This window comes from Myxine glutinosa, chromosome 2, assembly GCF_964187855.1.
Source record: "Myxine glutinosa chromosome 2, kmMyxGlut1.1, whole genome shotgun sequence".
Lineage (NCBI taxonomy): Eukaryota > Metazoa > Chordata > Myxini > Myxiniformes > Myxinidae > Myxine > Myxine glutinosa.
In genome coordinates, this window is record NC_136262.1 from 227839642 (window position 1) to 227911730 (window position 72089).

At 44.4% G+C, this 72089-nt stretch overlaps 2 protein-coding genes across 5 annotated transcripts; one reads left to right on the forward strand and one right to left on the reverse strand.

Moving 5' to 3' along the window:
- Positions 1-18896: 18896 nt before the first annotated feature.
- On the reverse strand, positions 18897-36537 carry KGD4 (alpha-ketoglutarate dehydrogenase subunit 4). Of its 2 annotated transcripts, none has more exons than XM_068106098.2 (4): positions 36499-36537; positions 35527-35572; positions 34778-34935; positions 18897-19071 (listed from the first exon to the last, which is right to left on the reverse strand). In XM_068106098.2, the coding sequence occupies exons 1-4, from the start codon at positions 36520-36522 to the stop codon at positions 19054-19056; spliced, it is 246 nt and encodes an 81-aa protein (XP_067962199.1). In that variant the 5' UTR covers positions 36523-36537; the 3' UTR covers positions 18897-19053. The 2 variants fall into 2 exon arrangements, with proteins under 2 accessions (XP_067962199.1, XP_067962198.1); XM_068106097.2 differs by having other exon boundaries at positions 35506-35572.
- Positions 36538-36835: 298 nt separating this feature from the next.
- Positions 36836-59516, forward strand: LOC137420760 (COMM domain-containing protein 4). Of its 3 annotated transcripts, XM_068106099.2 has the most exons (9): positions 36910-37045; positions 37145-37216; positions 44746-44811; positions 46912-46951; positions 47170-47289; positions 50271-50315; positions 58474-58554; positions 58660-58836; positions 59318-59516. In XM_068106099.2, exons 1-9 carry the CDS (start codon positions 37043-37045, stop codon positions 59356-59358), a joined length of 645 nt encoding a protein of 214 aa, XP_067962200.2. In that variant the 5' UTR covers positions 36910-37042; the 3' UTR covers positions 59359-59516. The 3 variants fall into 3 exon arrangements, with proteins under 3 accessions (XP_067962201.2, XP_067962200.2, XP_078628459.1); XM_068106100.2 differs by lacking the exon at positions 50271-50315 and having other exon boundaries at positions 36836-37045; XM_078772333.1 differs by lacking the exons at positions 36910-37045; positions 37145-37216 and adding an exon at positions 44222-44258.
- Positions 59517-72089: the final 12573 nt, after the last annotated feature.

Consider the following 72089-nt stretch of genomic DNA (forward strand, 5'->3'; position numbering starts at 1 on the left):
AGCCCATGAGTTGGAGTTCCATTCAGAATCGGAGTGTTGGACTTGATCACTGAAATAGCCGTGTGGTACACGAACTTGCCCCATGCCCCGTGCCCTTGCTGCAAAAGCGCGCTGGAAAAGCATGCTATTAATCGCGCGCTCGAGAAGACGACCCGTGCCGGGCCACAGACGCGTGATCTCCTCCTGCCTGCCTTTTTTTTTTTTTTTTTTTTTTTTTTTTTTTGTATACAATATCGAGGCTCGTGAAAGAGCGAAGCTTCTCCTGCATACGTGCCGTGACCGCCAGAGGGCTACACCACGAGCGAGCTGTCCCGGAGCGACCGACGCAAAGCGCGTTTGGCACGCGAACATTCTTCCTCTATCTCCCCATGTGCGTGAGTGGGCCCTGTGTCTGGGTATAAGTTCAATTGGTTAAGCTTCTGCTCTGTGTCCCCTTTCCTTCATCCTGATTATTGAACATTGTAAATAAATTGTGTTATTCCTCTTATTTGACTGTCCCTGTCCCTTCAATTAATTCATAATTGGCCTCGCGTGGTACGAATAGAACCGCTCAATCGGGTTCAATAAAAGGTAAAGGCACAAGTCACGTGATACACATACCGCTCGGGCGTACTCGATGAAGCGTGGCTTGTGCGAGGCTCGGTCCCCGCTTTCGTGGCAGCGTGGGTTAAAGGTACGTGCGACGTTGACCCGATACCCTTTTTCACGCTTGCTGCGGAAGTGGCGATTGGCCTCGTGGACACGAAGACCCAAGGGGAAAAAGGGGTTTAATCCCCCCTTTGTAACGTGAACGGGCTTCGGGAGATCCTCCATAGTATAAATAACAAGTTAATCTCTCCAAGATTGAGATGACATGAACTAAATAATTGTTTCTGATCAGTGCTCAAATGCAATAAAAACCAAAGCTTATCAAACTCTCTGCCAAAATATCTCAGTGATATTCATTTGCTCATGCTCTCCGTGGCTCCAAAATAAAGATGGCATCAACTTCACCGCAAAGTACGTTTTTCTTTTGCTGTTTTTCGTGGTCTTTGTCACATTGTTTGCACTCTCGGCCACGTGAGCTGCATACAAGTGAATACACACCTTTTCCATCACCCATCAGCGGTGAGGATGGATGATTTAATTCGAGAAACCACTGATCCATAGAAAAACATTTCACCCTCAAAACATACCTTTGCTACCTTAGCTCTATCACAGAGAGAAATGGTACAGTTCTACCGCTTCAAATGATGTTTTTGTCTAAAATGTTGTCGAAAATAAATTGTCTAAATAACTAGTTAAGGGAATATATTATGTATTTATTAATGGCGGGTATTTCATCAAAATGATCGGTATTGTTAAACGTCAAGTCGAGCAAAAGCATTCACGGTGTGTTGTTGGTTGTTGTTCTCCATATATGGGTTTCAGGAGGTGAAACGGAGACCTACAAGGTCTCAAGGTATCCCCTTATTATTTTCAGAATTATTTTCCCAATACTAAGTTGTGATCTATTGCAGTTCTCACATCGTTGTTCCAAGGACTTCCTTTTATTTGTAAAGATTGCCACTGATCCCTAATCTAACCTCCAATTGTTGTTCTTGTTGTTGTTGTTGTATAGCCTCGGACAGTTCTCTCAAACAAGCCTGCGGCACGGAGACAGCTGTGCATCTTGTTCGTTGTTCTTCGGGGTGTTTTGGGTCTGCGGGGTCTTTTGGGTCTTCTTGGTGTTTTGGGTCTTTGGGGTATTTTGGGTATTTTGGTTCTTCTTGATCTTTAAGGGTCTTTGGGTCTTTTTGGGTATTTTGGGTCTTCGGGGTGTTTTTGGTCTTCGGGGTGTTTTGGGTCTTCGGGGTGTTTTGGGTCTTTGGGGTGTTTTGGGTATTTGGGGCGTTTTGGGTCTTCGGGGTCTTTTGGGTCTTCGGGGTGTTTTGGGTCTTCGGGGTGTTTGGGGTCTTCTGGGTGTTTTGGGTCTTTGGGGTATTTTAGGTCTTCGGGGTGTTTTGGGTCTTTTGGAGACAGCCGTGGATCTCCCAGGAGCGACCCAGAGATCCCCCACATCCAGGTTGGTGTACCCCTGCCTTCACAATGTCATGGCCACGGGAGAGAGAGCGAGAGAGCGAGAGAGCAAGAGAGCGAGAGAGCGAGAGAGAGAGGAGACAAGAGACGAGAGGCGAGAGGGAAAGGGCCGGTCCATGGGGACCGATCGGCACTCTGACCCTGACCGCGCTGCCCTGATGAATCCTGGCAGCAGGAAAGAATGGGGAAGATTTTACCCACGATTTGCTTTGGATGAACAACCACCACGAAGAGGCGTCCCCGATAGTTGTCCTCAATTTCATTTGTAGCGTTTCTCAATTTCATTGACGTTTCACTTTATCATTCCAGTTGCTCTATCACTGGTACAATGTCAGCATTCCACAGATTGCAAATTCTCCTTGCTTCATTTTTCAGATCCTGGCACTTGGTCAATTTTCTAATGTGTCCATTATTTAGGCCAAGGCGTTCGGTACTGACATTTCAATTAGCAATGGTGTCCTTTCATTTGTTTTTTAATATCTGAGGAATATGTCCGGTCCCAATGCCTTGTTTCCAGTGTTCAGGCTTGAGCTGATGGTCACGATTTACCTGAGTACCATGTGCTCGTTTTGTAACGATTTACCTTGTTTCATGTGCCAATAGATTACTCTGTACAAGCTGGTATGTCTTCGTGCACACAGTCGTTCTCACATTAGTTATTTACATCCAAAGTTGATGGTGGCTTTCTCTTTCAACCTTGTAGGACCTGCACTTCTCCAATTGACTCAATCTTATGATTTAATTGAACCTGTTTGTGCATTTAACCTGTTAATATAAAGCCTTCATCTTGAGGCAATTATTAAAACTCCTTCTCGATCCCAGGAAGGATAACTTCTCTTTTGCATTGAAATTCCACTGAACCCTTCTTATTATTCCGCGATCTGTTCAGCATTTTTTTTTTTGCTTTTTCCTGCTCTTCTGTTATTCTTTCAAATATTGGCATACTTGTTCAAATTTTGCTTTATGTCGTCTAATTTGTAGTTATTGGGAAACAATATTATATGTATTAGGAAGAATATCCATCCCAAAGTGATGGAAAAGCCACCTAAAGTATCCCCCTCCTCTTCACCCCCACTCCCCTGTTCCTTCTCCACTCTCCCCTCCCACTCCTCTCCCTCCCCCACTGCTCCCTCATTCCCCTCTCCTTCCCTCACTCCCCTCTCCCTCTACCTCTCCTCACATCCCAATCCCTACCCCACTCGTCCGTCTCTGCCCCACTCGTCCGTCTCTGCCCCACTCGTCCGTCTCGGCCCCACTCGTCCGTCTCGGCCCCACTCGTCCGTCTCGGCCCCACTCGTCCGTCTCGGCCCCACTCGTCCGTCTCGGCCCCACTCGTCCGTCTCGGCCCCACTCGTCCGTCTCGGCCCCACTCGGCCCCACTCGTCCGTCTCGGCCCCACTCGTCCGTCTCGGCCCCACTCGTCCGTCTCGGCCCCACTCGTCCGTCTCGGCCCCACTCGTCCGTCTCGGCCCCACTCGTCCGTCTCGGCCCCACTCGTCCGTCTCGGCCCCACTCGTCCGTCTCGGCCCCACTCGTCCGTCTCGACCCCACTCGTCCGTCTCGACCCCACTCCTCCGTCTCGACCCCACTCCTCCGTCTCGACCCCACTCCTCCGTCTCGACCCCACTCCTCCGTCTCGACCCCACTCCCATGTTTCTCTCCCACTCCTCTGTCTCTGCCCCACTCCCCTCTCCTCTTCCTCCCTGCCGCTTCCCCACTCACTCTCGCTCACCTCACTTCCCACTCTCTCTCCCTCACCCTCACCTCACATCCCACTCCTTACCCTCACATCCTACTTCCCTCCCCCACTCCCTTCTCCCTTCCCTATTCTCCTATCCCCCAAGTTTTTTCAGTACTAAATTACAAGACAGTTGAAACTTGAATTTGTCTGAGAACTCAATGCAGTCAAACTGAAAAAAAAAAAAAACTAATTAAAAAAAAAAACTTGCTATTCCTCTGCTGGGCTCGTAGTAATATAAATGTGCATTTCTCGCTGCCATCTGTGACAAGATATTTCACCATTCATTGTAGTCATCATAAGAAAGAAAAGTTGTGTCATTCATTATATTTTGTTCACTCTGTAAATGCCAATAATGTTCTGTATTGCCATATACGTCAAGTAAGTGCTTGTTCTTTGCGTAATTGCTGATTGCCTCCCAAACCACTATGTACCGTGTAAGCACTTGTGGAAAGAAATTGCACACACGAGCCATCAACAATTCCAACATCTGGTGAATCTCATCGTACACTTTGTACATAATCTATTTATAACAACAGTCTTGTCCAAACAATGAAAATCTCCCAATCCAGTAAACAAAGCAATCCCACTCCTCCCTCCAGGTCTTTAAAACAGCTGTTCACCACCATCTCTTATCTACCCCCATCCAAAACCTTGATCCTTTCTACCCCCATTAATTCACCCCAGAACCACCTTTTTGAAATACCAACTTCTTTCCTGAAAGTCCTTGCAGTGTCCTTGTGTTTTATACTTCTCCCCCCCCCCCCCCCCCCCCCGATTCCCATTGTAGTGAAATTGTGCCTAAGTTTGAACCCAGGTGTCATGCGGCCTCTGTCCACTGCGCGGCAGTTATGAGAACTCAGACAGACAGCGCTACGATCATTCCTGTGACATTTATCGTGTGTAATGTTATGCATAATTACATTGCGTATCATTCCTTTGTTCCAGGCTTGCTTGTGCTAGTTTGCAAATCCATTACTGATTCCTATGAATGCTGAATATTGATATGTTGCTTGTTGGTTTTCTTACAGGTATTGCTAGAGATCGATTCAGAATTAAACTCACAATCTGAGACAATGTTGTAACTCTGGTTTTTACAACAATTAATTCTGAATCCTCTCTTGGCTTGAACGGGAACGCCATGACTCATAAGCTGATACATGTCCCGATCTTCGGAGCGGATCCACAGGCGCCGGACGCGCCTGCCCAGCTCCAGCATTGGCTAAGTCTGCTGACAAGCTACCTGGGTGCCCCGGAGGGTCTCACGGATGCAACCAGGCTCGCGGTGCTGAACTCCCGCGTGTCTCATATAGTTTTCACGTACATATCCCAGTGCGGCACGTACGCCGCCGCTGAGGCAGAATTACGACGGTTCCATATCAAGACTCGGAGCGCGGTCTACACTTGAGACCTGCTCGCGTCACGGCGACAAGACCCATCGGAGACCATTGACCACTTCGTCCAGGAACTTCGCTGATTAGCGAAAGACTGTACAACGGAAGTACGGACACACGAACAAGTATGTGACGATTTGATGAGAGATTCATTTGCTTTGGGGCTTCACTCGCCTTTAATACGATAGAGATTGCTTGAAGAAACGGATCTGACACTGGAAAAAGCTCAGAAATTATCGCTCGTGTACCAAGAAGCACAGACACAATCGGAAGCATACGATCGTCCGTACGTCATTGTGGGTTTAACCGGGGCGACACGACCGGAGAGAGCTACTATCGCAGAGCAAATGAATGCTGAACCTCCGCCGGAATCGGGGACAACGGACACTCTCGAGGATCCCGGCCCGAGCGTGACAGCCACCGCCGCTCCATCAGCCGGAAGTAACGCTAAGTGCTTCTTCTGCGGGAACCGGAATCATTTAAGGTCAGTTTGACCGACCCGAGAAGCGACGTGTCACTCGTGCTCTCGGAAAGGACATTTTACAAAGGTTTGTCGCTCGTCACGGGCGACTGTCGCTCGACTTTGTGATTCTCTCTCCGCCCGACAGACAATCGCCGCCCCGTGCGGCCTTGATTGGGATCACCTCCCCACGCAGGCCTTGCGCGACCTTGACTAGGATCAACTTACCGATGAAACAAGTGGCGCCTCGCGCGGCTCAATCACCCTTGACTGGGATCATCTCCCCGCGCAAGCCTCGCGCGGCTCGAACGCCCTTGACTGGGATCCTTTCATCGCCTGGGGCTCGTTCGGCTTCACGATAGACGCTGGCTGGTGTCGGGCTCATGCGCGTGGCTCGAGCGCCCCCTCTGGATGACTCGACGACTACCGGGCCACCTGGAATGTCCAACGCTGTTATTCCAATTATGTTTGAGGGGCAGATCGCAAACGCCTTAATCGACACGGGTTCTACTGATAGCTATGTCGATTTACGACTCGTTCAGAAGCATGGCTGGCCGATTCTCGGAACACGCCAAATTTTTATGGCTTCCCAAGGGCCATGGCTACGCACTCGAGGGGAGTGCCGGCTGAAGCTTGTGATTAATGGCCGAATGTATCCGGATGTGCACTTAATGGTCTTACCAGAGTTATGTGCGGAAGTGTTGTTTGGACATCATTTTCTCCGTCGGCATGGACGTTTAGAAATGGAGTTTGGTGGTGATGACACTCTTGCTGTGTGCTCTGGCAGGAAATTGAACCACTGTCGCTGTTTCCCAATGTGACTCCTGACTGTACACCGGTTGCCGTTAAATCGCGTCGCTATTCACGGGCTGACACGCAATTCATTGCTGAGGAGACTGGGCGGCTACTAAAGGAGGGCATAATCGAACCTAGTCGATCGCCTTGGAGAGCCCAAGTTTTGGTAGTTCAGACCGAAACTCACCGCAAACGCATGCTAATCGACTATTCGCAGACGATTAATCGGTTTACGCAATTGGACACCTACCCACTCCCAGGAGTGGATTTTCTGGTTCGCCAGGTAGCACAGTACAGTACTATGTATCACATCTAAAGTAATATAGTACTTTAGATCTCCGCAGTGCGTATCATCAGATTCCAATCTCTGAGGCAGATCGCATCTACACCGAGTTTGAATCCGGACATAGATTGTACCAGTTCACCCGTCTGCCTGTTGGAGTCACAAATGGGGTTCCTGCTTCCAAAGGGCCATGGATGACATCATTGCTAAGGAGAGCTTAACCGATGTCTTTGTTTACCTCGATAATCTCATGGTTTGTGGGTACGATCAAGCTCATCATGATGCTAATCTGAAGCGCTTCCTCGAGGTTGCGCGCAAGTACCACCTGACAATGACCGAGGCTAAATGTCGCTATTTCACTCGAACGATAGATCTCCTGGGGTACACCATGACCCACGGCACTATCACCCCAGCCAAGGAGCGACTGCGAACCTTGCTCGACATGGCCCCGGCACATGATCGTGCTTCTTTGAAGCGTGCTCTCGGGCTTTTTGCTCATTATTGAAAGAGGGTTCAAAATTTTTCTGAGAAGCTTCGTCCGCTTGTGGATTGCAAAGAGTTCCCCATATGTCCCGCTGCTAAGGCCGCTTTCCCTGGCCTGAAGTCAGCCATAGCTGGCACTGCTGTGTCGTCTATTGATGAAAACAAGTCCTTTGTTTTGGAAAGCGATGCATCGGACCACATGATAGCTGCCACACTCTCTCAAGGGGGGCGACCTGTGGCCTTCTTTTCAAGGACTCTCTCCTCTGCAGAAAAAAGACACTCGTCTGTTGAAAAGGAGGCGTACGCTATTGTTGAGTCTATCAGGCGCTGGCGGCCATATTTGCTTGGCAAATGTTTTGAGATCATTACTGATCAACAAAGTGTCGCTTTTATGTACGACACATACCATGCTCAGCGCATTAAGAATGAGAAAATCACTCGCTGGAGGATTGAATTAGCCGATTATTTCTACACTATCAGGTATCGCCCAGGGCGGGATAATCTCGCAGCGGATGCATTATCACGGCCAGTGGTGTGTGCAAGTCTCACCTCCTATGAAGACTTGCGCGTTCTTCATGACTCATTGTGCCATCCCGGTGTGACGCGTTTAGCTCATTATGTGCGCAGTCGCAATTTGCCCGACTCTATTGAGGACATTCATCAGCTATGTTGCACTTGTTCCGTTTGCGCTGAACTCAAACCTCGCTTCTACAACCCTCGGATGGGTCCGCTGGTCCGGGCTACACGGCCGTGGGAGAGATTGGCAATGGACTTCAAAGGGCCCCTGCCAACTTCGTGTCTACCGCCTTGTCCGGGTATACTTGCTTCGGGTAGTTCTCGTTATCTTCTCACGATAGTTGACGAGTTCTCCAGATTCCCTCTTGCTTTCCTGTGCGTCGATATGTCAGCTGCAACGGTTATCCGGTATCTGCAGTACTTATTTTCTATATTTGGGAATCCGGCCTACGTGCACACCGATCGAGGAGTGGTGTTTTTGTCCCAGGATGTGAGAACCTTCTTGCAACAGCGTAATATCGCTTTTAGCTATACTACTCCGTATAGGCCACAGGCGAACGGACAGGTGGAACGATTTAATGGCATTATATGGAAGGCCATTACTCTGGGCCTTAAGTCCCGCGGACTAGGACTGGACCGATGGGCCTGGGTGGTACCCGGGGCGCTAAGCTCGATCAGGACTTTATTGTGCACCGCTACTAATCAAACTCCCCACGACCGTATGTTTCGTTACTCGCGTCGTTCTGGAGGTATCCGTCCTTTGCCGGGCTGGCTTGCTGAGCCCGGACCGATTTTCCTCAAACGCACGGTTCGTTCAAGTAAATATGACCCGCTCATTGACAAGGTTCATATCCTCCAAGCCAACCCTGAGCACACTCGAGTGCTGCTGCCAAATGGACGTGAGTCTACAGTCTCGATGAATCATCTTGCCCCCATGCGGTGATGCTGTTGGGCCGGACCTCGGCCCGGTTAAACCGTCGATGGGGAATCCACCGTCAACCCCACCACCACACGTGCCCGATCCGGATGGCCTTGTGGAGCCACCGCCGTCACCCGAGTTAGGCGGTTATTCCGACGCGGGGGAATTTGGCCTCGTGGTTGAAGCTCCTGATGCCTATCGGATGCGTGCCGGAAGACAAATTCGCCACCCCGATCGCTATGGCTGGGACTGACATTGACTGCTGCTAACTGATGTTTCTATGCTGCTATAGCTTGCTAGCTTGGTTTCCACCACTAGGGCTAGTGTAGTTTTAACGTCGGGGAGAATGTAGTGAAATTGTGCCTAAGTTGGAACCCAGGTGTCATGCGGCTTCTGTCCACTGCGCGGCAGTTATAAGAACTCAGACAGACAGCGCTACGATCATTCCTGTGACATTTATTGTGTGTAATGTTGTGCATAATTAGATGGTGCATATCATTCCTTTGTTCCAGGCTTGCTTGTGCTAGTTTGCAAATCTATTGCCGATTCCTATGAATGCTGAATATTGATATGTTTCTTGTTGGTTTTCTTACAGGTATTGCTAGAGATCGATTCAGAATTAAACTCACAATCTGAGACAATGTTGTAACTCTGGTTTTTACAACACCCATGCCTCCTCCCCCCAAGCCCTCTCCCTCCCACAGATCTCCCTGCTCTCAAATGCTGTGTGTGTGTGCTTCCCCTTCTCTCCCCATCTTGTCTACCGCTCCCCTTATTATATATTTTCTGTGTCTGTTTGATTTTTTTTGTGTGATTCATGTAAGCTCTTTCACGAGCCTCGATCTTGAATACAAAAAAAAAAAAAAAAAAAAAAATGCCTTAATTGTCTGTAGCTCAAAGCAGTTCAGCTCTCGTCAACATCACACCGGCACCTGATCTCTGTAAAGCCGGCACCTGACCTCTGTAATGCCGGCACCTGACCTCTGTAATGCCGGCACCTGACCTCTGTAATGCCGGCACCTGACCTCTGTAATGCCGGCACCTGACCTCTGTAATGCCGGCACCTGACCTCTGTAATGCCGGCACCTGACCTCTGTAATGCCGGCACCTGACCTCTGTAATGCCGGCACCTGGCCTCTGCAATGCCGGCACCTGGCCTCTGCAATGCCGGCACCTGGCCTCTGTAATGCCGGCACCTGGCCTCTGTAATGCCGGCACCTGGCCTCTGTAATGCCGGCACCTGGCCTCTGTAATGCCGGCACCTGACCTCTGTAATGCCGGCACCTGACCTCTGTAATGCCGGCACCTGACCTCTGTAATGCCGGCACCTGACCTCTGTAATGCCGGCACCTGACCTCTGTAATGCCGGCACCTGACCTCTGTAATGCCGGCACCTGACCTCTGTAATGCCGGCACCTGACCTCTGTAATGCCGGCACCTGGCCTCTGTAATGCCGGCACCTGGCCTCTGCAATGCCGGCACCTGGCCTCTGCAATGCCGGCACCTGGCCTCTGTAATGCCGGCACCTGGCCTCTGTAATGCCGGCACCTGGCCTCTGTAATGCCGGCACCTGGCCTCTGTAATGCCGGCACCTGGCCTCTGTAATGCCGGCACCTGGCCTCTGTAATGCCGGCACCTGGCCTCTGTAATGCCGGCACCTGGCCTCTGTAATGCCGGCACCTGGCCTCTGTAATGCCGGCACCTGGCCTCTGTAATGCCGGCACCTGGCCTCTGTAATGCCGGCACCTGGCCTCTGTAATGCCGGCACCTGGCCTCTGTAATGCCGGCACCTGGCCTCTGTAATGCCGGCACCTGGCCTCTGTAATGCCGGCAACTGGCCTCTGTAATGCCGGCACCTGATCTCCGTAATGCCGGCACCTGATCTCCGTAATGCCGGTACCTGATCTCCGTAATGCCGGCACCTGATCTCCGTAATGTCGGCACCTGATCTCCGTAATGCCGGCACCTGATCTCCGTAATGCCGGCACCTGATCTCCGTAATGCCGGCACCTGATCTCCGTAATGCCGGCACCTGATCTCTGTAATGCCGGCACCTGATCTCTGTAATGCCGGCACCTGATCTGTAATACTGGTTAGCTCTTTCACGAGCGGAAAGACGCTCTGACGCTTGTTCGCGTCACATGGTTAAAATGACATTTGACATTTCATCTTAGGTCAAAGTAAGTAAAGTCAAGTACATGTCAAAGGTCAGTTAATATCAAGAACATGTCAACATAAAACAATAAGCAACATGTTTTTCCAGTTTAGGATCCAGCAGAACACATTTGAGATGGTAACTAATGATTGGCATTCAATAATATTGCGAAGTGATGGGATTTACGTGTATGGTGAAGACTATGTTAATTATGCATATTTTTTCTCTAATTAGGTCATTTGCTTATTAATTTGCATATTGCAAACATCTGAGAGGGCAAATGACAAAACAAATGTCATAATCAATGTTCCTTGTGAAATTTGCCACATTTTGGTACCAAGGTCGACATACTTTGAATGAAGTATGGTCACTGTAATAACGTTTGAACTTTGACCTTGAGTCAAGGTCACTAAAGGTCAACAGAAAAAAATGGCGACATCATTTTTCCGATTAGTAGGACCTAGTAGAATACATTTATAGTGGTTGGCCAAAATTAACATGAACTGCACACAAACTTGAAATCGAGTTCATAGCCTCACCCCCCCCCCCCCCCCCTCCACACTATAGCTAAAGCGAAATTCAACTGTGGACAAAATGGACAATACTACTATAGTATTTTAATTGGTGGTTATTTCATGCAAGCACTCAATGTACATTTCAAGCCTATAGGTCAGTATCCTCTATGTTTTCTAAAGTGTTCTTCTTGGTCTTGCCCTGTGTTGCGTACCCTTTCCCTTTCCTGTTTCTCCTAGGCATGCACATTCTGCCAGTTAACCATTTCGAGTGAAACTCCTAAAATCCAGGTTCACTACTCACGCCACTCATATTCCTCTTTTCTTTTACCTATGGACCAACTTCTACACAAAACGATCGAGGACACCTCTTCGCCTTGGTTGTACCCCCCAAATCTTCACTATTCTTTCCTGGTGCCCGGATTTATCAGGGCAGCGCGGTCACGGTCAGAGTGCCAATCAGTCCCCATGAACCGGCCCTTTCCCTCTTGTCTCTCTCTGAGTCTGTCGTAGCCCTGACTTTGTGTAGGCATGGATACACCATCCTAGATGTGGGGGATCTCTGCGTCGCTCCTGGGAGATCAATCGGCTGTCTCCGTGTCACGGGTTTGTTCAAGAAAACTGTCCAGGTCTATAATGGCAACAACAACTTCTGCAGTTAATTTTTCTTTCCTCTGGGTACTTCATGATGGTTGTTCATATCTTCCCCGAGTCAGCCCCCACAACGACCATACTCATATTTTCTACCTCCCTTAACTTTCCCCAAGCTCAACCATTCCTTTCCAGGTTATTGTGATTTATCCCCTCTCCATCCACACCCTTCCCGTTTTCAGTTTAATTTATGTTTCTTCCCGGTTTTCCCTCAACTCTCCTATTGCTGTGATTGCTGCTTTTATCCAGCTTATCCTCACACCCCTTACTTTCTCATTCTTCCCTTCACTCATCGTTCCTCCAAGTGCCTTTGTTATATGTACTACCCCATTGCTGGTGTTTTTCCGTGCTTCCCACCGTGTTCGAGCTCTTATACAAGCCTCAACGATGTATACAACAAAATAAGTTACATTTGTGGTTCAAATACAACCGAGCTCAATTCTATTATTTGAGTATACCCCCATAACCAAGTCTACAAGCTGTCCACAAGTTTACACAGCATTCATCCAAAAAGCAATAGAGTATGGCTTTGCACTCTGGCTTGACACAGCTGCGTCCCAACTTGCTCCCAATGGTGGCAGTTGAATCAAAGCCTTTTCAAGGTATGTACAGTCGTGGCCAAATAATATTGGCACACTGCACTTTTTTCAAATAACTCACAATTTTAACTAAAAACAAGTTGAAATTGACAAAAGTATTTGGTCTCCACAAGTCTTTATTTCGCTGTTAATATTACAGAACCTTTGTTTTTGATTCAGAACGTAATATATCATTTTAAATCAGAAAATAAAAAGAAAAGACAGACAAAATTAGACACCCAACGCTTAATATTTGGTATCACGGCCTTTAGACAAAATAACTGCAGTCAAGCACTTCCAGAGCCTGGTGTTGGCTTAGCGGTTAGGGTGCCGGCTTGGGATCCTAGGATCCTGGGTTCGAATCCCGGTCGATCGCTGAATTAACGCCAGGGGGGGTTGACAGCCTGTCATCCTTCCGAGGTCGGCAAATTGAGTACCAGCTTGCTGGGATGAATGATCACGGTGTGTACCCCGATTTAGAATAGGTACACCGTATCCCTGCGCATCGAAGAGCGTGACCAAGGGTTGGCATCAGGAAGGGCATCAGACCATAAAAAAAAAACATTGCCTCAAACAGGGAACCATGATTGTCATGGGGCCCGCAAGGCTAACCCCTGCTCTAGCAGGGAAAATGGCCTTAAAACGATCATTCATTCATTCATTCAAGCACTTCCCATAGCCATGAATGAGCTTCCTCCACCTCTCCACTGGCAGTTTGGCCCACTCTTCTTGTGCAAACTGCTCCAGTTCTTCCAGATTTGAAGAGTCCCTTCTCCCAACTGCTGTTTTCAGATCTCCCCACAGGTGTTCAATGGGATTTAGATCTGGACTCATTGCTGGCCACTTCTGAACAGTCCAGCATTTTGTCTTGAACCATTCCTGGGTGCTTTTTGAAGTGTGTTTGGGGTCATTGTCCTGCTGCAAGACCCATGACCTTCAACGGAGACTCAGCTTTCTGACACTGGGTTGAACATTGCGCCCCAAAATGTCTTCGTAATCTCCTGATTTCATGATGCCATACACACATTCAACGCACCCAGTGCCAGAGGCAGCACAGCAACCCCAAAACATCACTGAACCTCCACAATGTTTGACTGTGGGGAAGGTGTTCTTTTCTTTGAAGGCCTCATTTTGTTTTCTGTAAACATAGAGATGTGCTTTACCAAAAAGCTATAATTTGGTCTCATCTGTCCACAGGATATTCTCCCAGAAGGATTTTGACTCGTGTCGGTGTGTTTTGGAAAACTCCAGTCGGCTTTCTTATGTCTCTCTCTCTCAGCAACAGTGGGGTCCTCCTGGGTCTCCTACCATAGAACCCCCTTTCATTGAGGTGGCGACAGATGTTGCGAGTTGAAACTGTCATACCTTGTGTTTGAAGTTCAGCTTGCATCGGTTTGGCAGTTGATTGAGGTGCTTTCTCCACCATTTGAACAATCCTTCGCTGCAATCTTTGATCAAGTTTTCTCTCTCTTGCGGCCACATCCAGGAAGGTTGGCTACAGTGCCATGGGCCTTAAACTTCCTGACAGCATTGCCTATGGTGGACACAGGAACATCAAGGTCTCTGGAGATAGACTTGTAGCCTTGAGATCGTCCATGATCGCTACAATCTTGTGTCTGACCTCAGACAATTCTCTGGTTTTCTTTCTTTTCTCCATGCTCAGTGGTACACACAGTGACACAAAACAGCAGAATAACTCCTTTTCTCCATTAAAACTGGTTGAATGAGTGATTTTTATATTGCAGGCACCTGCAACTCACCAACGGTGAGTTCAATTCCAAAGTAAAGGAGAATCACCTTCTTGAAATCTAATTATTTCTAACAACTTCTAAAAGGTGCCAATAATATTGTCTGGGCCATTTTAGGATTTCTGTGTGGAATAAGCTAAGATTTAGTAATTTTTTCAGCTTTTTTTGTTTTGTTCCACTGCAAACCAAAGAAATACATACGTGGATACCAAAAGATTTTTCAATTTAAACAATTTTCTGGAAGAAATGGTGCATTATTTGAAAAAAGTGCAAGGGTGCCAATATTTTTGGCCACAAGTGTATTGCATGGAAGAATTTCGACCCTACGGACCTGCTCTTTATCAGAGGTTGCTAACCTTTCAATTTTAACCACCTCGTCTGTCTGGCCTGGCTCCAGCTGCCCCCTGTCATTCCTTCTCTTCCAAATTTGACGTGTTCTTCCAGAAATCCACATGTATTTACTGTCCGTAAGCCCAAGCTTGATGGTCAACTTCATTCTCATCCCACTTTGCACTCACTTTTGGTACTTAACCCCTTTGTCTGTGCTGTCATTCACTCTTTTCTCCCATCCCTTCATGACTGTTGCCCCTCGTCACCTCACTCTTTCTTCCATATCCACTCCTGCATGTATAATGTATATGCACAGGCTGACGACCTACCTTTTATGCCTTCCACGACCCTTCTGCGTACTCATTTCTACATTCTACCCTCTACCACTTTGTCGACTTGCCACTCAAAACCACAGTGAGAGACAGTGACAAAGAGGATAATTCCTTCAAACACTTTCAGAGATAGATTAAACAACTAATCACACAACAAATGCATATTGAAGCCTACATGGGAGTTATAATCCTCTTGTTGTATTTATAGTGATGCATGTACGTACATCTGTCACATTTTGAATAGGTACATTTTTTACATTTCCAATTAACAGTTTCGACACCAGTCCAAAGGAAAAGGATTAAAAAGAGATTCAAATTCGGATTTGGATGAGTGAATTTTTAAAGTAGCCCAAAACACATTGTCAAGTATGTATATTGTGAATACCATTCCGCACAGATGGCTGAATGTTAATGAAGGGGATATTGTAGTGCAGAGGCCAAATATCATCCAAGAGACCTGGTTTTCCCTTCCCTCCAACTATTTTATTACGAACCCCCTCCAATTCTTCCCCAACAAAGACCCTCTCGGGAATTGATATGGGTCTAGCAGAGGAGCATGGAATGGCAAGCCATGCCTAAAGTTGATGGATGACTGCTCGCTCATCCTCACCATGGCGTGCACGTTAGCACAGTACACCAACACGCACACACGTTACAAGTTGGTCGTTCAGGAGTGGAACAGAAATACACGAGAACGGCACTCGGTAGAGTGCATACCTCCGCCAAGCTGAAGTTTGTTTTGTATCCCAATGATAGGCCGGATCTGGATTCGGGCCGAGACCAAAATCTAATCGGCTTGGTCTTGTCACCTAACAAACTCATCCACCTAAGTTAGTCATAAGTCATCCATAACTTTTTAAAATATCATGTTATATATCGCTTTTCACCCGATCTCTCAATGGTGAAGAATCACTTATCAATTAAATAATTATCGTATCCAAATCCACATTCAGATCTTCACCAAAATCGAATCGATTAGTCCTTGTCACATACACAACCTGTTCACGAAATTTCGTCCAAATCCATCCACAACTTTTTTTAGATATCCTGCAATATATCGTTTTTGGCCCCATCTCCCAATGGTGAAGAATCACTTAAATTCGACTAGCTGGATCCGAATCCGGATCTTCACCAAAATCTAACCATTTAGTCCATGTTACATACACCACCTCTCTGCCAAATTTCGTCCGAATGCGTCCACAACTTTTTGAGATATCTTGTTCACAGACCGACAGACAAACAAACAAAAAGATGTCATGCAGAGCACGATACTTGCAAAATACACCCTTTATCCCTCCCCACCCCCCCCCCCTCAAAAAATCAAGTTCGATTTTTGATCAAGTTTGAAATTGAAATTTGATCAAAGCTCGGATCAGGATGAAAAGTGATGATTTTTAGATGAAAATTGATGATTTTGGAAGTTTGACCTCGAGTTGACCTTTGACCTCAAAAAGAGTTGGTTTCCCTATTTAGTGACAATGTGCAAATGCTGTTCAATTTTCAACTCAATCGGATGAAAAATGGCAATTTTAGAAGGTTGACCTCCAGAAGACATTTGACCTCAAAATTAATAGGCTTCCCAATTGTGGCGACCTCTACAACTTGGTGAAGTTTCATGATGATCTATTTAAAATTGTGACTGGTAGGTGAGTGAAACAAACAGACAAACAAGAAGACGTCATGTAGAGGGCGATACTTGCAAAATCCACCCACTCCCAACCCCCCCCCCCCCCCCCCCCGCCCAAAGGATGCCATTGATCCATCAAATTGTTCATTTCATCGAGATTGAAATTGCCAATCTCGATCATAGCTCGGGTTAATAGGATGAAAAGTGATGATTTTACAAATTAAAATTGATTTTAGAAGTTTCACCTCGAGTTGATCTTTGACCTTTTGACCTCAAAAATAGTTGGTTTCGCAATTCAGTGAGGTGCTATGCAAATGCTGTTAAATTTTTATTCCAGTCAATCGGATGAAAATTGATGATTTTTCAGATGAAAATAGATTTTGGAAGTTTGACCTTTGACCTTTTGACCTCAAAAAGTTGGTTTCCCTGTTCACTGACAACGTGCAAATGCTGTTTAATTTTCAATTCAATTGGATAAAAACTAATGGTTTTTCAGATGAAAATTGATGATTTTGGAAGTTTGACCTTGAGTTGACCTTTGACCTCAAAAATAGTTGGTTTTCCTATTTAGTGATTCGATATGCAAATGCTGTTCTATTTTCAAGTCAATCAGATGGAAATTGATTGTTTTTCAGATGGAAATTGATTTTGGAAGTTTGACCTCAAGTTGACCTTTGACCTTTTGACCTAAAAATAGTACGTTTCCCAATTCAGTGAGGCAATATGCAAATGCTGTTCAATTTTCAAGTCAATCTGATTAAAAATGGCGATTATAGAAATTTGACCACCAGGTGACCTTCGAGCTCAAAATCAATAGGCTTCTCAATTGTGACGACCTCTACAACTTGGTGAAGTTTTGTGACGATCGGTTTAGAATTATGACCGGTACGCCGGTGACAAACAGACAGAATAACAAACGCAACCGACCAATATACTTGAAAAATCTTCGATTTTGCAAGTAACAAGATGTCATGCAGAGCACGATACTTGCAAACTGCACCCACCCTCCCCCCAAAAAAGGTTACCATTGATCCATCAAATTGTCCATTTCATCAAGATTAAAATTGATGATCTTGATCAAAACTGGCATCAACAGGATGAAAAATGCCGATTTTTTAGATGAAAATTGATGATTTGGGAAGTTTGACCTCGAGTTGACCTTTGACCTTTTGAGTTCAAAAATAGTTGGTTTCTCAATTCAGTGAGGCACCATGCAAATGCTGTTAAATTTTCAAGTTAATCTGATGAAAATTGATGAGTTTTCAGATGAAAATATATTATTTTGGAAGTTTGGCCTCGAGTTGTATGACCTTTGACCTCAAAATAGTTGGTTTCCCTATTTAATGACTCAATGTGCAAATGCTGTTCAATATTCAAGTCAATCGGATAAAAAATGGCGATTTTAGAAATTCGACCTCTAGATGACCTTTGACCTCAAAATCAATTGGCTTCTCAAGTGTGACGACCTGAACCCTCATGCTGAATAGTAAGGCTCAATTTGGTGAAGTTTCATGACGATTGGTTTAGAATTGTGACCTGTAGGCCAGTGACAAACAAACAGGCAGACAGACAGAATAACAAGTGCAACCAACCAATATACTTGAAAAATCTTCAGGGATAATGTGGCAGGGATAATGTAGTAGCAGAGGGAAAAATACAGTAGACGAAGAAGTGCAAATAATATTCAGTGACAGCAAAATCAGAGACCATAGAAGCAGTGAAAAGGGGGATAGGAGACAGTATGGTGGATCAGTGAGAGCGTGAGAGAACTCAGATAACTCTGCACAAGTGCTGGCAGTATGGACAGGTGCAGACATCTGGATGCTCTACCAGATTGAGCCAGCGGATTGTGCTCTCTCCTTTCCCCCGTTATCTCCCAATTTCTTTCTGAAAACTCAATACCTGTTAAAGGCAATGGCAAACCACCCAGTGTAAGCCTCACCAAGAAACTGCTTTGGTAGCACTAACGCTCTGTTAACAGTATGATCCACGATATAGTATTGCCACTGGTTTTACAATCAAATGCTTTTCATGTGTGAAGTTGTCATAATTTTTGTCGTGTTTGACAAAAATACACCTACAGTTTAGCATCGCCATTAGATTTCTGCATGGGCTAGGCTCTCATGACTGTTAGCACCACCTGGTTAGAATTCGATCTATCGTTGCCCTTGTGCAATCCTGAAATAGCCCAACGAGTATGTGGTCCACCAAGTAGATGCCAAAATGTCATAAAAGGACATCTGGAGACAGTTGCAAATAGTAGAAATGACCCTCCAAGAATACTAACACCAATGAGGAAGCCACGTTGGCCAGAGGCAAAGATATAAAGAAATATTTTATTTTGAACAGCATGAGGTAGTTCACATGCTGAGCCTGTACAATTGTTATATATATACAACTTGGTAAACAAAACGTGTGCTTGAGTAGCACATTGTTTGCCTTTGTTGAGTCCACTCTCGCAAACCAGGCAGCGATCACTCTGGGCCTCCTCGCTGCGGAAACAAAACAATTTTACATACCATTGGTGTAGAAGGGTGGGCAGAGAGATCATGTGATCAATTATGCACTTACAAAACTAATAAATAAACAAACAACTTAATCAAACTATGTGTACTGATAATGCCATAAACCTAGAGGGAAAAGCAAAAGGGTGACAGATTTATAGAAACATAGCAATGCTCATTAAAGGTCCCATGTAATTCAAAAGTTTCTGGTTATTTATATATTAACTTGACCTTCCTAGTGAGGAAATCACCCATGTTTCTTTTTTTAAATCAACAACGCGATAATTAGACCAATATTTTGAACATTTGTAGTGTTTTTCACAACTTGCTATGCCCCGCCCCTCAAAAAAGTGGAGTTCAGCGAACCGCAGGTCACGTGACCGGTGACGTCATCTCCAGAACGAAGTCCATGCCATCTCGATTCGCTATGCTTCGGCCCGCGATCCGTTCCGTGTAATTTGTACGTACTCTACTTTTGATTTGCTTGATCTTGATCTGAGGTATGCCGAGACACATGTGTCATGCCTCGCCTCGTTGATAAGCCCGCAAGGTTGCTCCGTGGAGCGGCCTGCACATATTCAACTATTCAACTATGGGCGAATTATATAAATAACAACTCACGGTCTGAGGTAACTCGGCTAAAAATTATCCGATTTGCACCAAATAAAGTTTATGAATAGTTTCACAGACCCCTACTTCTCACTAAAAGTGGAAAGAGAATGTAAATTTGAGTTAAAACAAGCCCGCAAGGTTCCTCCATGGAGCGGCCTGCACATATTCAACTATGGGTGAATTAAATAATTAACAACTCACGGTCTGAGGTAACTCGGCTAAAAATTATCTGATTTGCACCAAATAAAGTTTATGAATGGTTTCACAGACCCCTACTTCTCACTAAAAGTGGAAACAGAATGTAAATTTGAGTTAAAACAAGCCCGCAAGGTTGCTCCGTGGAGCGGCCTGCACATATTCAACTATGGGTGAATTAAATAATTAACAACTCACGGTCTGAGGTAACTTGGCTAAATATTATCCGATTTGCACCAAATAAAGTTAATGAATGGTTTCACAGACCCCTACTTCTCACTAAAAGTGGAAAGAGAATGTAAATTTGAGTTAAAACAAGCCCGCAAGGTTGCTCCGTGGAGCGGCCTGCACATATTCAACTATGGGTGAATTAAATAATTAACAACTCACGGTCTGAGGTAACTCGGCTAAAAATTATCCGATTTGCACCAAATAAAGTTTATGAATGGTTTCACAGACCCCTACTTCTCACTAAAAGTGGAAACAGAATGTAAATTGGAGTTAAAATAAGTATTTGATTTGTATCAAGCAAATGCACGTGGAGCGTGCTTGCGAGCAGGCTGCGTTCTGGAGGTGACGTCACATGGATTACGTCATCGGCTTTGAGGTATGGGGCAGAATTTTTAGGGGCGTTCCCAAGTGGTTCGGTTTTCTTTCATTTTTAATGTTTCAGAGTGAATATAACAAAAAGTCAATGCCATATTTGAATTCACCATAAAAAGACTCATTTGGATGACATCAAATGCATTTTGAGTGAGATTCCGTGTCTGTGGACCTTTAAAGGGCATTTTCTCAAAAAAAAAAAAATTCTCACCAAACGGCTTTCAACTGCAATCACATAGGGAGGCCACAAAGACGTAAAAGTGCTCGTTTAAACCTGCTAAGCTTGTGGAAGTAAAAACATTCTATTGATTGGTTTATTCTAATCAACGTATATTGGTATACAACCATGGGAATGGCTGCAACTCCAATTTAGCAAGATGACAGATCACAATTAGTCGTGTCACAAATTGCTCCAATGACTTGCCTGGTTGCATAAAGTCTTAGTTCAAGTATTAATGTACTTAAGCTGCCCTCTAGTTAATGAGTATGTGCTTGTGTAAGCAGGCCTTAGCTATAAAAAGATGAGCAGCCTGCATGGATATAACACCTTAGGTAAGGCCTCATTACAGTCTTTGACCCAATATACTTTGTTTGGGAGCATCGGTATGCTTAAAGACCTTTGAGCACGAAGACATATCTGGAATACTGCACAAGAGTTGTATGCAGAGCCAGGATATTTCAGCATCACACCTTTTTCTGTAACGTTATGGTACAGGTAAAATTTTGCACAAGAGTCAGAGTGATCGTGGAGCATGCGTGTGCATTCACACGCGGGTGAATGTCTACTTTACAAATCAGCTCTACTGGTTAACCCTATCCCTGGAACTGTGATTGAGTGGAAGTAACATGCTGGGTTTCAGTGGTGGCCCCTTGCATGACCTAACCCGGAGAAGCATCTCACCAGAGCTCAGTGTAGCTGCTGTGTTGTTCGAGTCTAACTTTGACCCCGCTCGATCAATTTCCACAACCCATACTCAACCTCGATTCCCCTACCTCCATATTCCTTAAATTCCTTCAATATTTCCTTCGTACAAGCGCACCAATAACTTGTGCTCCAATACAATACATACATTTCTCACCCAGACATAGCAAGTAAATAATATAGTCCTTGAGCCAACCGGCCATATTTTGAAGTGAATGCTCCGGCGGGGGGAGTAATTCTCATTATGATTTTCCATTAGACCAATGTCTCAAGTGTCAGAAAAGGTGTGATGCACATCTGAGAACGGTAGCTTAGTGCCCGGATGGACGCCATCTTTGAAACCACCCAGCTCGAAAATGCCCATTTGGTGGGGTACATTGTTGCACGTGTATCTGGACTTCTATACTAGCTATCGATGTGCGGTTGACGACTAAATATACGTCCGATGTGTACCGTCTAAATAAAAAATAATATGAAGCATTTTGTTTTAGATTAATTATTATAAAAATCAATTATCGAAAAAAAATCATATATTTTTCAATATTTTATTATTAGACTTGTACTTTTTTTAGTGAAACAACACTGGTATGATTTTCCAAATTATGCATTGTGCTACACCGTTTATCTGTCTATAAAAATAACTCAAAAACTAAAACATATCATCCACCACGAGTGTACACAAAAAATATATGAAAAGGCATGCACTTTCCACAAACCGAAACTATGTCAGTTGGAATTTCCCGCCGATAATCAACCCACAGAACCCAGTGCCGAAAGTGACGTCAGTCTATTCTATATCTATATTCTATATTCTATATCTCAGTCTGAGATTTGTTGCGGTGACCTGATTAATTTCTGAGGGGGGGGGGGGGGGGTGGGTGGCTTAAGAACTAAAAGTGAACATGTTAGATGGCGCCACATACAACTCTATTATAGAGTTGTATTGTGGCGCCATCTAACATGTTCACTGACTTGGATGAGTATGTCTATGTAAGCTGGCGAGCTTTTCGGATATCGGAGTAATCTAACGTCAGTCTTTTTGTTCTTTCAGCTGAGATGGCCGGTGTCGAGGCGAAACGGGCGAAGATTGAACCTGAGTCCGGAACGTGCATCCTGTGCAGCAAGAAGTCGCCACTCTCTGAACTAAGCAAGGCAGCGGGCAACAGTTCTTGGAAGACATTGTGTGACGCAGCCGCAGTTAGAAACTTTTATCCAATTCTAAAGCTAGTCCAAGAAGGCGCAGTTGAACTTCCTAATATTCCAATATTATACCATAGGGCTTGTAGATCAGACTTCACTCACAAAAACCACCTAGCTACTTTGACCAATGCAGCTAGAAGTTCTTCAGTTGATACTGGCGATGCGGTGCGACGGCGATCATCACGGGAAGAGACAGGATCAACTTCAACGGTCTACGATGATAAATGCATTTTTTGCCAGCGTGCTTCAAAATTCATAAAAGGCAGTCGTACCCGTGAAACAGTTGTCTTGGCTGTTGAACTTCGAGCAGATAAGACAATAAGAGATGCTGCGACAGCTCGCAATGATGAGAGAGTTTTGGCATTGACTACACGAGATATGGTTGCAGCTGAGGCTCACTACCACTTCTCCTGCTATAGAAACTACACACGGCCCCAAAAACCTCAAGTAGAAACTGACATCTATCTATAATTCCAGCAATCTCTGTGTGTCTGTCTGTGTGTCTGTGTGTCTGTGACCGCTGTTTCTCGACAACCACGGGTCCGATATACTTGAAACTTGCCAGGTATATTGCTGGGGACCCGAGGATGTGCCTTTTCAAGGTTTGTAATTAATCGGACAAGTACCTACCGAGCTATGTCCAAAAAACGCTTCAACCAATCAGAGAGCAGCGAGCTATCACGTGTGCCGAACCGTTAATGCAATGCAAGCGTTAATGCGTTAATGCAAGGCTTTTCTTTTTTTCCCTCTTCTCTTTCTACTTTTCCTTGCGATTAAATTGCAAACAGCCAAAATACGTTGGCGCTAATTGAATAATTGGCCATTAACACTAAAATAATCGTAACTGCGATATGCCAACTTCCGGACAGTGCAGCCTTCCATGTTGTTGTTGTTTGCAGCAGCTGTTTGCAGCAAGGCAAGGCTTTTCAACTATGTTGCCGTTAAACTATGTTTTAAAACGAATTCAAACTGCGATTAAATTAAAACGATTCATCCTAACTGCGATTTGCGAACTTCCGGACAGTGACGACTTATCTTCCGGCAGCCAATCACAGAACGCTCTGTTGCGTAGGCGTGGCCGATGTGAGACGAGCGGAGCTGAGCGCGTTACGAGCTGACCGCCATTACGGTACGTAATTCGATTTCTTATGCGCATTATTTCTCCCAATTCAGTCAGAGCGAAGGGCGGAAGCGAAGAGCGTTGCTTTTTTTGTTTACGGGCGTACGGGCGGGGTAGAGCGTACGGGTAGCGTTTTTTTTTTTTTTTGGCCACGGAACGGGCACCCACGTACGGGCAATGCCCTAGTTGAAGATAATATCGAGAAAAAAGAAATGATACGATGTATATTCAATTTCATTCGCACTGACTTGTTCTTGAACCCGAGGATTGTTCCAATAGTTGATGTTGCAACAGATATCCTGTCTTCAGATACATTTTCAGTTGATGTTCGTGACTCCATCAAGAAGAATCTGCAGCGCACATTACAAAGAGAGTTTGGAGAATCGCTCATCTTCTTCAATGTGAAACACCGTGTATACTTGATGCCCGATAATCTGACAAAGCGAGAGATTGCTGCAGAGTGCGTAAACCTGAAAGCAGAAGTGAAAGCATTTGAACGAACGGACGGTGAAAGTAACATTGTGCGTGCAGCTACTTCACTGCGACACCAGATCAAAGATGCTCATTACAATGAACGTTGGCCGCCTCAGCCAGCAGAACTCACTTCAGATTACGTGAAGATACCAGATTCTCTTCGTGTATTTCTGCATACTTTGATTTGCGGGAGTGGGGGTAGCTCTGCGCGTGCCGACACACTGGTATGGTCGATGGCTCAAGATATCATCAATGCTGTACACCGGGGTACCATCAGAACATCGAAGCATGTCCTACTTCCGTGGGCCATGAAAACGCTCACCGGTAATACAGAGGTCATCAGAATATTGAATCGACTCGGGCACGGATGTTCGTACACAGTTCTGGAAGAAATCGAGACAGCGCTATGCATAGACAAATTAGCAAGTGTGGAGAAAGATACAGTACCACTTCCGTCACATGTGCACCCTTCGGTCCCGACTGTATTAGCATTCGATAACATCGACAGGCTAGAGGAATCGCTGAGTGGTGGCGGAACATCGCATCGCGTCAACGGTATCATCGTCCAACCGAAGTCGCAGTCGTGTTTGCCGCCCCAACCTCCATCGGCAGTATCCAAAGCAGATAAGAAGCGATCTATCCCGTCATCCAGCGATTTAGTTCCAATATACAGCGGTGGGAAACGAGAGGGCCCACCTGCAATCAAGCCTGCAGATCTTTCTGACACTCTTGCAGGCGCAACATCCCTTGCGCAGCGCCGAAATCACGTATGGATTATGACTCGCATGCTGGAACCATGCGACCAGACAATCAGTTCGTGGACTGGTTTCAACATCATGACTAGAGATCGTGTTCAGGTGACGGAAGATGTAGTTGGCTACCTGCCGGACTATAAACGCGCCTGCCACAGATATGGCAACAGTGCAAGAAATCCTCAGAGAAGCTCTGAACATCATGTCATCACTTCAGCTTGAGCGTGAAAGGGTCAATGAAAAAAACGAACAAAGCTGCACTTGCGAAACACATGGAAGGTCTTGTGGAAGCAGCCGAGAACGTTGACAAGCGAAGTGCAACAATAATTGATGCGATGGCTCTCATACAAAAGATGCATGGCGAGAACGACACGTTCGAAGAACTATCTGACCGCATCCTTGCTGCAGCGCTTCACGCTGGTCAAGGCAGTGAGCGCATCGATGTTGTCTTTGACACATACACAGAAGAATCCATCAAAGCAGCTGAGCGTGTGAACCGCGGTTCAAATGAAGGCATCAGTTTCAGCGAGATCAGACCCGCACACAAAATCATGAACTGGCGGCATCTCCTTGCTTGCAGCCAGACAAAGGAGAAACTGGTTGTGTTTCTGGCGGAGTCGTGGAAACATGAAACAAATCGCGAAAAGCTAGGCAACAGAACACTGTATGTCACCTGTGGTGAAAAATGTCTGGTACTGACCCGCGATAGGTGGAAGTTGGTGTAAGCACTCGAATGTAGCCACGAGGAAGCAGACACGCGTATGTTTCTCCACGCAAAGCACGCCGCTACCCACTACAAGACGATCATCTTAGTGGCAGATGACACCGACGTTCTGATCATCAGTCTTCATCTCAGCAGAACCATCGATAGTCAGCTCTTCATCAGACGAGGAACAAAGGTTCGAGTCAGAATGATCGACGTTGGAAAGTTGGCTGCGGTATTAGGGTCTGGAGTTTGCAGTGCATTGCCAGGGCTTCATGCATGGAGCGGGTGTGACACTGTGAGTGCTCTGGCTAGCCAAGGAAAGATAAAGGCTTTGAAGCTTGTGCAAGCGAATGAGCTGTATCTTCAAGCATTCACAGATCTGGGATCTTCGTGGAATGTACCAACAGACGTCTTCAATAGCATTCAGGCCTTCACGTGTCAGCTGTACGCCAAGAACACGAAGATCGTCGGTGTTAATTCGCTCCGTTATCACATGTTCTGTGCAAAGAAGGGCCAGATCGAATCTGGACAATTGCCGCCTTGTGAAGACTCCTTGATGCAGCATACGCTTAGGGCCAACTATCAGGCGGCTATCTGGCGACGCAGCCTTGAAAACCTACCAGACGTCCCAACACCATCAGCAGGACATGGTTGGGAACTCGATGATGGCGGTTCGCTCACAATCCGATGGATGGCGGGTCTACCAGCTCCAGATGTCGTCTTGAATCTCATCTCATGCACATGCAGAAGGACGTGTCGACCGTCAGATTGCTCCTGCATACTGAATGGGTTGAAGTGCACTGTTGTGTGTAAGCTGCAGGGATGCTCCAACATGGTGCAGGATGATGCTATCGTGGCTCAGGATGCCAATGACTCTGATGGCGACTCTGATGATTAACTTTGTGTGCACTGTATATTGTATAGCATATGTTGTTCTCTATTATAATGCAGGCCAAATTGCCTGAAAATCTTTATAGACAGATAAACGGTTTAGCAAAATGTATAATTTGGAAGATCATACCAGTGTTATTTGACTAAAACATGACATGTTCTATGATACCTCCGCTTGCTTATTAGGAATATACATCGTATGGTGTTAAAATCAGCTCCATACGTCTTTCCAAACTCTAGTAATGAATAATTAATATAATTGGCGGCCATTTTGAAATCCAAGATGGCCACCAAAGTGCAGATTTCCTATGTAACAATTTCCGCCTGCTTATTAGATATCGTATGGTGTTAAAATCCTCTCCGTACGACATTCCTAACTTGCGTTATCGTCAGAATAGATAATGCCAGCGGCGGCCTAAGTCATTTTATGCCTCTTTACATTTATTTGTTGTAAACTCGTGGTGGATGATATGTTTTAGTTTTTGAGTTATTTTTATAGACAGATAAACGGTGTAGCACAATGCATAATTTGGAAAATCATACCAGTGTTGTTTCACTAAAAAAAGTACAAGTCTAATAATAAAATATTGAAAAATATATGATTTTTTTTCGATAATTGATTTTTATAATAATTAATCTAAAACAAAATGCTTCATATTATTTTTTATTTAGACGGTACACATCGGACGTATATTTAGTCGTCAACCGCACATCGATAGCTAGTATAGAAGTCCAGATACACATGCAACAATGTACCCCACCAAATGGGCATTTTCGAGCTGGGTGGTTTCAAAGATGGCGTCCATCCGGGCACTAAGCTACCGTTCTCAGATGTGCATCACACCTTTTCTGACACTTGAGACATTGGTCTAATGGAAAATCATAATGAGAATTACTCCCCCCGCCGGAGCATTACTTTTGGTCTGGCTCAAGGACTAATAGCTCATTCTAGAACAGAAAATAGATGCAGTACATATAGCATCTTGACAAACAATTTTGCTCCTCCACAAATGAGATTGAAACTTTTACTGGCAAGACCAAAGAAAAATAACATTATAACTTCTTACGATGAAGATTAATGTAGGATCAAAGACAAAATGAGATAACCTGTTTGATGCCTCACTCGAGGGTTGGGCAGTAGCGCCTGAAACCCGAATCTTATCCAGGTTCCTCCTGATGACTCCATCTTTGCTCTTTACTTATTCGGGTTCCTTCTGATGACTCCAATGCAGTTTGGTTTTCAATTTGATTGTGTTTGTACCATATCCTGATGCTGTGTGGACTGTGCTTCCCTGCTGACGGACCTCTGGTAGCTTGTACCTGTTGCTGCATTTGAGCCTGGAGAGGAACTGCTGAAATCTATCTATCCGGGTTCTTCCCGGCATCTTTGTTCCTTTCACATTTTTTTTTCTTCGTCACATTTCTCTATTCGTTCTATTCTTGCTTTTTCTTTTCTTTCATCTGTTTTACTCTTCATTTCTCTCTTCTTTATCTATATGTCTCATGAGAATTGAATTCTCACAGAAAGTTTTCTGTAAGGCTCACTTGACTGCACCTGGATGGACTTTGAGGGTAGTGGAGTAGCGGCTGAACCCCAAATCCTATCCAGTTCCTCCGATGATTTAATCTCTGCTCTTTACCTCTTTGGGTTCCTTCTGATGACTCCAATGCAGTTATTTGGTTTTCTGTTTGACTTGTCCAACAGGATGTGGCAGAAGTGTTAAATGCACATGCCTTTGCATTAAGTCATCGTTGGTTTATCCACCTTCAACCTTTCATACGTTTAGTCAGAATTCGATTCCTGACGCAACTATAAATGGTCAGATTGGCGGTTTGTTGGCAGGGAGTTGCAACACGGAGTGTGTTATCCTTCAGATGGATATTCAGCTGGACATCCCATATGTGTGCATTAGTTGGTGGATGTTAAAGATCCCACGGTGTCCTTTGGAAAGAGTAGGTTATCACTGGCACCCTGTCAAAATTCCAACTTCGTGCCAAAACCAGTTACACTTCAACGTTAGATGTAGCCAGCCATTTTGTGAAATACTGTATTATTTTTTCTATAAGAGAATCATATGGAAGAGCAAGGTTAAATTGACAGTGGGGTAAAGGCATCACAACAATTGGGCAACCGGCAAGGAGATAAACAAACAGGAAAGGGGAAAGGAAAGGAAAGAAGAACTCGAGCAATGCGACTGTGTCGCCAATATGCCCCCGCCTAGGCCCTGCCCGTGACAATGGCTGGATGCCCTCGTTCACTGTCCTAAAAATAAACAAGTTTGATTTAAATCCCTTCAGCTGTTTTCAAGTATCACATTTTTACCAGACAAGACAGGCTTCATATAGATTGGTGAAGCGGTTTCAGAGAAGGAATTTTTATAAAAATATTGGCTTTCAAGCTAATATGGCTGCCAAACCACATGACATACGACATCAAAATGTAAACTCTGCATATTATGGGTCAGAGATCACGTTTGCAAAGTTTCGTGCTGATTGGATAAGGTTCGTTTTTCTATCCAAGATGGCTTCCAAACCACGTGACCTACGATGTCATAATTTTCAAAGTAAATGCAGAAATGGTGTTAGATGATATTTGTGGAGTTTCAAATCGATAGGGTAAGCGGTTTCTGAGATATAATTATTTTAAATTTTCCTTCAATCTAATAAGGCTACCACACAATGTGACCGATGACGTTTTTGTAATCAACTTTTAATCGCCATGCCTAGTCGATGACAGAGGTAAAGTTTTGAGTCGATTGTTTTGTTGGTTTGGGCGAAGATGTTTTAAAAAAGTTTTTAGGTTAAATCCAATATGGCTGCCAAACCATGTGACCTATGATGTCATAAATTTACTATTTCAATATAAATTGGTCATGTGCTTGCAATTTCAGATTTTTAGGATAAGGTGTTCGATTAAAACATTTATGGTTGGTACACCACTTCACCGAGGATCATGATTTTGCTCCACATTTGGAGTACTTGACAATGAGAGAAGCTTCAAATTTTTCCAATCAGCGGTTTCCGAGAAAGAATTTTTAAATTTTTTTTTTTTTTTGTATACTGAATCGAGTCTCGTGAAAGAGCTGACATTTACTTCACAAACAAATCAACCAGACAAACAAAATATATAAAAAGAGGGAGCGGAAGACAAGAGAATGGGAAGCACGCAAACACTTGAGAGCACACAACATTTAAGAGCAGGGAGATGTGTGGGAGGGAGAGGGCTTGGGGGGAGGTGGCGTGGGAAGGATAGGGGGGTTGGGGGGTGGGAGGAAATGAGTCCTCATTGAGTTTAATTATTTGAGTTTAATCCAATATGGCTGCCATACCACGTGACCTACGACATCACAATCGTCACAAAAACATTATACATGGGTGTCAATCTTACCCTCAAAGTTTTGTCTCAATCGGACGTGGTTGCTGAGAAAAACAAGGTTTAGCCCATATGGAAGGACAGACAGACGCATGGACAACCCAAAAACATAATGCCAATGGCCACCTTGCTCTAGTTTTATGCCTCAGCATAGTCTAAGGCATAAAATAGGGGAGGAAACACTGGAATCATCAAGTAGGATGGTTGGGTTAGTAAGGGTTAATGGAGGCAATATATATCATGGGTCAGGATAGGGGATGATATAAGGTGGTGGTGCACTGCCTGTTTGAAGCTCTGGAGGGAAGAGCGAGACAGAAGTATCTGGAAGGTGGTTCCATAGACGAGAAAGGAAAGGAATTGAAGAGCTGGGGCAAGCAATGAGCCTGGATTTTGGAGGTATAACAAGGAGGAGGTTACTGAGAGAACACATGCATCCTGGAGACTGGGAGAATGCATGGATCCTGGAGACTGGGAGAACGCATGGATCCTGGAGAATGGGAGAACGCATGGATCCTGGAGACTGGGAGAACGCATGGATCCTGGAGACTGGGAGAACGCATGGATCCTGGAGACTGGGAGAACGCATGGATCCCGGAGACTGGGAGAACGCATGGATCTCGGAGACTGGGAGAACGCATGGATCCCGGAGACTGGGAAAACGCATGGATCCCGGAGACTGGGAGAACGCATGGATCCCGGAGACTGGGAGAACGCATGGATCCCGGAGACTGGGAGAACGCATGGATCCCGGAGACTGGGAGAACGCATGGATCCCGGAGACTGGGAGAACGCATGGATCCCGGAGACTGGGAGAACGCATGGATCCCGGAGACTGGGAGAACGCATGGATCCCGGAGACTGGGAGAACGCATGGATCCCGGAGACTGGGAGAACGCATGGATCCCGGAGACTGGGAGAACGCATGGATCCCGGAGACTGGGAGAACGCATGGATCCCGGAGACTGGGAGAACGCATGGATCCCGGAGACTGGGAGAACGCATGGATCCCGGAGACTGGGAGAACGCATGGATCCCGGAGACTGGGAGAACGCATGGATCCTGGAGACTGGAAGAACGCATGGATCCTGGAGACTGGAAGAACGCATGGATCCTGGAGACTGGAAGAACGCATGGATCCTGGAGACTGGGAGAACGCATGGATCCTGGAGACTGGGAGAACGCATGGATCCTGGAGACTGGGAGAACGCATGGATCCTGGAGACTGGAAGAACGCATGGATCCTGGAGACTGGAAGAACGCATGGATCCTGGAGACTGGGAGAACGCATGAATCCTGGAGACTGGGAGAACACATGGATCCTGGAGACTGGGAGAACGCATGGATCCTGGAGACTGGGAGAACGCATGGATCCTGGAGACTGGGAGAACGCATGGATCCTGGAGACTGGGAAAACGCATGGATCCTGGAGACTGGGAGAACGCATGGATCCTGGAGACTGGGAGAACGCATGGATCCTGGAGACTGGGAGAACGCATGGATCCTGGAGACTGGGAGAACGCATGGATCCTGGAGACTGGGAGAACGCATGGATCCTGGAGACTGGGAGAACGCATGGATCCTGGAGACTGGAAGAACGCATGGATCCTGGAGACTGGAAGAACGCATGGATCCTGGAGACTGGGAGACCGCATGGATCCTGGAGACTGGGAGACCGCATGGATCCTGGAGACTGGGAGAACGCATGGATCCTGGAGACTGGAAGAACGCATGGATCCTGGAGACTGGAAGAACGCATGGATCCTGGAGACTGGGAGAACGCATGAATCCTGGAGACTGGGAGAACGCATGGATCCTGGAGACTGGGAGAACGCATGGATCCTGGAGACTGGGAGAACACATGGATCCTGGAGACTGGGAGAACGCATGGATCCTGGAGACTGGGAGAACGCATGGATCCTGGAGACTGGGGGAACGCATGGATCCTGGAGACTGGGGGAACGCATGGATCCTGGAGACTGGGGGAACGCATGGATCCTGGAGACTGGGAGAACGCATGGATCCTGGAGACTGGGAAAACGCATGGATCCCGGAGACTGGGAGAACGCATGCATCCCGGAGACTGGGAGAACGCATGGATCCTGGAGACTGGGAGAACGCATGGATGCTGGAGACTGGGAGAACGCATGGATCCTGGAGACTGGGAGAACGCATGGATCCTGGAGACTGGGAGAACGCATGGATCCTGGAGACTGGGAGAACGCATGCATCCTAGATACTGGGAGGACCCATGCATCATGGAGTTGCTGGAGAGGGTCAAAGGACTAAGTGAAGGGAACAATGTTGGAGAATAGACAGCAGAAAACAGAGAGACCACCGACCTGCCTACGATGTGAGAGCAATAGACTCTGTGATTCAGCCTCATCAAGGGAGATTCCAATAATTTTGAGAGATTTAGATTCTACAGAATTGGGGAGAGACAGTTTTGATGCTGGAGTGCCAGCCCATAATGGAGAGGAATATGGTTTGTGTACATGTGGCAAACTTCATACAAGGACGACCCCATAAGATGGGATCAATTTAGGTGATGGTGGTAGTAGAAGTAGTAGTATGATGGCTGATGAAATACAACTTAAATGACATAAATAACATGTCAAGCTGCCACATTGAGGCAGGTTTTCCAGCTTTCCTGAAATGTTAACAATTCCAGTGAAACCTTTTCAGCATAACAGAACTGGCTCGGAATGCTGATCCAATGACAAAATGTTTATTTTCTTCACCCACGAACAGGAATGCTTTTGTTTGTGCCACAACATGAAAGATGACATTCAAGGCCAAAAAATAGCTCATGAGAATGTACAACCAAATGTTTCTGTAAAGTCTCATGCTAGCTGGGCCAGGGAGAAGAATGCTATTTACATGTTGTGTGTGTGTGTGTGTGTGTGTGTGTGTGTGTGTGTGTGTGTGTGTGTGTGTGTGTGTGTGTGTGTGTGTGTGTGTGTGTGTGTGTGTGTGTGTATACTATACATCATCTACATTTTATATAATTCATTTTAAAATGTTTATCATAAATTTTCTGTGGAACAAAAAACCCCAAAAAAACAACAACATTTTTTGATACATTTTCACTGACGATTCTATGTTGTTGCTGTTTGGGAGGTTTGGCAACTTATGTTCAAGTTTTATGGAACAAAATGCTTTTAAAACAACACCGATAGTGTAATAACGGCATAGCAGGGCTTGTTTGATACTTTAGTTGAAGAGGATAGTATGACCTGGGAGGGGATACCAGTAAGCAAAGTATTAATTTTTTTTGGACTTCAGGCATGGACAGCCGGTTCGTGAATGACTTGGGTAAAAAAAAAAAAACCACGAATGACAAACGATAAACCAATAAATTTCACATTCCTGTGCCACCTTCAGTCAAAGGTCAGTCATTGACAGCAGGTTCGTGAATGACTTGCACAAAAAACGTACCCAGTCTGAATGTTGATATATCCAGTCAATGGCGAAACTGCAAATGGGGAATCCTCAAATGTCACGGTTGGAAACCCTTACATCATTTCCTCAATCTGCTTTAAACTCAATATCTCTATATTTTCATTCCAAACAGCATCATTCATCATTCTAATCACAAATCAATACTATAGTATTAATCTTACTATAATTCACCAAATGTCCGTCCGTCTGTCTGCCCGCCGTTCGAAGGTACCGCAAAATCGGCTGAACCGATCGCAACGATATTTTGGGTGGGTAATCTTGGGATCTCCAGGAGTAAAATAGGCTATTTAGTTTTTCCTATTTCAGCTTTGGTCGCCAGCATTCTCAGGTTTGGACTCCCGCATAACATTCGCATTCGCATAACGTTCATTGTGACGATGTTTCCATTGTGATGACTAGCAACGGTACCCACCCTAAGGGCGGGGCTTCAATTGGGAGGCCCAAATTAAAACGCTAAATATCAGAAATTGAAGGCTTTTTTTCTTTTAAACGATTTATATAAACATCCGTTAAATCTCGATCGGTGGCAGCCGTTTGTGCGGCACCCGGGAAAATAACGTCATGCGGGAGCAAGTATCAGCAGGATGTGGCAATTGTGGCAGTGTGGGAGTCCACGTTTCTGATCCTCCTTCATGCCGAAGTGCAGATCCTCCTTCATGCCACATCCGATCGATGCAGCCGTGCAGCGATCAGTGCAGCCATTTGTGCAGCACACGGTGCAGCGATCGGTGTAGCCGATCTGTGCAAACGTGGACTCCCACACTGCCACATCCTGCTGATACTTGCTCCCACATGACGTTCTTTTCCCGGGTGCCGCACAAACGGCTGCACCGATCGAGATTTAACGGACGTTTATATAAATCGTTTAAAAGAAAAAAAAGCCTTCAATTTCTGATATTTAGCCTTTTCATTTGGGCCTCCCAATTGAAGCCCTGCCCGTAGGGCGGGTACCGTTGCTAGTACATATATCAAAATATAATGTTAAATCATGATTGTATTGATATACAGTATTATCAAACCAGCGAACCGTTATCTGTTCACTGCCGGATTCGGGAGCAAGATCCGTCCGTCACATTTCAAAATCATAATTGCATTGAAGAATTTCTGAAACCTTCGACCTACCTTACGACACCCGCTGGGACCCCAAAACGTCCACAGGTTATTATATTTCCTTTTAGTAAGATATTTAACTGTAATGGTTACTAAACGCTGTCCCCTGTCATGTGACCAGATTCTCAGCTCTGATTGGTGTACGTTTGTGGGAACATACAGACAAACACTGTTCTCGACAGCATTGCACTATGGGCCACACTGTAAAAACAAACAAAATACAAACGATCGCATTATTCGTTCACGTGGTTAATATATGTATCGAACTAAGGCACACCTCGATGAATGCCATTTCCTCAGGATCAATGGGTTTACGATGGAATCTCAGTGGGAGGGCAGAGTTGCTCTCGATCGAATAAGAATTCCCAGTAGGCTGGTGTGGATCTGGTGGTTGTCCTGGGGACTGCATGCCTAGGACACTTCCCAGGCCCTTTCCTGAAAACCAAAAAGGACATTCTCCACCACAGACTAATATTATGCCACAACTTATTTATTATAAAATTCTACAACTTTTTATATTATTTCACAAATTTGGCAAGGTACCTAACATTGTAACTGACTTTCAGCTTTACCAGGTTACATTCCTGTAAGATATCCAAACCCCACTGTGATAATGTAGGTTGACTTGCCTGCTCAAAGCACATTAAATAAAAGATTAACCAAGCCAGGATGTACAAAAGGTGGAACTTGTCCCATTAAAAATGAAACAGATGCTCGTATTCATTGTGATTTGTCAAACATCACCACATTAACACCCAAAAATTTTAAACCAAATTCATCACGGAAGTATTACTCAAATAGTCTTCTTGTCTGCACCTTAAGCATTATTTAAATGAGCATCGGCAATTTTAACTTTTCATTCCGTAAGACACCTGCAAGATCAAGTGTCATTGGATGTTAAACATATTTAGTTTTCCACAAAATTCACCCAATACCAAGCGACTTGAAACGTCTTCAATAAATGGCTCATAATGAAGTCTTAAAAATTTATACAAACCATCTTACTTTGATTGCTTTGGCACAAACCTTCTCTGTTTGGGAATTTGATCAGAGGGACATGTTGTTTTACAATCTGCAAAAACAACATACAATCACTGTTATAATCACACTGCCTCATGCAAATAAAATACAAATCACCAACAATGGATCAAGAAAGCTGAATGACCTACACTGGCAACTTTGAGACAAAAACAACAAAGACTGGAGAGTTTTTTCTTTGTATACAAGATCGAGGCTCATGTAAGAGTTTCAAAGCCATGTACCAAGTTTCAGTTGGATATGACAAAGGGTATGGAAAAAAAAAAGTCTGGAAAACCACTGGGGGACGGACAGAAAGAGACAGACGGATAGCAAAACTACAGTCCTCTCCGGTGAAACGGGTCGGGGACTAATAAGCAGATTTTTAAGTGACTTGAAACAAACGACACGTGAAAGGTTATACTTGTAGTTGTCGGAAAGAATATACTGGGCAAGTTTGGCCCAGTTTACACAAAATCACTAAAAATTGGGTAAGAGTAGGACTATGTATACCCCACCTTTGGGTAGGGTATACCAAAATATATATATATATTTATTTATTTATTTAAATTAAAGTAGAGGAGGTCACAAGACTTGTGATAAAGGTTTAAGATGATGATATTAATATTATTACTATTACTATTAGTACAGACTGACTAGTCGTTATTACACCAGCTGTAATTGAAGACGTTAAAATATAAAAACAATTAGCTGTTGTACTACGAAGTAATATGAAGAAAATACTAAGAAATACGCACTAACAAGAAAGTGAGATAATGATAACGAAATACTTAATATAATACTGATACAATTAAGTACGAGGAAGAGCTTGGAGGTTATTTGCTCCTGTTAAGATGAAAATACGGATAAACACTGCATGGAAAGGTACCACAGCATGATGTGTGCCTGACACGGAACACAAATAACCACAACATGCTCCACATTCATGTTCTATCAGCTGAGGTCACAGCAAACACTCACCAGCACCGCCCTTGCAGCCGCCATTGTGCGGATCCCGGAAGTGGCAGCCCTTATCATGACGTCACTCATAGCGCTGGGAAAGCCACCTTGACTGGAGTTTCCAACGGCAAAGTGCAGTACTTCTGAATAATCTCTTTTCCAATTAATATATTACATATCATAGTATAATAAACAATATTCATAAAATTAAAGTCGAAAATCCTCATGGAAGATATCTCAGGGGGTTTTGAACGGCTGCATTGCGAGAAATAGCCACTACTTGTCGGCCACGATGGTATAGTTAGTGACAGCATCAATGTCTGGATTGTCTGCGGATCCTTTTTTGAATTTTATTTTCGAAGTCATATTTGTGCAAAGACGGCTATTCATTATTTTCCGTCACTTCCGAGTGTATTCAAAATATCCAGGTCTAAAAACATTTACATGAACGATGAAGAGGAATGAGGAAATGATGGGATGTGATCAACTGGTCTAATTTCGTGTCACCGGTGCAGAAGCAAACGGTTGTGTTTAATTTGCCTGTTTAGGTTCCTAAAACCGAACCATGGTAAGTCATGTTTACATCAGCATTTTCGTAGCAATGATAAAAACAATTGTATTCCTGGGTTCTTCGCTATGTCCAGCACTCGTTCTCTCTTTCCTGCAGAGGTTCCGCTTTTGCGGAGATTTGGATTGTCCGGACTGGGTCCTGGCGGAGATTAGTACGTTGTCCAGGCTGGTAAGTACAGTACACTGTACACGAGTATGTTCGTGTGTACATTGCATTGCTGTACGTAAGCATGCACACTGGCTCATACCTTCAAACAATGACCCATGTAGTTGTTCGACACATAATTAATAATACTAATACGGTAATAGCTCCTTATCTTCGTTATACATTGAAAGCCGCTGCGTTTCCTTAACCCTATCACAAAGTTATCACTAAACAAAAAGCATGGCGGCCCTAAAAGACCCACGAATACATCCTATGGTTAAAGATCCCATGGAACCCTTTGCGAAGAGTGGGCTAGCTATCGCCGGCACCATTACAAAACCCTGCCCTGACAAGCAGGGGGCACTGCATCAGCAGCACTTACAGCAGTGATGCAAACCAGCAGCCTGAAGCTGCACACAAAATTAATTAACAGCTGCTGAGTTTTTTTTGTTTTTTTTAGGTCACCGAGAGCGTCGTTCAAGGGAGCTTATGCGATGTCGCGTTGTCCGTCCGTCCGTTCGTCCACCCATAAACATTTGCAACTTCTCCAAAACCGCTGATGCGATTGTGACCAAACATGGCACAAATGATCTTTGTTATGTTGCAACTAAAGTTTGTTCACGGCGTTAAAAATAATCGGGGTCTAAGAGGGTCTACCGGGGGTCAAAGCGGGTCCAGGTTTGACCCCCAAAAATATGTATTTACCTTCTCAGAAACTACACATACAATTCATAAATTTGACCATAACATTCCGTTCATCAACTGTGATGTACCAACATTTGTTCCCAGCATTAATTTTTAAAATCGGTGTCTAAGGCGGTCTATTATGAGGATGTCCCCTAAAATAGGTATTTGCTTTCTTCTCAGAAACTACAGACACAATTTTGATAAACTTGATTAATCACCCATGTTGTACCAAGGTTTTTTTCATGGCATTAAGAATAATTGGGCCCTAATTTATTTTTTTTGTGATCCGCCGGGACACCTAAACAGATTTTTTTTTTTTTTTTTTTTTTTTTTGGTTACCTACTAGCATTTTTGGTGGCCCGAATGTATATTATTTGTTGGTGAATCAAACTTCATAAAAATCAGTATGTACGTTTAAATTACTATTTCTCATGACGCCTACAGATCAAATTTCAGTGCTTTCATACCAGCAACCTCGCAACTCTTAATAACAGAACATTCCCAGTCAGCTATTCCATCATCTACCTCCTAACTTACAGCAAAATAATACTAGGACAATTTTAATGCTTGCTGTGGAAAAATATTTTCATATATAAACATATTTAATATTTATTGCGTTTTCAAAACGATTATTAGCTCTGCCAAACTTTCAGCTATTGGCAAGATAAGTGTAGTCATGAAATCTCGAAAATAGTACTAAATACATGTCACTGTAAAACTTGAGTATTTTTTATTTGATGAACATTCAGTTTCAAAAAATAAGTGGGTCAAAATTTGATGTAAAGAACAGTTAATCGAACAGAATGTGAATTTGCGTGACGAGCATGCGGCTAACAGGTGTGATGTGTGCATTTTGCATGCTTGTGGCCTTGCTTCTATATCCCGAGGCATGCAAACCAAGCTCGGACTAGTCAGGGGATGATCCTGTCGACTCGGAGTCAGGTGAGGTCAAGCGTCAGTTTGTCTCCCAGCATAAAGACATTCTCTGGGATGTGAGCCCGGACAACTCCCCGCTTAACATGGATTTCTCTCTGGGTGAATTAAAGCATGTCATTTCCAAATCACGCATTTTTGGATGCCAAATCACGCATCAGTAGCCCTGGTGTTGGCTTCGCGGCTAGGGTGCCAGCTTAGGATCCTAGGATCCTGGGTTCGAATCCCGGTCGATCGCTGAATTAACGCCAGGGGGGTTGACTCAGCCTGTCACCCTTCCGAGGTCGGCTAATTGAGTACCCGTTCACTGGTAATTCCCTGCTTGTCGTAAAAGGCGACAAACAGGGTTGGCAGCAGGAAGGGCACCCGGCCGTAAAACATTGCTTCAAAAAGGGGACCAACAAAAACAACAACAACAACCACGGTGCCCGAAAAAGGCCAACCCCCGCTTTGCGGGGAAAAACGGCCTCTAAAAGGTGGTTTTTTAAATTTCCAAATCCAAGAATAGTGCTCCTGGCCCTGACTCGCTCACTCACTCTATGTTCAAGCACATGGATGATAGTGTCTTGGAAGTGTTTCAGGTGTTGTTCAATAAGGTCTGGGCATCAGGAAGGCTCCCTTGTGCGTGGAAGCATTCCATAATCATTCCTGTTCTAAAGCCTGGTAAGGATCCTACAGATCCATCCTCTTACCGCCCTATAGCTCTTATTTCTGTTGTTAGCAAACTTATGGAGAAGATGGTTAATGAACGCCTGATATTTTATTTAGAAAAGAATAATCTGCTTAATAGATATCAGAGTGGATTCAGGAGGGGTTGGTCCTCTTCAGATCAAATAGTCTTTCTGGTGAATGACATTAGGAAGGCTTTCATCGTCCGCGAGTCGGTGCTGGGGGTTTTCCTTGATATTCAGAAGGCCTATGATTCTGTCTGGAGGGACGGTCTTCTGTTTAAGATTCACCAGTTAGGCATCAGGGGCAGACTTCTCTGGTGGGTCCGTGAATTCCTGTCTGGAAGATCCTTTCAAGTGCGTGTTGGTGCTGCGCTGTCCTCTGTGTTTCTCACTAAAAAGGGTATTCCCCAGGGTAGTTTTATTAGTCCCACCCTTTTTAACATAATGATAAATGATGTTGCCTCTCTTCCAGGGGTGCGGGGCAATTTGTCTTTGTTTGCCGATGATATAGCTATCTGGGTTCGGGGCAAGTTCATCTCCAAGCGCCTTCAGGCTGATGTTGTCAGTATTGAGCAGTGGGCTGCAAAATGGGGTTTTGCCATCTCTGGGCCAAAGTCTAAGCTTGGAATCTTTACTCTCAAGAGAAAGGTTGAGGACGTCAGATTAACAGTCAATGGCATGGCCCTAAAAGTCTCTCCGGTGGTCCCCTTTTTGGGGGTGATCTTTGATAAGGGCTTAACCTGGAATGCCCAGTGTGTCAAACTTGTAGCTAAGTGCTCGAAGGGTCTCGACCTTCTCCGTTGTATCTCGGGAACTTCTTGGGGTGCCCACCAGGATAGCCTCCTTATCTTGTACAGAGCTCTAATACGCTCGCACTTTGATTACGGGTGTCAAGCCTTTTGGGACATGTCCCTGTCCATCCGGAGGAGGTTGGAAGGAGTTCAGTCCAAAGCTCTCCGCATATGTCTTGGTGCCTTTAAAAGCTCTCCAGTGAGTGCTCTCCTGGTCGAAGCGGGTGAGTTGCCTTTGTCACTTCGATGGGAAGTGTCGATTCTCAAATATTGGTCCAAATGCATTTCCTTCGGGGTAAACCATCCTGGCAGTTCTCTGTTCCTGGATTGCTGGGAGTATCATGCTCTCGGTAATCTCCGTCGGCTTCCCCCCTTTGGTCTCAAGTGTGTTAGGGCGGTTAAAGGGTTGGGGTTGGACCTCCCCCCGGTTAACTCAGCCAATAAAGTGTCCCTATGGCCGCCTTGGACCCTCGTGGTTCCAAGAATTCACTTGGATTTACAGAGTATGACAGACAGGGACAATCCCGTCGTGACAAGAAACATGGCTGTTGAATTCATTCACAAGTTTTGGAGTCAATCTCTCCATGCTTATACAGATGGCTCCAAAGATCCGGGTCTTGGCCGCACTGCGGCTGCCTTCTGCATCCCTGATGTGAAGGTGACCAAGGCTTTCAGGCTTTCAGACCACCTGTCGATATTTTCGGCAGAACTTTATGCAATTGTTTTGGCTCTTGAATGGATTATAGACTTTTATCCCCTCAGCGCGGTCATATTTTCCGACTCTCTCTCGGCACTGATAGCGCTTAGGTCGTTCCAGCCTGGCAGTAGGAACGAATTGGTTCTGGAGGTAATTCATCTCGTAAGTTTGGCCCATTGGAGGGGCACGGTCGTCGATCTATGTTGGGTCCCGGCCCATGTGGGCATTGCAGGCAATGAAGTGTGTGATCAGGCGGCCAAACGTGCCCTCAATCTGGATTTTGAAACCCCGGTTCCGCTAGGCCAGGCAGACCTCTCTAATTTAATTAAACAGAAAATTAATGTTATATGGCAAAGTCAGTGGGACTCCTCCCCTAAGGGGAGGTGGTGTCACAAGGTGCATCCATCGATCGTGTCCTTGGGGTCGTCTCCCCAGCTCCCTCGAAGGGAGCAGTCTATCTTATCTCGACTTAGAATTGGACATTGTTTTCTCAATTTTTATCTTCACAGGATCGGGTGCCATCCCTTGGGGTGGTGTGATCGGTGTAAGGTTCCCGAAGATTTGCACCATGTTTTTTCTTTTTGTCCGCGTTATAATAATGCTAGATCTCGTCTTCAGCTTTCTGTCCGCGGAATGGGGTTCACGTGGTCAGGTCTGCCGGAAGCCTTTCGCTGGCTGGATCTGAAACATCCTGGGTTTTGTAGATCAGTTTTAAAGTTCATCAAAGATACGGGGTTAGCAGTGTGAGTCTCTAATTTTTCTAGTGTAAACTTCCTGGTTTGGTTTTGTTTGGATGTTAGGGTGCGTGGCATATATAGAGCCTCGCGGGCTCTGAAAGCACCATTAAACCTTAAAAAAAGAAAAGAAAAGCTCGGACTAGCACATGTGCCGGGGTGTGTTCACCGAGCTGTATATACAACTGTAGCATAGCTGCAGCATGTACTCACAGGGCAAGCAGCCACCATATTGGAATACCCTTCCCTCGCTAGAACGCGAGAGGTACATGCATAGCTGAAAGTGTGATAAGCGTGAACACATATCAACTTTATTGGGTTCTGTTGACAGATTGGTTCACATTTGTTTTCCTCTTTTTGGTTTTCTTTCTGAACCTCGTAATAGAGCTACGAAGGTGACTGACAAAACTGAGTCAGGTTTTAGTAAGTCTGAAGGCGTCAGGTTTAGTTAGTCTGCGAGAATAACTGAGTCTCAGTGCCTAAATAAAATAGAATGAAAGTGTAGTGGGAGGTGGTGGAGGGGGGTTAAACTACAAATTGATAATCGTCCAGAAACAATTTCCACTGTGATTGTCTTTCTCTTAAGCATTAAGAAAAAAAAAAACACCTTTAGAGGCCATTTTCCCCGCAAAGCGGGGGTTGGCCTTTTTCGGGGACCGTGGTTGTTGTTGTTTTTTGGTCCCCTTTTTGAAGCAATGTTTTACGGCCGGATGCCCTTCCTGCCGCCAACCCTTTTTGTCGAAAGAAGGAAGAAAAAGCAATAAGAAACCCGCATATGGAGTTAAAAACCAATGACACGCGTGCACACACACACACACACACACACACACACACACACACACACACACACACAAACTTGATATACTGTGAAACACTTTCCTGGTGCAGATTATGACAATTTATGTTCACATGATAAATTAAACACAGCATAAACGTAAGCCGAATTGGCGACTGATCAGGCAAATACTATAGAGTTGAAACTTCACCGCCGAGAAAAACAATAACAAAATAATAATAATAACATCGTTAAACATTTCAAAATCTTATTTAATATAAAATAAAGTTTCCCTACTTGTGAAAAGTGATGCTTTTTGTCACTTTCAACTCATGGGAATTCCTGTGATTGCAGCCGGAAGCAAAACAGAACACTGCACAACCATGTTTTAAACTGAAACCAGTGAGCTGCACATGAACACCATGTTTTTACCTGAAATTAGTGAGCTGAACATGAACACCATGTTTTAAACTGAAACCAGTGAGCTGAACATGAACACCATGTTTTAAACTGAAACCAGTAAGCTGCACATGAACGCCATGTTTTTACCTGAAACCAGTGAGCTGAACATGAACACCATGTTTTAAACTGAAACCAGTGAGCTGAACATGAACACCATGTTTTAAACTGAAACCAGTGAGCTGAACATGAACACCATGTTTTTACCTGAAACCAGTGAGCTGAACATGAACACCATGTTTTTACCTGAAACCAGTGAGCTGAACATGAACACCATGTTTTAAACTGAAACCAGTGAGCTGAACATGAACACCATGTTTTTACCTGAAACCAGTGAGCTGAACATGAACACCATGTTTTAAACTGAAACCAGTGAGCTGAACATGAACACCATGTTTTTACCTGAAACCAGTAAGCTGCACATGAACACCATGTTTTAAACTGAAACCAGTGAGCTGAACATGAACACTATGTTTTTAACTGAAACCAGTAAGCTGCACATGAACACCATGTTTTTAACTGAAACCAGTAAGCTGCACATGAACACCATGTTTTTAACTGAAACCAGTGAGCTGAACAGCCTCCTTGGGCTATGGTAATCCAAGTTGGAGGTAATAACTAATTGCTTTTGCTGCCTACCTATGACCACAGCGGGGTTCGCTTCAGTTATAGATACGGCTCAGTCGGTGTGTTCCATTACCAAGCAGCTTGTAGAGCGCTCGTCAAGTGGCTTAAGCACTCAAGCTAGCACTCGGCTCCATGGAAACGGTTGATAAGGGATGGTTGGCTTGGCAAGCCAATTGGTAATGGGACACATGGACACACCTGGATAAGCTGTTTGTGCGGGTTTGTTTACAGCGCTGGCCTGTCAGGTGAGATTAATCATTAGGGGGTTAATTACCGTTTTTACAATCCCAAAATAATTTAAAATATATCCACAGGAGCGGTTGTGGTGAATCGCTTTATTCATTTTAATACTGCCAATTATTGAAGTTATTATTTTATTGTGCCATTTGAATCGGCCATATAAAAATGCCATAAGGTAAAACGATGGCTCAAGCTGCTATATATACACGTTCCCTAAGCGGGAACAGGCGATAAAACGGGAATTCCTCTGTTTTTATTCTTTGCATTCAAGTCAAGCCTAAAGCAACGTAGGCAAAGTGAATGTGAAAATAACACTGAGTCCTCTTACTCGTGATACAATTGAGGATTCTGAAGTGTCATTCGTAATACCCTTGTCCACCATTACCGGAAGCGGCGATACACGGTACGTGTTTACGAAAATAATTTGAATCGCCTGACCTTCGGAACTCTTGGTGAGGGGGAGCAAATGAAGTCGCTACAACCTTTGCCGTATGACCCGTAAACCCCTTGGCAAGTTTAGTTGCTTGAGATTGCGCAATGATACGTAACGACCGAATACATCGACAATTTTGACAAGTGGCCACACGGGCCACCTAGGGCCAGGTTATGGTGGTCAAACAGAGTTTTTGGTGGCATTTGGCCACTGCTTATTTTGAACCCTGCTGTTTTCGTCATGTTTTGTTTGAGTACAAAGCAGACGTGGACGAGCAATCAACAATCAAAAAATAATTGCACACATTTTCTAAGATTTAATTGCAATTGTGATTCAGGCTACCTTTTAGGATGGTTGTGAACCAAAGGACAAAACATCTTATTTTCACCATGACAAATGAAGCGTGTTAGTCAGCATGTAGTTATCGCTTTGGCAATAGTGCCCATACACATTTTTGTTTAGCTGTTCTATCACCTTGTTTCTCCCTTTATTCTTCCCTTCCGTAGACATCTGTGAAGATGCGCTTGCTCTGTATCCAAGTTCTTAAGGGGCTCTTGGAGGAAACCTTAGATGCAAGTTATCTATTTCTCCATTGTGGTTTTGAGAGTTGTGTTTTAAAAAAAAAATGGATGGGAGGGGTGTGGGTGGAAGACATGGGATTATACAGTGGGCGTGGTGGGTCATAGCTCCGCCATTTTCCTGTATTTACCCCACGTAAATTACCCCACGTTTTTGAAAACGTATTCCATTTGGTTTTTAATCAGGCGTAATGTAAGTATATAATGTTACTGGTTTGGTGGCTGGGTCACGAGGCGCTTCTTGAACTTGTTTCCTGACCTTTGACCCTGAAGTTGATGAGCCGCAGATAACTCCGTGGCACAATGGGTTGCTGAGCGACCACAGACGCCATCTGAGACTATTGATTTAGGTAGGGTCCACACCTCCAATTCCTGCGTTACGTTCCTGGCAAATCACCCCCAGACAGGGAACTGAGCTCTAGACGTCCCACTACTGTAAATCAAGAACAGGTGAGCGATACCGTAAGTGGGGCATCGGCTAATCATTGACCATAATTAAACTACGAGGCAAAATTCCCATTCACTATTTACACACTGGTGTCTAACCAATGGAGAAAAGGACAATTGGGCAGTTTGGAAAGTTTGTATGAGATTTAGCAAAGGCACGCTTATTTGTATAAGATTGTCTTTGGAAAGTTTGTATGAGATTTAGCAAAGGCACGCTTATTTGTATAAGATTTAGCAAAGGCACGTTTGGATGTTTGGCCACATGTCAAAGCCAAAAGACCACGTTAACAAATTTGACAGAATGTCATCTACAACATACAATGTGAAGATTGTGAAGCCAATTATGTGCCAAACATCCAAAAGTTTAACCACAAGGCTAACTGAACACCAACGTGCTGCAAGACGACAAAACAGGTTGTCCTTGGTTGCGACACACATACACACACCAACACTCGTTCTCATGGAATCAGACCACGATCCTTGGCACAGAATCTTTGAGAGTGAACCGCGAGATTATCGAGGCCTGGTACTCTGATTAAAAACTCCATCAACCGACACATCGACTTACACCCCACATACATAGCACTACGCAATCAATTACAATGTCAAAAACGGCAGAGTCATTTGAATGCAGGGGAACCCTGTGATTGGCAAGGACTTGGACCCTCCCATGACATGAACCGTCCCCAACGGAACTTAACGGTTTCACCACCACACCACACTCAACGCCTCTGAGGAAGAGAACTAGTTTGCTCTCGAAACATCAGGTGATTAATACAACAACAACAACAACAACAACATGCATTTTGAGGCCATTTCCCTGCTAGAGCGGGGGTTAGCCTTGCGGTCCCCATGACAATCTTCTCCATTTTGCCCTATTTTCTGCATCTCCCCTTGTTAACCCCCTTGCCCGCATTTCTTCTTCCACCACTTTAGCCAAGTCTTTCTCGGTCTTCCCCGTCCTCTACTTCCTTCTACATTCATTTCCGTCACTTTCATTCTTCCTCAACACATAACCAAACCATCTCAACCTGTTTCTCTTCACAGCATCCATCACAGGCTCTATTCCCATCATCTTTCGCAATTCATCATTTGTCTTCCTCTCTCTCTCAACGATACTCCACACATCCACCGAACCATTCGCATTTCCACCCTTTCCAGCCTTCGTTGCTGCTCTACGTTCATTACCCATGTCTCGCTCCCATAAATCATTATTCCACATTCCACTCGCCACACACCCACCAAAGGTGATTAATAAAGAATTTAAATTATTTTACTGCTCAGTGTGCTATCCGTTACAATATATAATGTCAGTCTGATCGCACACTGAGTTCCAGATTCTAGAATTTCTGAATCACAGGAAAACAACAAATAGAGGGATGGAAAAATTGTGAGATGGTCCTGTGATGTCATTATTTTGAAACATCCTCAACAAAGTAACTGCTCATTGTGGTTGCACATTAGAAGCATATTGGGGTTGCTAAAGCATAAAAACCCAACTTTTAAGTGTACCCAATTTGATATGCTGTATATAACTTCAGGAGAAACTCTGAAACATTTCAATGTTTTGATAACATGTGGGTTAATTTGTTAGTTTTTAAGTCGTTTTGTGAAGCATTTTACTTTGATTTTCTTTTTTTCTCACAGTATGAAAAAGTGGGGAAACTAACCTCTGATGCCAAGTTTGGTAAGTTTAAGCAAGACTCTTCCACGAGCCCAGACCATGCATAAAAAAAGAAGAAAAGAAAAAAAACATAGCCTGCTTCATTTAGTGGCTGTACTGCCTCATTGTGATATTTCTCATTTAACTCGGTTGCATGAAATTTGCATGCACAAATAGATCTAAATGTCTTTGTGTTGGCAGGAGCATTAACTTAAGGAGAATTTTGATAACTTCACTCACAGAGGCTGGAGACGTAAAGGCTACGATTGCTGTGTTGGAATTCATCATCAGCAGTGCAGCCAAGTACAGCGTAGATGGCCAGTCACTGTCGAGTGAGCTGCAGCAGCTAGGCCTGCCCAAAGGTAACCCAGTCCTGCCTACTTCTATGCAAACGATGTATTGTGGATGCAAAATTTGGCTAATACGATTTATGATATTGTATCACTTTGTGGAAATTGTATGCCAGAAAATTCTAGTGAAATAAAACGAAAAATTTATAGTATAAATTTCTTACTCCTGGAGAGGTTCCTCCAGTGGATATTCATGGGCATTTAAAGAATGTGTACGGTAACTCTACCCTTGATGTGAGCAATGTTTGATGTTGGGCAAAGAGTTTCAAAAGCGGGGGAACCAATATCGACGACAAGCATCCAAGTGGGCAGCCTGCACTCGCAATGACACAGGAAAACAAGAGTCAGATTGATGCGTTCATTAAAATGCATTGCAATTGATGGAGTCTATGTGGAAAAATAAAAGGTGCACCGGAAAGTAATGTCGTTTTTTAAAGCTGTATTGTTGTATGTATACATCTGTTTGCATATGTATTATGTATACATATGTATCTAAACATACAGTCACGTGAAAAAGTAAGTACACCCCATGTAAAGTTTTGACTTTTTCAACATATTTCAACATGCAGCTATTTGATCTTCATTTCAACAATATTGATAGATAAAGGTGATATAATATAACAAGTATCATGAAACATTTACATTTTGTAGTCCATTGTATAATTTAAATTTAAATCTGGCGTCAGGAAGGGCATCCGGCCATAAAAACATGCCTCAAACAGGGAACCATGATTGTCATGGGGCCTGCAAGGCTAACCCCCGCTCTAGCGGGGAAAATGGCCTTAAAACGATCATTCATATTCATATATATTGTATAATTTAAATAAACATAAATGCAAATTTCGCATGTGGAAAAAGTAAGTACACCCTTGGCCCTAATAGGTGGTATTGCCCCCTTTGGCAGAAACAACCTCAAGTAGGCGTTCCTTATAACTGTCTACCAGTCTCTGACATCGACTGGGAGAAATTTTTGCCCACTCCTCCATGCAGAATTCTTTCAGCTGTGCGATGTTTGAGGGGTTTCTTGCATGCACAGCTCGTTTAAAATCCCCACACAACATCTCGATGGGATTTAGATCCGGGCTTTGACTTGGCCATTCCAGAACCCTCCATTTCTTTCTTTTCAGCCAATCCTTGGTGGATTTACTGGTATGTTTAGGGTCATTGTCATATTGCAAGGTCCACCTTCAGTTGAGCTTCAACTTTCCGACAGATGGCCTCACATTATCCTCAAGCACCCTCTGGTACAATGAATAATTCATAGTGGATTCTACGATTGTGAGCTGCCCAGGACCTGATGCAGCAAAGCTGCCACAAACCATAATATTTCCACCACCATGTTTTACAGTTGGTATCAGGTTCTTGTGGTCAAATGCTGTCTTTCGTTTTCACCAAACATGTCTTCTGGTACTGTGGCCAAATAGCTCTACCTTTGACTCATCTGTCCAGAGCACATTGTTCCAGAAGGGCTTGTCTTTGCTGAGGTGTTCATTGGCAACCTTTAATCTTGCCCTGATGTTCTTTCTGGACAGCAAAGTTTTCCTCCTGGCACACCTCCCATGTAGATCAAATTTGTGCAGCCTCTTTCTAATGGTAGACTCGCGCACTTTGACATAAACAGGGGCAAGAGCTACCTGTAGGTCCCGTGATGACATTCTGTGGTTCTTAGAGACTTCTTTCAGCATCTTGCAGTCTGCTCTCGGGCTGAACTTGCTGGGGCGGCCTGGCCTGAACAAGTTGGCAGTTGTTTGGAATCTTCTCCACTTGTAGATGATCTTCCGGATAGTCGAATGATTGATTTCAATTAGTTTGGAGATCTTTTTAAATCCCTTCCCAGACTCGTAGGCATCTATAACCTTCTTTCTGAAGGCCTCAGAGAGCTCTTTTGATCTAGGCATGGTGACGCCGCACACTTCAACAACAAAGAGCAAACCAAACTAAATGTCTGAGGTTTAAATAAGACAGGTTCCTCCAAGATCCTTTCTAACGATGTTCTAATCATTTGCACCTGAGCTGGTGCACCAGATTTTAATTTTAGGTATTTGAAGTAGTGATAAATGTAGGCCGTGTAGGGGTGTACTTACTTTTTCCACATGCGAAATTTGCATTTATGTTTATTTAAATTATACAATGGATTACAAAATGTAAATGTTTCATGATATTTGTTATATTATATTACCTTTATGTATCAATATTTTGAAAGGAAGATCAAATAGCTGTATGTTGAAATATGTTGAAAAAGTCAAAACTTTACATGGGGTGTACTTACTTTTTCACGTGACTGTATATATGTATACAGTCGGACCCTGCCATTCGCGGGTTCCGCATATTTGTGGTTGATAAAATGCAACCTTCTTCTACATTCGTGGCCCTGTATCCTGCATATTTGCAGTTTTTCACGGGCGGGAAAAAATTTTCTCGCCCACCCACAGACTTACGTGGTACTTGGTCGATTTTATTCCTTTTCACCTATGGGTAGGGATCTCAGGTTAATATTGTTAATATTTTCTGTTTCAGGAAAAAGTCTGGTTCACAGAGAAGATCGCAAACTCTCCGCACGGAGAGGAGAGGGAGGGTGGAAGAACATTATAGATGGGATATGACGTGGGGGAGTGAGGTTGCTTAGGTTGTTACGTCATTATGTTATCATTTATTTTTGATCGGGAACCACTAGTGATTATGTAATTATATATCTATTGTTTACTTTTAAAACTCATGATTCCTTTGGTCTGCACACAATTAATGTGCAACTCTCTTCCCTGTAATATGGTGTAAATCTTGCACCGATCAGTGAGGCTGGTCATGGAATGCAAGTAAAAATGAACGTTTATTTTGAATCTAAAATAAAATGAAATTCTAACACAAGACAGTGATACCAGTATGATTAAAATTATGCAATTTAAACTCAGCATCTATCTTGGTAACATAATATAGAATACCATATCATCCTTCAATCTTAAACTCTGAGCAGTTAAAACGGCAACTATTTGCAGGATCAAGACTCACTTTGGGAATCATGCAAGATCGAAGAACAAATGGTTGGTTTGTTTTCGATAAAGTAACATGACACTCGCAGCAACAGAGTGACCTAACCTTGTGGAATTTTATTTGTATGCATTTAATTAACACTAATCATGTGCATTCGTGTTTGTAAAATTTTAACATTTTCCCTTATGAAAAACGAATTCCCTCCACCTGAATTCCCTCCAACACCATGCCTGGTGTTGGCTTAGCGGTTAGGGTGCCGGCTTGGGATCGTAGGATCCTGGGTTCGAATCCCGGTCGATCGCCGCATTAACGCCAGGGGGGTGACTCAGCCTGTCATCCTTCCGAGGTCGGCAAATTGAGTACCAGCTTGCTGGGATGAATGATCACGGTGTGTACCCCAATTTAGAATAGGTACACCGTATCCCTGCGCATCGTAAGAGGTGACCAAGGGTTGGCGTCAGGAAGGGCATCCGGCCATAAAAACATTGCCTCAAACAGGGAACCATGATTGTCATGGGGCCCGCAAGGCTAACCCCCGCTCTAGCGGGGAAAAATGGCCTTAAAACGATCATTCATTCATTTAATTGTCGACAGGGAGCTCGGTCCGATTTAATTAGACAATCGGGAACAAAGTTTTCAATGGTGTGGTTCCATTTTACCATCGGTCCAAAGCTTGAAAAGCTCATTCCTAAGTTTCGTCAGATCAGACTCGTGCCCTTGGCACCTAATTGAAGTAGCACCACATTACACATTTATTTAGATTTTCGAGTCCAGGCATCAAACTCGTATATTCAGATTTCTCCCATCCTACGAGGAATGGAAGCATGACTTTAGAATGAATAGAGATCAGACTGATTAGCATAAGAATGACATTAATTAGCGTAAATTTTACCTTTAATTAGAATGAGTACAAACATGGAAATTGTCAGAAGCAAAAGATGACCATACATGTAACAGCAATCAGCCACTTAAGAACGAAAATAAATCAGACTAAGGGTATTAATAATCTTGTTTTAAGTAATTGGCAGTGGCTGTAATGAAATGTATCAAGCAGTAAACATGTTAGGGAAAAGGTCTGCAAATATTCCAATGAAACTACAGCAAATGGATGCAGGCTACATTGTATGAACGAAATCTGAAATTTTGTCGAGTCAGTCATCAACCGATGATAGAGACAGGTGATCATCACTGTCGCAATCTCTGTCATTCTCCATTTCATCATAGAGCTTCAGCTTCTCAGGGAGTTGCAGACCCTCAAACCAGACAATATCGTAGAAACCATGTAGCTCCCAACGCTCTTCTTAAGATTGATGCATTTGTTGCTAATCAGCATGTGCCCATATCCTTGCCACAAATGCTGATCGCTGCACATGCCATCACCCTGCCATCACCCTGCCATCACCCTGCCATCACCCTCCCATCACCCTCCCATCACCCTTTATTGGACCATTTGACTTCTATAGGGTTGGTTTTCTAAGGCTTATATCAGGATATTAACTTATATCAAATAAGTCTTTTAAGGTGGAAACGCGATGACGTCACCGTGTCACGCAGCACGAATGATTCCATTGTGCACGCTTTCGTTTTATTTCCAAATTAAAATCTGTTTTCACTTTTGCCGTAAAAATGACATCAGTGCAGCGAGTGTGGTATCTTATTTGGTGAAATTCGGTCGATTTGAAGTGGTGAAAATAAAATGCCATCACCCTGCCATCACCCTGCCATCACCCTGCCATCACCCTCCCATCACCCTCCCATCACCCTTTATTGGACCATTTGACTTCTATAGGGTTGGTTTTCTAAGGCTTATATCAGGATATTAACTTATATCAAATAAGTCTTTTAAGGTGAAAGCGTGATGACGTCACCACGTCACGCGGCACGAATGCGCGCCTGTATCGTTGGAGGTATTGACTTATATAGGGTTGGTTTTCTAAGGCTGTAGGCCGCACCTCATTTTGTCGAATAAAGTGGTATGCGGGTGGTTCCGGTATTTGGGACCGTAGGGACGGAAAGTGCAGGTACGGGGTGCTTGGCACTCCCCAGCCGGCCCGCTCTGAAGGTTCGGATCGGGACACCGGGGTTCATTCCGGTCGCCCGGTCGGCCCGGAGGTGGGGGTGCGGGGCCTGTCACGGAACGTCAAAACAAACGGCCTGCCGGGGCCGCCCAAAAGTCGGGCGTGAGGGGCGCGTCCACTAATGGAACGCCTCTCGCTTCCCAGATTGAGGGCCACGTGGTCAGGAGAACCTCGTCCCTTCTGATTGCCCTGCCGTCCCATCGGGAGCGCTGGCAGGGTGTACTTCAAACTAAGCTTAAGTGTCAAGTGTTAAGTTCCTCCTTGCCCTCGCAAGGGAAAGGCTAGGGTCAAGCTCTTCCAAATTTCCAAACACTAGAAATCGGACGTCTCAAATTAATTAATTATTGGTTAATACATCTCAGTCGCCCGCGACCTCTCTAGTGCGGGCGTCGAACCAGTTCATTTTCCGGGCGACCGGGCCGAGTATCGGCCCGGCCGTGGCCGAAGCCGTTGATTCCGCCGTAGCACGCTAACGCGTAGGCTCGCGCGTCCCCGGTCCGCCGGGGCTCCGCGGGTGTCCTACCGTGCCCGGCACTGCTGATCTCTCAAACTTCCGGGAGTAGGTGCCGGTGCCCGGGGACGGAGTTCGCTGTCTAAACATGGTAGCGCTAGGCCAGTGGGACCGCCGGGACCCACGTGCACTCACAAGTTGTTCTGCGCGTGGGCGGCAGTATCAGACTGGGGCGCCCAAACGCTCCCCGGCTAAAGTTCATCCTGAAAGCGCCCACATTGTGCGGACAAACCAAGTCAAGGGCCACGTGGTCCATATCATGTCAAGGGCCCATATCCTTGCCACAAATGCTGATCGCTGCACATGGAGAGGGAACTCGGCTCTACATGGTGGTAAACTGCTGGCAGCAATCCCCTTCCATTGGCCGAGTGGATTTTTGGGTTTATTCGACGGGCGATAGGCCTTATCGAAGAAACAGAGCGCGAATCAATGAGGTCTCATTCCTGAAACCGTACATGCCACACGTGAATGTCTCGATGGCATCCAGTGTAGTTTCATTGACTTTCTTCTCGCAGGTCAAAGTAGCGAACGCCTCCTGGAGTTGCTCACTCTCCTCCAGACATGTTGCTGGTCGAACTACCACAGCCTAATAAAGGCTGATGTATAGTTGCACCCAGTAAAGACATGGAAGGCAGGAAGGGCAGTGTGCATATTTTGTCCTATTTTCTCCGCAACAGAAGAAATATCCAGATATCCCCTTTTTGCTCTGGAATCCACATCCATCCAAATTGTGGCCCGATATTTGTGGCAGTGGAAAAGGAGTATGACAGCAATTTTGGAATCTGAAGCCCTCACAACTACGTTGCCACTGAAGTCAGGAGCTGTCATAGTTTCCTTAATGTGGAAACACAAGCATTTATCTGCTTCATGATGGTTGCTTGATAGGGCCTTGACCTCCACTGTCACGGCAAGATTGTTCATTGATATAATCCAGACACTTTTGTCATCATAGCCGATGAAAACCTGGCGATTTGAGATATAATGGCTCCGTATTCACTTTTTGCCCACTCTCTTGACAAGTCAGGCAATTGACGCTTAAAAGAGGGTGACTTCAAGGCATCACTTAGTTTTGGATGAGCTTGTTCTAGGCCAATGATCGAGTAGACTATGTCATTGGAGCCTTGCTTCTCCCGTTATACATCCTTTATTGATGGAGTGGCATTGGTATCAAATTTTATGTCAATGCGCCGACGACATAGAGCAGTGATCTGGATCAGGATGCATTGAGCAAGGCCACCTGCGAGGTAAATTCAATGCTAACGAGTGCAAAAGGAAGTTGCCATCAATAATGCAAGCATCAACCACTGACGGCTCTCCAGACTCAATTTGATCTTCCAAGTATCAAATATGTTTACCCTTTGCTGTTTTAGCCATGGTTCCATTTGTGCAGCACAGGGACAATGGCACAGGAATAAGCAGGTAGGATAGCACGTGCTGGAGATCAATTTTCTTTTTCTGTGCCAAGATGATGAGCCGTCCCAGTAAGTCGCACATGCATTTAAACTCGGTGACTTTCTTATTTGTTGCCCGTCTGTTTTTGACATGGTCACATTCAATGTTGAAGATTTTGTTTCTCTTGATTGGTTGCTCAAAGTGGGCAGTATCCTGTATGCAGGCCTCTGTGGAATCAGCATACTGCTTCTCTTCCTTCTGGTGGAATGAAAGTATGTACTGCTTCACAGCCATGCTGCGCACTCTACTTTTCTGGACATTGTACAGCGCACCTGTGAGAGTTTCTCTGAATGGATTGCATGAGTTTTCAATGGTACAGATTATCCTCTCCAAGTCGCCATCCTTGCTGGGTGCAATTCGGCGGCACCAGTGTTGACTGTACTCATGCGTGAGATTTCATTCAGGGTGGTGACCATTGATGTTCTTCGTGACTTTGTCAGCATCCATTGCAGACATGCATTCTAATTGTTTGTGGCTGCTGAAAAGTCAATCTCAATGCAACATCAGCATTTACTGTTTGTTCAAGTGTGAGATCGACAGGGCATTTAGAAAAGTCATTTTTACCCCTTCTCATGGTAAAAGCTCCCTTCTTTAGTGTAGCCCAAACACCTGGATTGGTTGTTGTCCATATCCTGCAGATTTGCAAAATATCTGGTCAATCAATATGCATAGTATAGTTCACACGGTTGGTAATGAAGAACAGTCCAATGATCCTTGACAAAGGTCGATGTTGTTAGTCCGGATGCCTCAATAAAACAGGGTAGTCTTGGATGTAGTAGACATACAAACAACAACAACATGCATTTTAAGGCCATTTTCCCTGCTAGAGCGGGGGTTAGCCTTGCGGTCCCCATGACAATCTTCTCCATTTTGCCCTATTTTCTGCATCTCTCCTTGTTAACCTCCTTGCCCGCATTTCTTCTTCCACCATCTTTAGCCAAGTCTTTCTCGGTCTTCCCCGTCCTCTACTTCCTTCTACATTAATTTCCATCACTCTTCTCAACCAGTCACTTTCATCCTTCCTCAACACATGACCAAACCATCTCAACCTGTTCCTCTTCACAGCATCAATCACAGGCAATATTCCCATCATCTTTCGCAATTCATCATTTGTCTTCCTCTCTCTCAACGATACTCCGCACATCCATCGAACCATTCGCATTTCCACCCTTCCCAGCCTTCGTTGCTGCTCTACGTTCATTACCCATGTCTCGCTCCCATAAATCATAACACTTCTCACACATGCAGCATACACCTTTCCCTTCAGCTTCAGCGACACTCCCCTCCTCATCAGCACGCACCTCAGTTCCCGAAACTTCTTCCATGCACATCTCACTCGAGCAACCGTTGCCGAGTCTGATCCACCTTTTCCATTCAGCATGTCTCCGAGGTAGCAAAATGTTTTCACACCTTCCAGCTTCACGCCGTCTCTGTTCACCTCTGTGCACACCTTACATTTGAATGTAGCTGCCACACTGGTAAATGACCCTCTCAGACCACTACATTTTTGATGAACCCACTCAGCGCACATTGTACATTGAATGGAGTTCACTCCGACACCCTTCCTGCACACAGCACACGGCCACTTCCCAGTTCTTTCCACCTCACCACATGCTTTACCACTTGCCATCACCTTCGTCTTTCCGATATTCACCTTCAGACCTTTTGTCTCCATACATTCCTTCCACTTGTTCATCTTTTCCTTCAGTCCATCCATACTTTCCGCAATCAACACCAGATCATCTGCATACAACAACTCCCACGGTAAACCCTCCTTTACGTTCTGAGCCAGCACCTCCATCACAGCTACAAATAGTAGTGGACTTAGTACCGACCCCTGATGCACTCCCACCTTCACCTCAAACTCACCACTGTTCCCGTCCTTCGTCCTTACAGCTGTGCGCGCTCTTTTGTACATTGCCATCACTACTCTGATCAACCATTCCTCCACTCCTAACTTCCTCAATGCCCATGTCAATACTTTGCATGGAACCCTATCGAATGCTTTCTCCAGATCAATAAACCCAAGAAACAACTTCTTCCTCTTCTCCATGTACTTCTCCTGCAACTGCCTCACAATGAAAAGCGCGTCTGTCGTTCCTCTTCCTGGCATAAATCCAAACTGCATTTCGTCGATCTTCACTTTCTTCCTTATCCTCCTCTCCAACACCCTTTCCAATACCTTCATTCCATGCTCCAATAACTTTATCGCTCGGTACGAGCCACACTCCAGAGGGTCACCTTTCCCCTTGTATAGAGGGACGAGGGTACTCAGTTCCCAATCCACTGGAATGCGGCCTTCTTTCACCACCAGATTACAGATCTCTGTCATTCTCTTCACACCCCAACTTCCAATTTGTAGTAGACATACGTTAGCCAGAATTGCGCTGTCTCACAGTCTTCACCCATCTGTGTTTTATTCGTGTACTCACCATAATCTGAGACCTTTGTCTGCGATTGGATTGTCCATCACCTCCCATGCTGTCTCATAATTACCAGACAAAAAGATCTGTAGTGCTACTATCACCTCTTCATCCAACTTGGTCATTGTCAGGAAGGAAGGAAAATAGAGGACTTGAAACCGAGGAGCTAGGAACTCTTGCAACTGTCTGCATCTACGAAAGTGAGTGCCAGATATAAGGCCACGCAGCAGAGACCCAGCTGCTAATACAGTGCATTCAGAAAGTATTCAGACCCCTTCACTTTTTTCACATTTTGTTATGTTGCAGACTTATGCTGAAATCGTTTAAATTCATTTTTTCCCGCAACAATCTACACTCAATACCCCATAATGACAAAGAGAAAACAGGATTTTAGAAAGTTTTGCAAATTTATTAAAAAGAAAAAACTGAAATATCACATTGACAAAAGTATTCAGACCCTTTGCTATGACACTTGAAATTTAGCTCAGGTGCCTCCCATTTCTCTTGATCATCTTTGAGATGTTTCTACACCTTGATTAGAGTCCACCTGTGGTAAATTCAATTGATTGGACATGATTTGGAAAGACACACATCTGTCTATATTTAAGGTCTCACAGCTGACAATGCATATCAGAGCAAAAACCAAGCCATGAGGTCGAAGGAACTGCCTGCAGAGCTCAGAGACAGGATTGTGTCAAGGCACAGATCTGGGGAAGCCTACAAAAAAAATTCTGCTGCATTAAAGGTTCCCAAGAGCACAGTGGCCTCCATCATTCTTTTTTGGAAGAAATTTGGAACAACCAGGACTCTTCCTAAAGCTGGCCACCTGGCTAAACTGAGCAATCGGGGGAGAAGGGCCTTGGTGAGAGAGGTGACCAAGAACCCGATGGTCACTCTGGCTGAGCTCCAGAGATCCTGTGTGGAGATGGGAGAAACTTCCAGAAGGACAACCATCACTGCAACACCCCACCGATCTGGGCTTTATGGCAGAGTGGCCAGATGGAAGCCAAACAGTTCAATCTTGGTTTAATCAGACCACAGAATCTTGTTTCTCACAGTCTGAGAGTCCTTTAGGTGTTTTTTTTGCAAACTCCAAGCAGGATTTCATTTGTCTTTCACTGAGGAGAGGCTTCCGTCTGGCCAAACTGTACTGGATGCCATTGAGACATTGATGTGTAGCATGTACGGTTTCAGGACTGAGACCTCATTGAATCGCGCTCAGTTTCTTGACTTTGATGAGGCCCATCGCCCTTCCAAGAAACTCAAATATATACTCAATGGGGGGTTTTAAATCTCGAAATATTTAATTTCCATTTTCCCCCACATTTCCCTACCTTCTCTTCTTGATCAGATGTAGTTTTCTCAGTTTATTCACTCACCCCATTTCCCATTTTTCTGCATATTGTGTTGATGTAGATATCGTGCCCACGTTATTGCCGATGTGAATTTTTATATCCGTCAAAATTATTTCCTGGCATAGTAATATCCTCCAGAGGGAGTCTTCAAACAACGGCATGTCTAGGGTAGATAGTTGTGAGCTTTGAGGTTCCATTTAAACAAATAATACTCGGAGATTTGAGCCGATTAAATTGGAATCGCTCTTTATACAAATGTTGGGTGATGAAATAACATACAAAATGAAATAACAGAGGTTCTTCTTCTTGCCTTTCGCATTTTGGGTGAAACTGTTTGCGAGTACAATGGGACCTCTCACCCCAGTAATGTGGTGGTGTTTGTTCGACAGAACATGCTGTCACACTTTGTAAGTGTTATGAAGACAAGCTAGGTGAACTGCAGGGAAAGCTGAAAGCTCAGAGCATGCGCTGTAAGTATCTGGACAGAAGGTTTATTTTTGAGTCGCATGGCATACGAGGTTTGATGATGCTCTTATTTGTCCCTTTTTTATTTTATTTTTTATTGTGGGATGCAGTGAGCAGGCTGGCCGGTGTGGCATGGCGTGTTGATTACATCCTTAGCTCCAGTGAGTTACTTGAGGTGAATGAGCCTTCAGTGCAGCTCAAGCTGAATGTGCAGGACGGGATGACGAGTGAGGTGCGGCCAGTCTCTTTTACCATGACAAACGGCCAGCTGCATCTGATGCTGATGGGTAAGACGAGTATGCATACGACTTTCAAAAATAACTTCATTTGGAATCAAAATAATATTGTTTTTGTAATATCATTTGGATTGTAACTGAGCATTGTGTTCCTTCAATTTTTTTTGATTAAATTGATATATGTGGGAAAATTACGTGCCCAGACCAGGAATCGAACCCAGGTCCTCTGGAAAACTGTACCATTGCTGAGCCATCTGAGCTATCTGGGTGACCCTGACCAAGCATGAAATTTTCCAACATATATGATTGACACGCTCTTTCCGTCAATGCTTCCGGGGCACTCGCTGCCAACCATAGGAGCACCAACGGCCTGAACACGAGAGGGTCTTCTTGGACCTGGGTTCGAATCCTGGTCTGGGCATGTAATTTTCCCACATATATCAATTTAATTATTTATAATTCTGTTCATTAATCTAATAACTTTTTTTGAATGCATTTTGATCTTACTACATTCCCTCCCCACCTTCCGCAGAACTAAAACAGGCGCTGAAGATGATGGATGACGTTTGTTAAACTTTATTTCAATCTTTATTACTATCGTTCTGTTTCACTAATGTGATTAAATCAATCGATTTTGTAGTGAAACCTATTTTGTTTACGTATTGAAATGCAAGATGTATTTACATGGAAATTTATTTCGCACTTATGTACAATATAGCTCTTTTCACATATTTCACCTGTACCGTTTTGTTTGTTGTTGTTTATAAAATACAGGCTCATAGAAGAGCATGGCAGCAGAGGTAAAATGGGTAAAAAAAAGCAGAGGCCAGCAGCAGAGGTAAAAAAAAAAAGGCAAGAAACTGGCAGTGGGTGACACATTGGCAAAACGAGCAAGGGAATTAACTAACGTGTGCAGCCTGACAGAAAGCCACGTCCAAGCCAGAGAGCACTGAAGATAGCCCAAGTGTGATTGGCCAGGTTCAAAACCACGGGCCCAAACGTGATTGTGCCCATAAGCAATGTTTTGTTACCTAGTGGGATCTTCTCGCAACGTTTGTAAACAAAAAAAATGCCACCTCACACTAGTTACCACCAAAATGCCACCTCACACCTCACACTATTCCTCACAAGGAGCTTCATGATAATGAATCGCAAGAATTTTTCAACTACTCAAGCATGCAAACAATTAACTATATACCTCACATTAAAAGCACTAATACATAATTATATACATATATATATATACTAGCTTGGCTCGGCTCGCTGCGCTCGCCTCACCAAGCGTCGTTACTGAGGAACGGGCTTATTTTAACTGAGGCTAATGACTGTACCTGAGTTGCTGCGTTGTCATGATTTTCACCAATCATAATACAAACAATTACTTTGCACAAATGTATTTGTTGTGTTTGTGATATTACATTTTTATAGGCAATTTAGGTTGAAGATTTAGGTTGAATGTTTTTTTTTCAAGAAAGAACCCCTTTGCACATACATAGGGGAGGGGTAGGTGCAGACTGGAAGTTTGGGACGATTACACCTCACCACCACGAAATTCAAAACACCTCACCACCAAGTAATTCAAAACACCTCACCACCACGTAATTCAAAACACCTCACCACCACGTAATTCAAAATACCTCACCACCAAGTAATTCAAAACACCTCACCACCAAGTAATTTAAAACACCTCACAGCCATAAAACACGTAATAAAAACACCTCACCACCACGAAATTAAAAACACCTCACAGCCATAAAACACATAATAAAAACACCTCACAGCCATAAAACACATAATAAAAACACCTCACCACCACGAAATTAAAAACACCTCACAGCCATAAAACACGTAATAAAAACACCTCACAGCCATAAAACACGTAATAAAAACACCTCACCACCACAAAATTAAAAACACCTCACAGCCTTAAAACACGTAATAAAAACACCTCACAGCCATAAAACACGTAATAAAAACACCTCACCACCACGAAAGTAAAAACACCTCACAGCCATAAAACACGTAATAAAAACACCTCACAGCCATAAAACACGTAATAAAAACACCTCACAGCCATAAAACACGTAATAAAAACACCTCACAGCCACGAAATTAAAAACACCTCACCACCACGTCATTTAAAAACACCTCACCACCAAGTAATTCAAAACACCTCACCACCACATAATTCAAAACACCTCATCACCAACTAATTCTAAACACCTCACCACCACATAATTAAAAACACCTCACCACCACGTAATTATATACCTCACCACGAATTAATTCAAAACACCTCACCACCATGTGATTTAAAAACACCTCACCACCATGTGATTTAAAAACACCTCACCACCATGTGATTTAAAAACACCTCACCACCATGTCATTTAAAAACACCTCACCACCACATAATTCAAAATACCTCACCACCACGTGATTCAAAACCACCACAACGTTATTAAAAACACTTCACAACCACGGAAACAAAAGTTTGAGGGCGTCGTTAAGTGAGAACACAGACACTGCCCAGATGTGTCGATATATAGATAAATGACTGTACCCGAGTTGCCGTTTTGTCATGGTTTAAACCAATCATAATTCAAACAATTATTTTGCACAAATGTATTTGTAATATACGTGATATCACATTTTATAAACAATTGAAGTTGAAAAATAAAAATTTTCCCAAAAAAATAAAAATTTGGAAATTTTTTTCAAAGAAAATACCCTTACGACATACCGACGGGAGAGATATGTGCATTCCAGAAGTTTGGTACGATTTCACAAAAGTTTGAGAAAGTAGTTCAGTGACAACACAGGACAACACAACAACACAACACAGGACAGGACAGACGCTGCACAGATATATATATATAGATAAAATATATAAAATATAAAAATTGTATAAAAAGGGTGAATATAAAAACTTTTCTTGAGTTTCATCCAAATCCATCCATAACGTTTTTGTGACATCGTGCTATATATCGTTTTTAGCCCTATCTCTCCATGGTGAAGAGTCACTGAAAATTCTAGTGTCTGGATCCAGATCTTCACCAAAATCGAATTAACCTGTCCACCAAATATCCTCTGAATTCGGCCATTACTTAAGATATCCTGCTTAGACAGGGGTGAAAACATAACCAACGTCCACCTTCGGGTTGGTTATGTTTCAGCAGAGATACTAATAACCAAAGTCTTACCCCCTATCCCTCGGCTTCGAACAGGATATGATTACAGTAGGAGGATAATGGAGAGTGGCAGGAAAAAGCAACAACGAGGGAATAAAGAAAACAAGGATGCAATTCGTTATCAAGGACACAGCCACCCAACCATACCTTCAAAATGGGACATGCAGCTTTTACATTGAAGCAAATAAATGCATAGCTAGTGGAGATGGTAAAGTGCTTAAAATGATAAATACGTCAAGGTGGATTGTAGGTTGTCGAATGGTAAAAGGTATATCCATAAAAAATAGCCCCGTGGGGGGACTGGTAGTTATTTCCCCATTGTTTCTGAGAAGATTTTAAAATAAGTAAGTCAGGAGACGACGATGGTTCACGAGCGAGCGGTATTCAATGACAAAGGACGGACTATAACCGAAACAGGCCCGGACTGGGGGGTCGGGGGCCCACGTGGCAGGTGTCGGCCCCCGACTTGCGGTGTACATGCCTATTTACAAAGGGCCCCAATGTGCTGCGTGTGCAGGCCTTTAAGAGCCAGCTGTACGTAATTGTGTGTGGTGCTGGCCTGGAAATGTCAAAACGAAGGTTACTGACCTTGAAATGAGATATAAAATAATGTATAATCAGTTATGAGGTTAGTTAGCTACACAATACCGAAAATTCGGTTCGATTCTGACAACTTTGAAACAGACTTTTGTGACCTTCAAAGGTCAAAGGTCGAGGATTGTGAAATTTGTTGGAAAACTTGTATTTCATTCTGTATGTGATAATATAAGATCATGTACGACATTTCACCCTATCAGGAAGCGAACAATGTAATAAAACCATCAAAAATCGACTTTTCTAAATTTCATGACCTTGTGACCTTGACCTTGGGGCGAAAATGAAAAATCGAGCTCCGTGGGGCTAGACACATGACATTGGCCTAACCAAATACCGAAACCCCTGTCAGATTCCACCAACTCCCTCGGAGAAGATGTAGCTTGAACTCGATTACCCCCTAAAAAGACATCTTTTTCGGGCGTCGCTCCGCCCACAATGGGCGCAATACGCCCACTCTAGGCAGGACACAACTAGATCATGATATCAACCTCACACCCAAGTTTCATCAAGATCGGATGATATCATCGGGTAGTTATGCTGCGGACAGACAGACAGACACACAGACACACAGACACACACCCATGACGAATATAGTCGTCACTCTGTTTGATAACTCATGAACCAATTACCTGAATTTGAGGCGCAACACCTTTTCAGCCTCTTATAGGAGGTGGATCTGGATGGGGGAAGCACAACCACATGAGACCTTACTGTTCTGATGTATCGTACCAAATTTGGTCCGTATCATTCATGTAGTTTGTGAAGTAAATGTTTGAGTGAAAATGAGGGATTCGGGGAGGGGGACAGTTGCTCCCTTTCCGGGGGAGATAGTCATGAGGAGCGCAACTTGAGGGCATGGTCCCGATGCCTCGTGGTGAGTTTGCTTTGGATCTGTCTCACAGGATGACCTGGAGGTAAGCACACTCGCCTTTAAATCTGTCTAGCCTGGGTTTGAATCCCGATCATCTGTAAACTGTCACCCAATGTTTCACAGAGAGCAAGCCTGGTCTTGGCTTAAAGGTGAAGGTGGCTGGTTTAAGATCTTATGGTCTTGAGCTTTAGCCCCTGTCGTGCTGTTGAAATAACACCATGTGGGTTGACTCAGCCCGTCATCCTTCTGAGGTCGGCAAAATGAGTACCAGATTACCAAAGGCTGCATATGAAACAACAACAGGCAGGGTGATTCATCAGTGTGTGCTGTCCCTCAGATGGACGTTAAACAGGCGTCCTGTTGGCCGGAATTCGTTACCGGATGGTAAAGATCTCATGGTGTCCACTGCAAAGAGTAGTACATATGAAATAAATGAGATGCAAAAACAAGACGTATTCTCTACAAACAAGTATTTATTCCTTCTTTGTCCGAGTCCTATCTAACCCTAGCTAGCTAGCTTGGTCGACCAAACTTTTCCCTGAAAACCAAAGGCAGCAAAAGAAGCACTCGGTGATGTTATTATTAAGCGCTCCGTCGCCTCCCGCTTTCCCCCAAAAAAGTTATCAATGGTCCAATTTCCAAACCTCCATGTTGTTTTGGAATCCAACATTGCCAACACTTTCTGAAATCACATATCTGTGGATTGTTTGTATCCAAATTATAATGAGAGGCTCAAACTATGACCTCAGCATTATCATATTTGTCAATATTACATGAAGCCAACAAATTAGATGCTTCCAAACCCCCTATTGGCTCAACTCCCAAAATCCTAGCTTATTGAACACCCCCACTCTTTTTTTCCTCTTTTCTCCTATTTGAAGATCCACCTTCCTGAGGCTATCCAATTACACTCTTCCTTCCATGGCTTCAAGCACGCGGTGCAGCATCGACTGCCAATTCATGTCATTTTCCATCCTCGCCTGCAGTCCTTTCTACCTCCATTAACACGAGCTAACCCAACAGAACCCTTTTAATTATAGATTGCTGTGTTTCTTCTGTGGTATTCAGGAGATGGCGCCCTTCTAATGTAGAACTGCTCATCCTGGTGAATGTCAGGAGACGCAACAGACATTTCACTGGTGATAATCGATGCGGTAAATAAATAGACTCTGTCATTTCACGCATCTCTTCACTTTGGCAGATGTTTGTAAACTCATTCACTTTATGAAATATTTCAGAAAAAAAGTCAAAGTGGAATAAAACTTTCCAATGGAAAAGGCCATAATGGGGATAAAATTTTCCAATGGAAAGAGCCAAAATGGGGATAAAACTTTCCAATGGAAAAGGCCAAAGTGGGGATAAAACTTTCCAATGGAAAAGGCCAAAATGGGGATAAACCTTCCAATGGAAGGTTTTGTCCCCACTTGGCTCCTCTTTTTTAACGTTTTTATATTTTCATAATGTGGGATGGGGATGCTTTTCAGCGGCAGTGACTGGAAGACTTGTAAGAATAGAGGGAACAAAGAATGGAGCCAAATACAGGCAAATCTTGAGGAGAACCTGCTTCAGAGTGCAAGAGACCTAAGACTGCGGTGAAGATTTATGTTCCAACAAGACAATGATGCAAAGTATACAGCCAAAGCAACACTGGAATGACCTCAGAACAAGATGTGAAAATCCTTGAGTGGCCCAGCCAAAGCCCAGACTTGAATCCCACTGAGAATCTGTGGAAAGGCTTGAAGATTGCTGTTCACCGACACTCCCCATCCAACTTCACAGAGCTTGAGCAAATATGCATGGAAGAATGGGAGAAACTACCCAAATCAGCTGTGTGAAGCTGATACAGACATACCCAAGAAGACTAAATCTTCACAATCAAATCGCCACAAATCTTCGTGTAGTTACTGGCTTCTTGCAAAACAATGCAATCACAACATTTGCCTGAACAGGCAGGAGTCCTGATATAAATCTAATGGAGCACGTTTGAGACATTATTGGTGGGTGGAGCAGGTGCTCGCCCAGCACCTGCTCCACCCGCTCGCCCAACACCTGCTCCACCCGCTCGCCCAGCACCTGCTCCACCCGCTCGCCCAGCACCTGCTCCACCCGCTCGCCCAGCACCTGCTCCACCCGCTCACCCAGCACCTGCTCCACCCACTCCCCCAGCACCTGCTCCACCCACTCGCCCAGCACCTGCTCCACCCGCTCGCCCAGCACCTGCTCCATCCGCTCGACCAACGCTCCATTCCTTTCGGCCATCAGCAAACTCCGGCTCCCAGCCTGAGATTCGTTCCATTCCAGCTCTGACCCGCCTATTGTGAGTGCCACCGACCAAGCCAAGATCCCCCCCCACACGAACAACCGTCCAGCTCGGTTGCTCATCCACAGACCGACCAAGCCAGACTGGCACAGACAGATGCTGTTTGTCCGGAACGTGGCGTTTTATAATCGCCTGGTGAGGGCGTGGCCTGGACTTGGATCACAGGAGGCACACTGCCCTTCTCACAGGCAGACATAATACCAAGACAACTAATCTAACGGATCCCTGATTGGCATGGAATGTTCTAAGCAACCCAAGCACTGGATCATGCTTATTTATAATCTACCTTATATGTACCTCCTCCAAGGTACACCCTCTTTCCAACTGCCAGCCACATTTTTATGCCTTCGCCGAGGAAGTCGCCAGAGACATTATGTTTTCGGTTTGTCCATCCGTGCATCCGTCCGTCCGTCCGTGCATCCGCCCATCCGTGATTGGTGTTCGTTGCCATGATATCTTAAAAACAGCTGAAGGGATCCAAGTCAAACTTGGTATGAGCATGTATCATGATGCAAAGATGAACCGATTAGATTATGGGGTCAAGAGGTCAAAGTTCAGAAGTCTCGTTAAGAATACTATTACTGAGCTAACGTGCGAACCAGTGATGGGATTTTGACCAAACTTGGTATAAGTATTGTTATGTCATAGGCCATGGGCCAGATATGGTCCTCGTGCACCCCCGCCCCCCCCCCCCCCAACTCTACCACCCCATATATTTTTGAAGCACTAGGGTCCCCTCAACATGAAATCAACTGTTAACAGTAAATAAACTGGTTCTTACTATTCATTTTTCACACATATTTGATGGTACCCTTAAAATATATTGTTGCGGATAAGGATGTTGGTTTGCCGAACGGATGGCACCGCGGCCGAACAGTTACCCCGACTAGCCCGATTCCCGAACGTTGGCCGGATCGCGCCACAGATATTCAATATGGAAAAGACAAAAGCGACACGGATGTGAAGGAGAAGAAGACAGAAGTAGGGAATACGAATATAATTTATTTACTATTTACAACCAAAAGTAACCAAGGAAGAAGGAAAGATAAGAAAATAATTTACAGAAGAACTCAGAGACACAGCTAGCTTACCTACAGTCTTAATTAACCCAGGGACAGAACAAACAAGGACAGACTCACGCGGGGAATGATGATAGGACTGGCAGGAGGTGGATGGCTGGAGGGAGAGGAAGGTCCACGGATACTGCAGCACGATCGGCGCGTTTGGCAGCCGCCGTTCCTTCGCGGCCCCGCTCAAAACTGCCGTCAAGGCCCCAAGCTGCTGTGGCTGCTGCTGAAGCCGCCGCTGTTGCTGCTGTTGAAGCTGCCGCTGTTGCTGCTGTGGCTGCTGCTGCGTGGACGTCGCGTGCTTTCTCCAGGACTCGTCTGACTCGTCTGGTCCAACCACAACTCTCTGCACGTCTCCCTTTTGGTCCAACCACACTTTCGCTTCTTGCGCGCGTGCTTTTATAGCGCCTCAGGTGATCAAGCCGCCGGCCTTTATGACATGCCCATCGGTCAGCTCGCCTTGGCCCTGATTGGTCGGCACGGCCCTCTGGCTCCGCCCTTGATGACGATGGGCGGGCACGCCCTTCTTCCCCGAGCTGAGCACATGTTAAATGGTGGTTTTGGGGCGAAATCAGCAACCCACAGCTGTAGCAAACCTGGCAAACTGCCCAGTGCAGTTGGTAATTGAGGCTTGGAGGGGATGTAGCTGGCAATTGAGGCTTGGCAATGGAAGTTTTGGGAGTGGGAATGGGGAATGAAGGGAATCTATCTTATTTCACTTGGTGCAATGGAGTGTCATCTTAATGGAAGACAAGGCCTTACCCTAATACACATAATAAAGATATAACTATCAACAAGGGGGAAATCTATGATTGGCTGACGTGATTGTTTATGACCTAATTATGTGCCCTTTGACCTTTATACATAACTGGAGTAAGGAGGGTCCAGAATAAAGCAATAATAATAAAAAACACAATAAAAAAACACAATCCTCATATCCACAACAATATCTTTTCCGTGTCGTTATGTTCCCTGAGATGGCTGAAAGTGGTCTGAGTTATATAAGTTATATATCATCTGAAAGGTAATTATCTGCTGGTCATTATAAATGGCATATATTTTAGATTTAGTGTTACCATTGGCCTCAAAAATCAAGTCGAATAGCTATACCGCATGTTTCGCTGTGTCAAACTAACACTGACTAAGATATTCAAACTAATATTTCAAATCCAGCCGCACTAGAATTGATTGACATTAATAACAAATGTCTGGACATTCTTCATAAAAATACCTTTCATTTGATACCAAATGTGTATTTTTGTCAATAAAAATCTATCAGATATGACACTGTAAACAGACCGCAGGTGTGCCGACAATCGCGATAACTGCACGAAATGATCGCGTTGATAGACATTGTCAGTCATGGAAGGTGCTTTAATTGGAAAGTGAAATATCATTCAATTGCTCATTGTTACTTGACAATATATTATGAAGTCACACTTTACCTCGATTTAGTTACAGGAATACATGCACGTTGCAAATTAAGCAGCTTTGTCAACCACTCGCTACTATTCAGAAATTTACCAGCTAGAACATCAGCGAGAATCTAGCATCAGCTAGAACTAGAAGAAGTTCACAAGAAAGCTCTTGAAGTAGTTTGTGATGTTGTAGATAAGGAGGTGTTACATAGCCACAAGGTTGTGAAACGATCAGACTTGAGAGCATTGTATGTTGCTCAGCTACAAAGCAGCAATGTTGTTATACTGTAACAAATAAGGTGTGATTGTGTGTGAATTTAGCAATTCATATTTAATTGTGTTGAAAGTTAGCACAGTGTTACCACATGGATCATCTGAGAAGCATATGCGGCAATTGTCGGCACACCTGCGGTCTGTTTACAGTGTCATATCTGATAGATGTTTACTGGTAAGAAGACATATTTGGTATCAAATGAAAGGTATTTTTATGAAGAATGTCCAGAAAGTTGTTGTTTATGTCAATCAAGTCTAGTGTGGCTGGATTGAAGATATAAGTTCGAATATCTTAGTCTGTGTTACGTTGGCACAGCGTAACACAGTTGGGGTATAGCTGTTCGACTTGATTTTTGAGGCCAATGGTAACACTAAATCTAAAATATATGCCATTTATAATGACCAGCAGATAATTACCTTTCAGATGATATATAACTTATATAACTCAGACCACTTTCAGCCATCTCAGGGAACATAACGACACGGAAAAGATATATTTTAAGGGTACCATCAAATATGTGTGAAAAATGAATAGTAAGAACCAGTTTATTTACCGTTACCAGTTGATTTCATGTTGAGGGGACCCGAGTGCTTCAAAAATATATGGGGTGGTAGAGTTGTGGGGGGGGGGGGGGGGAGGGGTGCACGAGGACCATATCTGGCCCATGGCCTATCAGTAGTTGCGAATGAGTTGAGGTTTCCTGTGAAAGGGATTGCACGACATCGTCGTATATATTGTGAGTGCCATAAGGAACAAAGGATAAATCACCAAGGGTAAGACGTACAAGGGATAATTATCGTTTTTCCCTCAGCTAGTTAATGTGCCCCGCCCACTCGTGACAGGGATAGATATACAACTTATCCGGCATCCGGGCTAAACAGGCCCTCTACTTATTACATGGTGGTGGTTCTTCTTTTTCTTCACGACAGTCGGAGCATGTTACCTACACAACTCTACCTGGTCTAAAGTATCTCTACCCCACCAACATAATAGTATATATCATGATGCAAAGATGAACTAATTAGATTTCAGCATCAAGACGTCAAAGGTCAGAGTCTATAATAGCTTTTCGTTACCACAACAATTTAAGAATGGCTGATGGGAACTAAATCAAATTTGGTACCAGACATCCCATTAGGTAACAATTATGTTATTGCGCTAACTTACGGATTTGACCAAACTTGGTATAAGTATATATTATGATGCAAAGAAGAACTGATTAGAAGCACATTTTATTGTGTGTTGCTGACTGAAACGGTGAGTCATTCATTGTTCAATTAAAGGTTGGAAAACTCAATATGGAGTCTGGTAATTTAACTTGTATTTGTCATGCCTCAGATTAATATCTCATGCATCCGACATTTTGAAAGCCCCAGGTATATGTCCATAAAAGCCTCCCTTCGAACAATATACAACAGTATGTGGTACAGAGCTAGTGGATGCATCCACCAGCAAATTATGATAACTGTAGCCATGTGCTGCACACTGAAGAAATATAATAACACCAAGAAAACGACCAAAAAACAGTAGCGCAGTGACCTTCAGGCTGTCTTGTCTGAGTCAAATTCCCAACTTGACTATAAACTGTCCCAGCCCCTCCAACCCTCCCACTACTTCCACCCTTAACCTATCCCCTGTAAGCCCCTTCTCTTTCCCTTTCCTGACTCCTATCTTCTCCCAATATGTTTCCCCTCTCTCCACTCCCCTAGTCTCGAGTCCCAATAGGCTATATACTAGCTTCCAATTCTAACTTCCACTTCCAATTCCAATCAATCCCAGTGCTCCAGCCCAGGGATTGGAGAAGTGATGGTGAGGTACAGAACGACAAGGAGTGGCTTGCAGTCGGACAGCCACAGCGGCTCAGGCTCCTGGCTTTCTGCCACGTCTTTCTGGGCTGTCTGGCACCTGATGCTCCTCTGAAGGGGTTTGTTCGTCTGCCTTCCGATCCTCCCTTACTTCCTCTTCATCGACTCAATGGCTGTCTCTCAATTGAAGCAGTTCCAGGTTGCCCGGTGGAAATGGAGCTGGAAGCAGGGGATCCCAAGCTCTGAAGTTCTTCAATACTCATCAGCTGAAGTGCCAAATACAGCGCCATCCTGACTGCTCCGCGGTGCGACAGTGGCCTGGCGGGCCTGTCAAGATTGACCCACTGGCTCTGGTTCAGGCCATCGAGCGATATCTGGTTGTCAGAGGTTATTTTTTTAGCGAGACTATCGAGACATCGAGCGACTATTCCAATAGAGTAGTGACAACTTCCAATTTGATGGCATTTTGTATCCATCGAGCGTGATGCACTGAACGTGCCCATTAGGCGTGAAGCGTAATGCCAGTTTTCTAATCAAGTTGTCTTTCTCTGCACCCAAAAGCAACATTATGTTAATTAATGCATTATTTTGGTTATTCCAATGTATTAAAATAAGCTTACAATCAGACAGGATGGATTTAACCTTAAAATGTATTGCAGAAACCACGGCAAAATTAAGTGTAATGACGAGTAAAGGTTCACACTGATGACTGCTGAGTGTCTCATTTGAGGTGTACAGAGTGTGTGAGTAGATGAAACACAGGTAGTGCAGAATGCAGAAATTTTAAAGATGTGGCAGAAAGAAAGTAAAAGATAGATGGAGGCACACCAGCAACACCAGATGCGCACACCAAGAGAGTAGATAATTAGAAAAGATAATTGTGAGTGAATAAAAGAGAAAGAGCTTGAGAAGATTGATTGTGTGCTATACTTGACGGCAGGTCCTTCGCTGCAGAGGCAGATTCTTGTCAAGGGTGATACTGGGTGGTTTGCCATTGCCTTCCCAGCAGTTACAGGGTGGGAAAATGGAAATTGTTCACAGTGCTGATGATACTTTGCCTACTGTTACGTGCTCCTCCTGGACCTCCTGGTCACGGTGTACCTCCGAGCCCCGAGAGGAGTCACGGCAGAAAAATGTGTTATTCTGTGTCAAAGATCAATGGAGAAGCCACCCCAATTGTTACTCACAAACAAATATTGTATTAAGATCACACAAGAATAACAGCACAACAACAATAATATTCCAAAGTACAATCACTATGTCCTATGATGGTACCATCAGTTTTGCAATATATAACTCACTGTGCTCCAAGTGAGTGAAACAAGAACATTCCCCAATGTCTCTTATTCCCGGCTTCAAAACGAAGTTGATTCGCTCCAGCGATCGCCAGAACGAGGTCCAATCGAGACCAGAATCCCGTGCGGATGGCAAGCCCAGATACACAGCCGAAGCTGTACAAAGGCGCCCTCAAGACGACTGGGGAATCCAAAGGCGCCCTACAGGCGACTGAGAGATCACACCCTCAGGTATGGATGAATTAACCTTCAAAAAGCCACGTCACACACATGCCCCAGATCGACGTCTGAATGCGGCGGATGGTCGAAAAGAGACGAAACCGCGAGCGAAGCACAAGTCCTGCGCAAGTCAAAATGGCCGACGACCCGCTCTTGAGACGGGACGGCCCGGCGATAATTCTCTTTGGAATCCACCGCCAAAAACCTGACACGCAGGTTGATCGGTCACAGCGATGACCACTCGGTC

Excerpts from the sequence above, each read along its gene's own strand:
- KGD4 (XM_068106097.2), bottom strand. The coding sequence starts at position 36,522 with ATGGCGGCTGCAAGGGCGGTGCTG. Across the intron at positions 35,573-36,498 it reads CGGCTGCAAGGGCGGTGCTG|ATTGTAAAACAACATGTCCC; the intron begins GTGAGTGTTTGC and ends TTGTTTTTGCAG. Across the intron at positions 34,936-35,505 it reads TTTGTGCCAAAGCAATCAAA|GAAAGGGCCTGGGAAGTGTC; the intron begins GTAAGATGGTTT and ends TTTGGTTTTCAG.
- LOC137420760 (XM_068106099.2), top strand. Across the intron at positions 44,812-46,911 it reads TCTTGGAGGAAACCTTAGAT|TATGAAAAAGTGGGGAAACT; the intron begins GCAAGTTATCTA and ends TTTTTCTCACAG. Across the intron at positions 58,555-58,659 it reads GAAAGCTCAGAGCATGCGCT|TGAGCAGGCTGGCCGGTGTG; the intron begins GTAAGTATCTGG and ends TGTGGGATGCAG.